Source organism: Dermochelys coriacea, chromosome 11 (assembly GCF_009764565.3).
Source record: "Dermochelys coriacea isolate rDerCor1 chromosome 11, rDerCor1.pri.v4, whole genome shotgun sequence".
Lineage (NCBI taxonomy): Eukaryota > Metazoa > Chordata > Testudines > Dermochelyidae > Dermochelys > Dermochelys coriacea.
The window spans coordinates 26,376,439-26,443,956 of NC_050078.2; the positions used below are offsets into that span (position 1 = coordinate 26,376,439).

At 40.3% G+C, this 67,518-nt stretch overlaps 1 protein-coding gene across 8 annotated transcripts; it reads right to left on the reverse strand.

The window, feature by feature from the left end:
* Positions 1 to 1,300: 1,300 nt before the first annotated feature.
* On the reverse strand, positions 1,301 to 60,534 carry ORC4 (origin recognition complex subunit 4). 8 transcript variants are annotated; one of them, XM_043505102.1, is made up of 14 exons: positions 60,440 to 60,534; positions 38,430 to 38,501; positions 32,979 to 33,055; positions 29,572 to 29,662; positions 22,613 to 22,688; positions 22,168 to 22,253; positions 19,892 to 19,940; positions 18,103 to 18,254; positions 15,979 to 16,152; positions 13,579 to 13,665; positions 7,882 to 7,990; positions 5,208 to 5,303; positions 5,060 to 5,127; positions 1,301 to 2,786 (listed from the first exon to the last, which is right to left on the reverse strand). In XM_043505102.1, the coding sequence occupies exons 2-14, from the start codon at positions 38,484 to 38,486 to the stop codon at positions 2,598 to 2,600; spliced, it is 1,311 nt and encodes a 436-aa protein (XP_043361037.1). In that variant the 5' UTR covers positions 38,487 to 38,501; positions 60,440 to 60,534; the 3' UTR covers positions 1,301 to 2,597. The 8 variants fall into 8 exon arrangements, with proteins under 8 accessions (XP_043361037.1, XP_038277929.1, XP_043361038.1 ...); XM_038422001.2 differs by lacking the exon at positions 60,440 to 60,534 and adding an exon at positions 60,099 to 60,307; XM_043505103.1 differs by lacking the exon at positions 60,440 to 60,534 and adding an exon at positions 49,107 to 49,158.
* Positions 60,535 to 67,518: the final 6,984 nt, after the last annotated feature.

Sequence of the window (67,518 nt, forward strand, 5' to 3'; positions counted from 1 at the left end):
AGAAAGGATTTCAGACTATAGAGAAACTGAAGCTCTTTATAAAGGAATAACCAATCCTTACTTAGAATGGATGATAACTGTTGTTCAAACTGAAAATTTCTAACTGACATTAAATGATTATGGTGGTTACTAGAGCTTTCCTCCTGTCTAGGAACCAAATAAACTATCTTCAAGTCTCTGGCCTCCTAAGATAGGTTTAAAGAGTATGGCTCGATTTGGTAACTTTATAGTGACTCAATTCATCTTACGTAAATTGTGTGATACAAAAATGTACATGGTTGCATGCTTCTAGTTAAATGCAAACAGAAAACTGTAAATGTTAACTTTTGTCTAAAAATGCCGTATGTGAACACAGTGCCAAATCTTATCTGTTTTGCACATGGTCTTAAATCTAGCAAATCTTCAATGTCTTCCCCTACCAGGCCCCAAAGGCTTGGGGCTTTTTGAGGCAAATACCAGCACTAGACCAGTGGGAACTGTTTATACCCAAATGGATAAGAGATCCAAAAGGTAAAAATTCTGACTCCCCCCTCCCCCCCTTTTTGTAAGGTGCAGGCTACCTTCATCCAGGACTTCCATGCCTCTCAGCTCCATGATTCCTTCTTACACCTGATTCCCAGCTGAAAATGTCTAAAGCTGACCATTTTGAAATAATTGTAAAGGGATTTCATGCGTCTCAGCAAGATCCAAGCCCTTCCAGTGTAGCAGTGCTGCAACTTTTCAAGTCATGCTATTGTGTATACACTTTTTCATTGAAAAAAAAGCCCCCAAACTCTAATCTTTGACACACAAAGCTAGTGGGGAAACGCACCTTGCTCAGTATTCTTCTTTCAAAAAATCACTACTGACTCTTTACTATATACTTCTGAGGGAATTCTGTGCCAAAAAAAAATTCTGCAAATTATACTTGTCCAAGGTAGAGATTCCAGCATAGCACAAGGGAGCAGAGGCCTATGGCTGCACAGAGGTGGGGGGGATTGCTCTGCAGCCCACATACTTAAGAGAGATGGTACCTGACCCTGCAACAGTGAAAGGGCTGGGCCTGCCCCAGAAATAAGATGGCCCCTAACCCTCCATGCCAGGAACTCATGAGGGTCTAGGTGTGGGATGAGATGGCTGTGTGTGGAGCTCAGTGGGGGATCTGGCTTCACAGGGGTGTGGTGGTGGTGGGGGGTTCTAGATGCTGGAGCAGTGGGACTTGGGGGGGAATCAAGGTGGCTATGGCTCAACTGGGGTGCCTCTGATGAAGGGAGCTGTAGCTTACAAAAGCTTATGCTCAAATTTGTTAGGCTAAGGTGTCGCAAATACAGACTAACCCAGCTGCTACTCTGAAACCTGTAGATTCTTGACAGCTACAGAATTTAGAATTTTCTTAAAGTTGGTGGCTCTTGATTCTTGCAAAAGGATAGAAGCAATAGTGATATAAAATTATTCAGGATTTATGCCAGAGTTCATAAATGAGCCAGCTCTTGATGGACTGTACAGATCTTTACAAAGTGGAGGGAATAATTCTCTAGATATGCCCTGTATCTGCAAGCTAGAAATAGTCACAAGCAATAGCTGTAAATCATACAAAGTGGTCATAATGTAGTACTGGACCAGGGATGTTAAGTCACTCTTCACTACCATCCTTTCTAGGGGGTGTTTAAATTTAAACATTGTAGTGGTCTGTAAGATCTCTGGTAGTAGCAGCTATCTGATACTGAGTCACCTTAACAGATTTCAGTTTGAAACTGGACTTGACCATCCTTGGCTTTTTTTATATTCAGACCTGAGTAATTGGTATGCATTCTTAATACTAAGGGGAATTTATTGTGGATTGACCGTTAACACTTAACCGCCTGACCAACAAGCAGCTTGCTTCTATGGAAGGTAGACAGCAGTCTTACTGAAAATGGAACTGATGGATAAAAGCACTAACCCTGTGGCACCAAATGCTTTTTCTTAAGTTCTAGGTCAAACCACCCTATTTTCCTACCTCAGTGGAAAGGAAGACAGACCTTACTAGCCTCTGATCCCACTAGAAAAGTCCTTTTAAATTTTATACCTGGGAAATTCCATCACTTTGTCCCTCTTGAGCACAAGTATCACAGTAACAGGATGTACAATTCATACATTGTTGAGCTGATAACTATAAAAAAGATTGTATATATTATAGGGGAATATCAACTTCAAATTTTATTCAACTCAGAATTAGGATCAATGTGCAAATCTAAAACAGTGGGTTTCTTTCCTGTAGCTTAACCAAAAATCCCACTTGGTGCTAGCCAAACATCTGAACAACAGATTGCTGAAGAAAATCTAAATCCAGCTGAACTATGTCAATGAACAGAAGTGTTTTTAATTGAAGACTGGAAAGAAAACGTTTTAATCTGAGACAGGTGTTTAGACGCCCTGAACTAATCATCAAGGCATTGTAAACATTGAGTTTATTTTCAATATCATGGAAAACTTCAGAAAAGTACACCATATTTAAAAAACAAAACAAAACTATGCTCTTAATGTCAAGTGAATGAGCAGCATCCACTGAAATTATGCCGAGTCAAACCAACTTATTGTATTTCACCTTAATGTGGTTTTAATAAGCTTCAGAAAGTTCACAGCCAACTCAATGAGGATGTTGCCCACTGTTTCACATCTGTTGGGCAGTTTGGATACACTTGCAAAGCATCCATTATTTGATTATTGTCCAAAAGTAGCTTCATTAGTAGGTATTCTCTCTGAGCACGCACAGACAGTCCTTCTATTGGTTTTATTAACTCTAGTTGTAGCAAGTGTTCAAAAGCCTAAAGAGAAAAAAGCAAGTCTGGGGTAAGAGTCAAACATTTTTCAGTCTACAACCATTCTGAATACATATGACATTTTACAGTAGCAGTAACAGCAACTACTATAGACAAGTACAGCTGCTTGTACTCCTCTGTTACTCAGTTTTTGCAAGAACAGGGCATTTAAAGTTTTCTGGGCTTGATATATAACTGGGATTTTTCAAAGTCTGAGCAGGATACAGTAAGGGTATTCTCACTTGTTGAATGGATTTTGTTCACTGACTTACTTTCTAGATCTCCAAAGGATCAAGACAAGTTTGAAAAAGTGGTTTACTAGTTTTGAGTGCATCATTTTTGCAATAGCTCACCCACAGTAAGTACAGAATATATAGCCTTCAGTTGCTGTTTAGTAACTTGTACAGTTATGAAACTAGTTTTTTTTCAGTTTAACCAAGCAAACTTGTGTAAGATTGAAGAGTGAGCTGTCAGTTGCTGGGGCTCATCTAGGAGTGGAGAATTGAAGAGGGTGGTCCATCTTGAACTCTAGGCCATGAGTAATATTTAAATTACACACACACTTGAATTTTTCATTAGACTTTATCTCAGATTTAAACCAACTCAGGCCTGATTGATGTAATTTACAGAATTAAAATAATAATAAACCAGATACTAGAGTTTAAAGGCATACAATGTATCAAACTAAAAACAATCATTTCTTAATTTCTAGAGTGTCTATGGCATAATTCAGTGTAAGGAAGGAAATTCTATGCTTACAAATTGAACTTTGTATTTCCTGACTTGTTTGATTTCTCAGACTTGAATGGTAATAGCTAGATTTTCATATGATAGACTACAGGGGTGGTAGAGATGCCTTTCGGTCTGGGGCAATTATATTTCCCCAAGAGTAGCAGCAAATGCCTGAATCCATTGTGAAGGTTATCCTACATCAGTCACTTATTCACCACAACTTACAAGAATTATTTCAGAAATATTTAACTCTATAAAGCCAAGCTCCCTTCATAAGGTAAAACTAGTAGTTCAGTCTCGGAGCAAATAAACTTAATCCTCTTCATGTAAAAAAAAAAAAAGTCACCATGTTAAGGTTCCTCCCAACAGCTCAGTCAAATGCTGCACCCTTATGGAAGAGGAAAATTTTTGTACTTACATGAAAGCTTCCTTTCACCAAGCACTATGGTACACAGATCTGTTATGATAGCTCTTCAGGTTACTTGCACTTTTTCAGGCACAGCCATACCTGTCTCACTGGCACAAAGGGGTGTGGCCATACTTGAAGGCCAAGTTAGTTTGAGAATTTGGGGGCAGGGGTCAAAGGGAATCAGCATAGTTTATCCACCATGCTGCGTTTTTGTGAAAGTGACTCAGAGGATGAGAAACTGAAGTTGAAGTGCTGGAGTCTCATCCAAGACTAAAGAAAGGCCAGAGAGAAAATGATGGCAGCGTAACTCATGGGGGGGGGGTTTCAAGTGAGCAGCAGCTTTTTACAAGCTGACAGGGTCTTCAGGGGCTGGATCACACCCTTTTCTGCTAGTGACTGATAAGCCTAGTTTTATGTCCAAAAGATGCAGGTATGATGACTCACTGACAGATCAGCATACCTTAGTTCGAGACAGAAAAAGGAGTTTCAGCTCTTTATGATATTAAGCTACCTTGAGCCCTGTTGGTTTAAGAGATATTGGAACTTAAACCTGTTACTGATTCAGGACTAAATACTAGCTGTCCTGCACCTTGTATCAGAGTAATTTGGAGGCAGCAAAAATCCCCTACATGCCACAAAAGACAACTCTTTAGAAGTCTGCTAGGAACCAGAATATTGTCTTTCTGAATAAAAAGGTTCTATATCAATTGAAACAATTATTTCCACTCAAAGGAATGACTGTCTAAATTCAGTCAATACCAAACTTATTCCTTGATAAATGGCAACAGGTGCTTGGGTTCAGCACCTTGAACTCTTTAAAAATAAAGTTCACTTGGGTAAGGTATGTAATGCTTCTGTTTCAATAAGTCAGATATTAGCCCCCCAAAATTGTTTTTATATTTAACCATGGATAGTGAGATACAACACCCATACAGCAGATGGCAGTACAAGTACCACACGTGTTTTTCATTATAAGAGACCTTTCTGATCTTATCTACTATCCAATCACTTTACATAGCACAATCCCTTAGATCTTTAGCTATGGAACAGATATAAATTTTAAAAGGAGCTCCTAGAAACCTATAACCCAAGTACAGATTAGTATTTAGGTATGCAAGGAAACAAACTAAGGCTTTACCTTCATAACAACAGGTTTCTCAAAGTTGTACATGGAATGTGCTTTCCGTTGTATGAACTTCTGAAATTCTGTACCAAGGAAAGTGATATTACTTGAGTAACAGTAAAGTGATATTTATAGATTTTTAAAGTTGATACTTTCATCTCACCATTATAGACCATTTGAAAATTAAATGGTTCTCCTTCATAAACATCATTTAAATGTTTCATAGCTATAATTAGGCAGATTTCCAGCACAGACAAACCTATATGGAGAAAAAAAGATATTTAGAACCATCATTCACATGTATATGCAGGTTTCTAGACACATTAAAATACAGGCATATTTACAATATAGCATCACTTTGAAATTAATAGAAGTACATCAACAATTAAAAATTACTGTTATATATAACTTTAAGGGTTGAAAGAGCCATACAGGTTGACTAGATTAAACTTAAACATCTCTCCTCACTTTTTCCTCAGTGAAACTAAGGGTGTGGCTGTGTAGAGGTAGCTCCATCACTGTAATAAAACCATCTCTGTGAGAGGAGCAGCACTGTCTACACTGCCACTTGCAGCGCTGAAACTTGTATCCCTCATGGGGGTGTTTTTTTTACACCCCTGAGCGAAGAAAGTTTCAGCACTGTAAGTGGCAGTGTAGATAAGGCCTCAGACTTGTATACTATCAAATGTAAAATGAAGTAGCATTATAGGAGTTAAATTCCAATCCTTTTGAAAGGCAGACAAATCAGCTGGCCCTGATGCCTGCTTTAATAACTCAGGAAGTTTAGGAAAAGCTTTAAGATACCAAACAAAAGGCCTTCAATCTTAAAGCCCTAGGGAAGCTAAATATGTCAGCTTAAGATAAATTGTATCCAATGGTCAAGCTAATCATTCCTTTGATAAGTATATCACCACCTCCCAATTACATTAATGAATCACTAAACAACTATTACATTGACACCCTTACCTTGGTGTATATATAGTGTCCTTGTGGCCACATCAGTCCCAGCATATTAAGGTGGGTGAGATGTCTTTTATTGGACCAATGTCTGTTAGTGAGAGATACAAGCTTTCGAGCCCCACAGAGCTGAAGAACAGCACTGTGTGGCTCAAATGCTTCTCCCACCAACACTGGTTCAATAGAAGACAAGACTCACCCACCTTGTGTCTCTCTACATTTACCTTAGTAATAGTTTTACCATTGGGACGTTTATTTCCCAACTTACCATTTGCACATTTTCTGGGCTACTTCAGTTCAGCCCATCTCCTTAGAAACAAGTTAACATCTGATTGTTATTTGGTATTTCCAGTTCACCTTCTTATAAACAGGTATTGAGAATCATCACCACTAGTAGTATCTCATGGAAGGGAGGTCAAACCAAACAACAATTATTTTTATATAAACCCAAAATTATCTTTCCTTGTCAGAGACCAGTAAACAGACAAGCATATTAAAAAGGAACTACCTTCTCACCCATAAACCAAATAGAAATGAGCCTTAGTACTCTCCTGGAAAGTTAAGAGAAACACACAAACCTAGATTGTCAGGCCAATAGGGACAAGTCAATTCTAGAGCTGTGGCCAAGGTATTGTGAAAAAAATCAAGGAATTTTTATCTAAAGTATTCCTCTACTTAGATAAAGCAGAGAAAAATCAATCTTGGATAGCCAGACCCTGAAGTGTGTGTGTTTTAGAGCAATAATCAATGCCTTGAATTGTATCAAACAAGGCAGTGCAGTTCCAGAAGCATATCTGTAATATGCACCATTTATGAAACTGAGAAAAATAGGGGCAGCTGCATTTTGCTGTGGCTGAAGTTTAAGTAGTCCTTAGGTATATCTTCAAGAAGAGCTCACTGCAATAATCCAGTGGAGGTGTCCAAGATATAGATTGTTACAGTGCCCACAACAGAGAAGCATTTTGAGACACTGACCATGCAGAAACAGTTGAGGATCCAAAGACTTAGGTCACCAACTTCAGTAGCAAAAAGTCAGCACATGCCCTGTTGCTGCACATTCCCCCACCAGCCCAAGGGACAGAAATCAACTCTCAGTTCAAGCTGATTTCTTAGTGCAGCACTTGCAGCTCTTATTTGAATGAAGCCTCAACCAGCTCATTCATTTAAACCCATCTTGTTTAGGACATTGGAAAAGGACCTACTAGACTGAAAAGGAGAGAGAGAGAGAACTTCAGATCATCAGTATACTAATGGCACTACACCTCAAGCCATCTCATTTTTCCCTACTGGTCTGACAATATGAATGATAAAAAACAGAATTGCAACTTATGTCCCAGGAAACTGCTCTTCTGCCTTAAAACTAACCTCTGGCTCCCTTTACAGAGAACATTACTTTCTCCTCCAGCCATGAGGGAAGGCAGATGAGCATTCATACTACCTTTGTCCATACTATTTTTTTCTGTAGATAGGGCACAGGAGACAAAAGTTCCCTTACTACAGCACCTTTGACAAGACCTACATTCTCATTTTAAAAAACAAACCCTGTAAAAGTTCACTCATATCCAGAGACAAGGAGTGAAAGATCTGGTATGAAAGCGTGGAGTACTTGTATCAACCAACACTTAGACTAGAGGGCCAAAGACACTTCATTGCTTCAAAAGTAAGTTAACAGAATTTAATGGGAAAGTAGCGGGGAGGGGCTACCCAGGGGCAGAGATGTTCCCTTTATTTCAGCTCCCTGATGGGGGACTTGTGAGGAAGAAGACAGTTTCCTGAACTGTACTTGTCCAGTGCAAGAGGAGAATTTAAGGGTCATCACCTTAGCACCTTCAAGGATTCTATATTCACAAATTATTAAAGTAAAAAATACTGGAATTTACCATGTACAATGTTTGCTTTTGAGTCCATTCTGTACAATTTGCTTGCTTCGAGAAGATCTGATCCAGTCATAAATGGGTGAGATACTGTTATGCTACTTAAAGCAAGCATCTGAAAATAAAGCGAGAAATATTTCTTATAGAAATATTGATTGTATACATTCCATACTAATGACATTCATATGTGAAAGTGAATATGCTTCCTAGAGTAATCAATGGGAAACATTTATAAATAAAGCTGATATGTGCATTACTTTACAGTGGAAGTTACAACACTAAAGGCAGCTAATAATCTGGCAGCTACTGCTAGGACAGTTCATTAATACAACTGACTCATCTTGAGTTATTTGTTCTGAAGACTGGAGAAAGAAAAACCTTATATCTAGATAACAATACAGCCTAGCCACATTTAGATTCCAAATGCAAAATGACAATAAGACACTAATGGCTCACAAATTGATGCAATGAATGGCTGAAACACAAATTTCAATGAAGAATTGGCCTTAAGTGATACTCCTAATTAATTAGCTTTCACTTGACCTTCAAGTGACTATCCTACTATGAACATCATTTCAATATACTACTTTTGTATACAGGGAGGAGCAACTTGCCCAATGCACTTATAGAAAATGAAAGTTAGCTGACCCTGTGGAGTACAGAGACAAGGTTCCCCAATAAGTTTATATCTATCCTGCAAGATACAAAGGTATATTAAATACAGTTTATATTTAAATGTTTTTGTGGGCAGAACCCACTTACCAGTTTAGAAGACATGCCAGAATTTTTAGAAAGTATACAACAACTAACACTAATTTTAGAAAATTCAGAATACAGTAGACTGATACTTTTCTATGGCTGGGTAACTGAAGACCAACATTAAAATGACATTTGAGCCAGTAATAATACAATGCAAACAAATTAAATTTGATTCAGACCAGACTGGTATCCGATACCACCACTGTACATTGGTTTGAATTTCAGAATTTATACAAATTCACATGGCAAGTATTTAAGAAAGCTGCTGATAACTTACTCTTAAACACACAGCCAAGTAATGTTCTTCAGTGGAAGATACAAATTTAATTCTTTAAACCTACATATTAGATGGTGGTGGGAGGCACATTAACAGGAGATTAAATCTCAGCCATAGCAGATTTACTTTTTAAAATTATAATAAACATTTGCCGTTTTCTATCCTGTCTTGTGAGCTATGGGTTTTATTGCTGTCTCAGATGGACCCACAGGAATGCGAAAGAAGGCCTGCTTTCTACCCCACTTAGTTAAGTGATCATCAAGAATCTTCTACTGAATGTTGTCCAGTCCCATATCTTTAGGGTTTTGTCCCAGTGTAAGAATAGAGCATGGTGCTCTAAGCATAGAGAACTGTCACAGTCCTTTGCTCCTATTCTGTCTGGTAACCACTATATTCAGTGGCAGGAAGAAGGAACCAGAACTATCATTCATTCAAGGTATACAGGCATCAGTGCCTCCTTCTTGCCAGTTCAAGGACTGAGATAGAGTGAGAAACAGCTAAGACTTCACAAATGACAATGGCAAATTAATGACAAAAGGCAATTAATGGGAAACATGTAGAACAGAAAGAGGTCTATGAAGGTAACTTAACAAAAGTGTTTTGTCGTGAGCCCCTGTTCATTTATCCTAAATTTATACCGGTGGAATTAGTGAGCAGTATATTTACAGATAAGAGCTTACCTAGAGTGGAGCTTGGACCACTGAATGACTGCACTGCAATTCTGCCATACAGAAATTCAGTAAATCACAGATGAAGGCATACAGAGGCAGCCCGATGACTGCCTTGCAGCTGAGAGATACTTAAGTCCTTCACACTCCTGAGGTGGTCATGAGGGAATGGGTCTTGGTAAAACCTGCAGTTAGTTAGATTTTACCAACAGGGTTATAAGCACCTAGGCTACATTCCCAAGTTCAGTCATTTACTGTAGCCTTACAAACAGCTTTGCTGTTGTTGAAGTACTGAACTTTTCTGAATTACTGAGTCTGAGCAAGACAAAACTTCAGGGCCTGTTCCACATTAAGGGAATATAAATTCCATTGAAGAGAATTGAAAGGTTCTTGACATAATTAAGTAAAATACTTATTTCTGAATTAAACTTAAGTAACAAACTGCAGGAGTAAGTAAAAATGTGCTGATACAGGAAAAAAATTAAGGTAGAAAGATAACTAGCAAGGTCATCTGATTCTTTGCACTGAAGTCAGCAATTACAAACTAACTTGAGAGAAAGCAACCTCCCGGATACTGCTCCCACAGGTTCAAATGGCAGACAACTACATTCAAAATTAAGGGAAAGTCCCATTAAGGGGAAACTGGGCTGCGTGTCGGGTGCTGTAATGAGACGAACAAAATCTGTATTCTAACCTCCTCTTATTGCCAAAGAGTAAACTCAGGGCTCACCTCACCTTCAGCCCCTTTTCCAAGCCGAACAAGGAATTCAGGACATGCTAGAGAGAACAATTCAGCATCTCAGCCTTTTTAATTTTGACTAACTGGTAAAGGTATTCCAGAACCAGTTAAAGTTATCTCCGAGAGGCAGTTAGGGGAAAGGCTTCTGTGAAGAAATAGGTTAGAGTGGAAACCACTTAGCCCCCAGGAAACAAAAGCTAATTGTTCCAAGCTGCAGAAGATGCTTTAGCCTCAGGATAACAGGTCAAGTTTCCAAGGGAATATCAATAGAGGACTGTGGCCAGTGCTCATGGTGTTGGAGAATCTGAAGCAACAGACCCAGAGAAATTCTCAGCTTGGTCCTGTTTAATTTTTCTTAGGCTAGATACCAGGGTGGCAGCAGTTCAATTCTCTGTTCCTATCTCCTGAGAAAATATCTTTTCCCAAGGCAGTTGGATTAAGTTCCTGTAGTGAAATCTGCACAGTCTACCCTCGCTTGCTAACACAACAAACCAGAATGTAAAACTTGTTCAAAAGTGGTTCCAAGCTCAATACAGCTAAGCAAATAGCACATCGAGATTTGGATATTGAGGAGGGCACGTTTCTTGGGCTGATAAACTGCTCAAGTGAACTCTCCAGCATGATAGGATGGCGGCATGTTTAATGTTTAGCTCCCTGGCGTCCAAAGGGGAAGAGTAACACAGAGAGGATTCTTGGTTGGGATGTGCACAGAGTTCCTCAGGTAAGCGTGTGCACCATCTCTGGAAAATAAAGTTCTGCAGGAGGCATAAGCAGAATCTGACCCAGTGTGCCAAATCCACTCAGAACAGTGATTTATCTGCTGAAAAGTGTGGCTGACACAGGTGAGGAAAGATTCTAAAATGTCATACCTTGATATTTGGTTACCAAGGCTGGAAGCAGATAGGAATTTCCTGCAGAAGAGATGTCTGCGGTATGTAAGAAACTGTTCATGGACTGGAGAGGAGATTGAGATTTGAATCATGTTCAGGTAGAGATAAAATGTGAATAATTTTCCTCATTCAGGATGGTTATGAAGGTTAAGGATTTTGCAGAAAAAACAGGTCAGAGGCAAGACCAAAGGAGGGGCAGAAATGGAAGTTCTGGTTACATCATAAAGTGTTGGTATTGCCAATGTGTTAGCATGAGGGGGAAGAAAAGTACAGATCCTACAGGTGCACAAAGCAAAGGAAGTTGCAAGGTGAGATGGGTTAAAGAATAGACAAGAGGAGTGGTTCCGATTCAGAATTTTCTACAGCAGATCCAGCAGTTGAGTTTCAAAGTGGACAAGAGCTCCATGTGCACTAGAAAACGATGGAATATCAGGAGTAAAATCCCTAGCCTCTGGTCAGGAAGTGGAGGTGTAGGGTCAGAGACAAGATCTCAGCTGTCTACTTCTATGTTCCAGATTTGATGGGCAGGAGGAGATTCAGAAAGGAACTGTGGCATATCCTAAACTAATCTCTTCTTGTGTACAGGTAGTGAAGATCCATAATTCCAGGCCTAAGGGAAAGATCTGAATTGACCTTCTAATGCAGTGGTGGGGAAATTGCTGGCAGGCCACGAGACAGTGTTTACATTGACCATCTGCAGGCAGCTTCCAGTGGCTGTAATTCGTCCTTCCTGGCCAAAAAGAGCTCTGGGAAGCAGCGCAGGCCTCAGGGTGTGCTGGCTGCCGCTTCCCGCAGCTCCCACTGGCCGGGAACGGTGAACTGCGGCCACTGGGAGCTGTGGGCGGCAGTGCCTGCGGAAGGTCAATGTAAACACTGTCTCATGGCCCATCAGTGGATTACCCTGACTGGCCACATGCGGTCTGCAGGCCAGAGGTTGCCCACCACTGTTCTAATGGGATGACTGAAAAAGGGATAGGGTGCTGGCCAGCAAAGCTGTATTAGGGCTGTTTGAGGTCAGCGTTCAGCAATGCAAAAAGGAGTTCTGTCTGTCGGGAATCTCCTTCAGAAAGAAGTGAAGGATCCCTGGACTGCCCTGGAACAAGACTGCCTCCAAGAGGAGGACTGGTGTAAGCCCCTCCCTTCTGAAAACCTTGAGAAAACTAAGAGGACTGGGTCGATGGATATTTGAGAGATTTGGCCAGATTCTTCCCAAAAAGCTGCTTAGAGGGCAGCTCTGCCAATTTGGTTTATGTTCCTCTCTCTACACTAATTAGGAACCCAGTTTTTGTGACAGCCCACCATGGTAACCCACATATCTGGCAGGAAAACCCAGGACGGCTGAAGGCCACGTCACAAAAGGTATGAAGCCACTTGAATGGCCCCAGATAATACCCAGTTCTTCCTGCTTGGGCTTGAGGGAGACCAGGAAACCAAAACACCTTCTTTAAGTCTACTTAGGAGAGATCAAAATAGGCCTGTACTGGGAGGAAAAGGAACCTGATGACAGAGAGACTGAAGAGAAGGGGAAGAATAGAGATGAAGGCAGGGGCAAGGAAGTTTAGAAGACATGGGGAGATAGTCAATGGGAGGTTGGGGGAAGAGAGCAGACATGAAGTCTCAATGTCCATGACAGGAAAAAAGAGCATATTAAGAGGTAAGAGAGGAAAATGAAGGGGATAAAAAAGTGGAATAGGGAGACTATCAGAACTTACTGATCTTCTCTGAAGAAATAATTAGGATCCTGTCTGGAAAGGAAGGAAAGAGTGGGAGAAGAATTTGAGGCAGGAGCCAAAGATTAGGAAAAGGCAGCTACGGCTACAGACTTGCAAGCAGGCTTGTGCGAGAAGTAGTACAGCTGTTTGGTTAAGATAGCTGAAGTAAAGGGACTCTGAAGAAGTAGAAATAGTTCAGATTCAGCAGTTAGAGGTAGGAAAAAAATCTTATTCAGGGCAAAATATGATTAACTGGATGTTCTCTTAAGAGTGAAATGCTTTGAACATATTTATTCTATATATGTATGCGCTATATAGCTCAGCAATACATTTTGTAACAAAGCAAGGACTAAATATGAATGAAGCAGTTGATTACAAAGTCAAACAATGAAGACTCATGAACCATAAGTGTATCCTTAAATGAAAGCACATTCATAAATCAGCACAATTATTCATATACTTAATAATGAATAAAATATGTACTAGTGAATGAAGGAATGTACAAATATACACTGCTAATGACATTTGAAAAAACCTGTCCAATAAGATGTTTCAAGTAAAGCTCAATTAATTTGTATGAAAAAGAACTAGCTTACAGGCTACTGTATTAGCAATTTCATGAAATTTAACAATATTTTAGAGACATATCAATACATACCAATAGCATGTGAAGTGATCGCAGGTCTTTGCTGCAGTGGAAATGATTTCGTAGCACATCTTGCACTGTTCTGTCTTCTGAAAGAGACTAAAAATGGGATTTTTAAGATACACTGGTAAAATTACTGTACTGGTTCTTACCCAACTGGAAAATTCTTGGTCATCTAACCAGACCTATTTTTATTATCCAGTATTAATATTTATCGTGGAATCAGAAAAAAATTCTGAAAAAAAAAAACTCACTGAAATCTCTTTTTAGGGGGAAAGACAGGCCAAGCTCTTGTAGAGAACATTTCCACAAGTATAACTTGAAAAAAGTGAAATTACAATCCATTTTGTATTGAACTAGGCAATACTACTAAACATGCCACCACTAGTTGAATCCCCTTCCAGCTCTAAAATACATATTTTATGGTGCACTCTCAATGTTTTGCCTAATTATATCACTGTAGAACTTCTAGATTATATATACAAACCTATGAAAAAAGTTATTGAAAGAAATTCATATATTTTCTCATTTGTATCCATATTTTAATGGTTTTAAAACCACATCTGATTCATAATCATTTAATTAGCTGGTGGGGGAGCAAGAGGCCACGGGGCCATGGCTCTGCCGCTTTTTGAAAGTGGATGGGCATGGCCTGTCCACTTTTTGCCCAGGCCTTGCCCCTTGCCCTTCTTCCCTTTGAGACCCCACCCCCCAGCCAAGCCCAGCCTGGGTAAGAGTGGCATGGGGAACCATGGACCCACCATCTGCCCAGGGTGGGGAAGGCCCCCCTGAAGAGCAGCCCCTGGCCAGTTTCCCTGCCTCCTGGGCCCCTCTCCTAGGGCAGGTTGAAGGTCCGTAGTTTCCCACAGCTGCCCAGGTGGCTTTTGCCATGGCCCAGTTGCTGCTCTTCAGCCCCATCACCAGGCCAGACTGGAAGCTGGAGCTGGGTTGGGGTAAGAGCTGCATGGGCAGCTGTGAGGAGCCACTGACCTTCCACCTGCCCTAGGCAGGAGGCCTGGGGACACAGGCCAGGGGCTGCTCTTAGGCCCCTCCACTCTGGGCAGACAGAGGGCCCAGGCTTCCTGGCCAGGCTCCAGCTTGGCTGGGGGCAGGGCCTCATCCTGCCTCTGCATGCACACGTGCACACACACTTTTAGGCAGAATCGGCTATCCCACTGTGGGAACTTGCTTCTGAGGAGGAAGAGGTTGGAGGGTTGTTTGAAGGTCAAATGAGGGATTTTAGGAAGAAGGGGCTAAAACCAGGTACTAAAGGGCTTTTTAATGTAGCAGAGAAGAGAACAACAAGATCCACTGGCTGAAAGCTGAAGCCAGAGCAATTCAGATTAGAAATAAGGCACTTTTTATATCTAAAATGTCTCAAGGCAAAAGATGGATTCTCTATCTCAGTGTCTTCAAATGAAGATTGAGTGTCTTTTTGGAAAAATATGCTTTAAACAAATAATTGAACTCGATACTGAGGTAACTGGGTAAAATGTAATGGCCTATAATTTTCACATGGTCAGGTTAGACTATCTAGTGATTACATCTGGCCTTAAACTTTATTAATTTAATATCTGCTCTTCATACAAAGTGCCATGGGTTCTTTAATGGCCTTTAAAGGACCTCTAAGGTTCTTTGGAAAAACAGCACAAACGATCACTCTGTGGTTCTAATGCTATTCTGACTCAATAGCTCACCAAAGTGCTATCAAGTCACCAGCACTATTTCCTTCCCATCCACGTGCTGCTCAGTACCTAACTGACAGATCTAACACAGCCAAAGGCAGTTTCATATCACAAATAGTGAAATACAGCTAGAGATATACATGTTAACAGCTTATTAAACAAAGTCCAAGGTTTCATTCACAATACAAGTGTATCATATGTACACAGTTTCTTCAAGGCACATGGTCAGTGTAAATGTCATTCCCTCTCAAGAGAGCTTAAATCCAAGCACAATCTGCTCAGCATTATTTCAGATGGCACGTGATTCAACATGCACATGATTTATCATATCATCTTTTACTCAGATTAATAAATTACTTGAAAATGGGCTCAGCCACCAGTCTGCTGACCAATATTGTCTTATTGTTTTTCTTGTACTTTTGTTCTATTTGTACAATGCCTAGGACAATGGGGCTAGGGCTACTAGGCGCTATGATAATACAAACAATTAAGTTCACACTATTTTTCTAAAAACTTGAAGCAAAAAAAGAGAAAACGTATGCTATTTCACATTTTATTCCTTCCTTAAATAGTGAATACCAAATATACCAAAAATAAACAGAGGACAGTAAAGACAAAAACACTGTAAACCACAGCAATTTAAAAAATTTATGAATTTTAAACTTTTTCAAACACTTCAGTGAGACAAATTAATTACTTCATTATTAATACCTTTGTTTCAAGTTACCTGAACATTCTTATTCCATTTCTGTGTGAAAGGCTTGTATAGAAACTCTGTAGGTAGAGACAACTGTTCTTTAAATATTTTAAGATATTGTTTAAAATCAAACGAATTCAGCAAATATATCTGTCGGTGGGAGAACCTTGACTTCACTCTCTTTTCCAGGAGTTCCAGAATATCCTTGTTTAAAAAAAAATATATATTCAGTGAAACAGTCTAAGAGGAAAGTACAAATAGCAAAAATAGAAAAAACTGGATTATTAAAATTTTGTTTTAATTAAAGCATGATTAGTAACAAACTTGCTAATTTATAATATAATTGACAATGTTTCTTTTAAATGCCCAACTACAAGCTATTTACTTAAGTCACAGTAATTAGTTGCTGGGATACACAGTAATTATTCCATAGACTAATTACTTCAATTACTTTGGGTTATATTCAAGACTTCAGCCACTGTACCAGGACTGTAAAAATGTGTAGGTTGGTGAGCATTTTTGAGCATTTCACATGCCTTTTGGAAGGCTGAACCTGATCTTGCCAGAAAAATTTCAAGAGCCAACATTTCTCTTTTAGAAGAATAATTCTCTTGTACCACACACATACTATTAGTCTGCTTTTGAGCAGGAAGAATAATCTGATTTTCTCTAGAGAATTAATAAAGAGCTTGTCATCAGAAGGAAATAGGAGAAAATTGGCATTTGTCTATTAAAAGGAAAATTAAGTACTGCTTCCCTATTACAGTGACATTTGGGTAAGAGACGGATTACTTTGTTTCCAGTCTTTTTACCTGCCCTGAAATCAGGAAAGTTTAGGCTTTGTTTAAAATTCATGAAATCATCTCCAGAAAGAGAATGAAATCAAGACAAATTAAAAGTAAGTGCAGTAGCAATAGGACAAAAAACACAATCTTGTGTATACAATCTGATGACCCACTGTATATCGACTTCCAATTCCAATGAAATCTAATGAGACTCTCTAAAGACGTGGAAGATTGTTTAAATCAGTCTTTTTATAAAAGATTTTGCTCCTGAATCCAATTAAGATAAGTCACTGATGGAGAGTGTAGTGGACCCTAAAAACAGAAACCTTTTTAACAGAAGAGATTCTGTACATTAACTACTGCACATTCTGTACATTAATTGGTCCAATATTAACTTCAAGTAACTTGCCCATTAGACATTGCCCCAAACCAAAAACCAGAAGCACCTCTAAACTTCTGTTCTATTGGAGGCCCACCGTTTTCTAAGACACCTTCCTCTTCCTTTTCTTGTAACCTAGTCATCTTTTCAACTGTTGCTTTAAGAGCATTAATCCCTGCAACATTTAGTTTGTTTAAACTTTTTAGCAGTTCTTTATATTAATTATAAAACAAAACAAAATTGTTCTGTTTGCCCTATGTCTTAAGGGTTTAGAAGTTTATATATAGTTTATTTCTTTTTAAATTACCTGGAAGGAAAAGGCATTCTTCTTTGACAGAGTCAGTGTGGTTTAAGGTCATTTCTAGTGCTTATTCTAAATCTTTTTTGTGGGGGACACCAGTGATAAGTTTGTTACTATTCCCTGAAGATGACCCTGTCCTCAATTCCATCTTTAAGTCCAGACATAGGCAACACAAGCATTAAGTGGGGTGACCACTGCTTTTTCTCCTGAAGTACAGTCTGATTAAGACATAGGAGAAATTGACATAGCACTGACATTGTTTCTATGGCGTTAGCTTTAATAACTTCTTGTGTTGTCTTTTTTTTTTTAAAATAACTTTTGGTACATGTTTTGGTGAGATGCTTCATCTTTAAGACAGATATTAAGATGCAGGAAAAATTTGCTTCCTATTAAATCTGAAAGAATTTCCATTTTCTTAGTAAGAGAGGTTACTGGAGCATATTCCTGTTTTCCTACGTCTGTTCCCATTTGCTCTGAATATTTAGCATTTTGTGTCACTTATTTTGTATCTGTACTGGAATCAATTTTTAAAATAAGCCAATATAACACTAGGTAAGGGGGAGAAGTTTCCAAAGTCAGCAGAATTGTCTCCTTAACATGAGTCTTAAGAATAAAAATATGAAAAGCATATGAAACGTTACAGTTGTCAGCAACAAAAACTCTATAAAACAGAAAAAAAAACTTCTTACTTGTCTACATGTAAGTCCAATAACTGTTACCGGAGTCTGTGCTGACTGAGATATATCAAAAAGATTATACAGTAATGTCTGGTTCTTGTGATGAACAAAGAGGTCAAATTCATCCAGTATAAATAGCACTGGACAACTGCTATCTCGGTCACCTAAGACAGGAATTAAAACAGTTAAGTATATTACTGAACTGGTAAGTACATGACAATTAGACTTCTTACCTTTGCAGCACTTTTGTTCTAGTGTGCCCTCAAGTTTTAACCTGTTTATAAAATCTTTGCTAATTCATAAGACCCCCATCTCACATGTATTTGCTACACGGCATGGTTGATGATGATTATTTAGCTTAAAGTACTGCAGAGGTTAAACTAGCTTGTCAAGATATTTTTTGGTTACAAATAAACAGTGAAAATGACAGGCAGTTAAAATGCCCATTTATCATTTTAATATTTTAAAAGGCTATATCAATTCTCATCATGGGCAACAGACTTAACAGCATTGCAAAAATCTATATGCACATCCACCACTGCATTCTACACCTGAATGCATAGCAAATATTTGCTTTTGGTAGAATGAACAATAAAACCTGCAAAATCTGACTGCATTTTGCGGGGGGAAAGTGGTATGAATGAGACAAAAAAAAAAAAAACTCACACCAAACAGTAACTGTTTAAAAGCAACAGAAAAAAGTTCAATACTATTTCCAGATTTTTTTTTTAAACCTGCCATCCTTAGCCATTCAATAAACAGTAGGAAAAAGTCTTTAGTGCTGCTCCTGTAAATTAAGCTTAAGCATTTGATTCAAACATCACAATGCTTGATATGACCACACGACTGTTCACTCTATTGATTTTGCAATCAAGGTTCGTTCTCATGCAGAAGTGCCTTGTACTAGGGTCTAGAGCAGTGGTCACCGACTGGTAGATCCAAGAGGATCTCCCAGTTGATCATGATCTCCGGTGGTGTAGTATGGCTACCGCTAAGACGAACTCCCTGCCTACTCTGGCTCCACGCTGCCCCCAGAAGTGGCCAGTGCAGCCCCCCAGCAGGGGATGAGGGGGAAAAGCAGGGGTGTCCCTCCACGCACTGCTCCTGCCTGCAAGCACCGCCCCTGCAGCTCCCATTGGCTGTGAGGGCAGTGCTTGCAGAGAGGTGCAGCACATGGAGCACACTGGCCCCTTCCGGGAGTGGCGTGGGGCCGGGTAGGCAGGGAGCCTGCCTTTGCATCGCTATGCCTGTCGCCTACTGGGAGCCGCCAAAAGAAAGTGTTGCCCGGCAGGAGGCTGCACCCCAACCCCTAGCCCCCTCCTGGAGCCAGCACCCCAACCCCCTTCCTGAATCCCAACACTCTGCTCCTGCCCCGATCCCCCTCCCAGAGCCAGCACCCCGTACCCCCTCCTGCACCCCAACCCCCTCCCAGAGCCAGCACCCCTACCCCCTGCCCCAGGCTCAGCCCAGAGCCTCCTCCCACATACCAAACTCCTTGGCCCAAGCCCAGAGCCCTGCACCCCCTCCTGAACCACAACCACCTACCCCAGACCAGTGAAAGTGAGTGAGGGTGGGGGAGAGCAAGCGACGGGGGGGGGGGGAAATGGAGTGAGCAGGGCAGGGCTTTGGGGAAGGGACAGGGTAGATCTTGGGCTGCCCTTAGATTCAAAAAGTTATCTTGGGCTTAAAAAGGTTGGAGACCACTGGTCTACAGTGTGAGGTAATCTCTGATTTCTCTACAGCATTTGGGTGAAAGTTTGTTATAACTCACCTGGGACTTAGTCTTATACAAAATATTTACCTTTCTTTAAAGCTTCAAGAAGAAATGCAAGGTTTTCAGCAAAACTACCCTAAAGGAAAAAGAGATATAAAATATATCAATGTAGGGTACAAAGAACCTCAAAGATCATTTAGTTCATTCCCCTGTGTTAAGGCAGAATCAAGTATAATGAGATTATCCCGAACAGGATGTTTGTCTAAAATGTTCTTAAAAATCTCCAGTGAGGGGGGATTCCCCAATGTCCCTTGGTCATCTATTCCAGAATAGAACTATCCTTATAGTTAGAAAGCACTTTCTAATATTTAGGCTAAATCTTTTTAAAGTTGGTGCCCACCTAGCTAAGATTTAACCATATTGAAACCCTACAAATACTAGGTCAAAAGTCAGGAATCTATCACTTACTCGATCTCATCTCCCTTAAGTCAGAAGATAAGGGGCTTTTTTCTCCCCTCTGTAAGGCACCTGGCAGAGTTCATACCCACTGTCCTCATTATCCAATTCAAATTTTAAAGCCAAGCTTACTAGGAAGTAGTAATAAACTACAGTTTAACATGCTTTAGACTAATACTGCTAAAAATATTGCTAGTTGAACAAAAAATTTAAAAAATACTTAGTAAGTTATTGATCAATCCTTTATTTGTAAAGAAATAAATATTGTAGGTGATGTTATCCAGATTCTTCAGTCTATTAGTGGCAATACATTTGGAACTATCAATTTTGAATTCCACTAGAACTCTTTGCCTCATCTATATAGTTAGATGTTTCAAGCAAGTTTTAAGAGGGTCTTTTCACTATTTTGTGATGAAATAGTTAAAATTTCTGATTAAAAAAGATTTTTTCAGAAAAACAAGTTAATTTCATAAAAGTTACACTCAACATTGCATACAAATATATAGTAATACTGTCTAAAGGGGAAGGTGACTGTCTACACTACTATGGTCACCGTTGAAAGTTGTGATACATCTTATACAAAGTATGGCTTGTGAGGTATCATTGGAAAAAAAAAAGTTATAACCTACTGAATACTATTACCTTGTTATAAGGTGTATATTGACATTATGTATGGAGTTATGAAATTTTGCTTGGTTCCTAACTCAAACATGTTGTGGGTCTGAGAAACACCCACAGGTTAGCTCTTTAGAAGTAACAAAGGAGCTGTAAACAAAGGCATCTGGACTCATCCCAGAAAACACCTCAGAAAGCAGGTAGGCAAAGGTCTAAGCTAAAATCTGCAATTCAGATAGAAGGATGGCAGAGCATATACTCCAGGGAACGGCCTGACCTATAACAGAGCCAGGATTTTTCCAGCAAAAACAGGTCATGTGTATGTGTGTGTATATTATATATATAAAAATGGGCAACATTTTCTTTTCTACCCCATCTCTGGGCTGTGAATTCTGACAAGGGAAATTTTGAACACAAGGACTGAGGTACCCAAAGTTAGTTGGGCAACCCAGAGACTTGTAGAAAAACTAGCAGACTTAACATTCCTAAAAACAATTTGAACTGTGTACTCCAATCGGTGTGTTTTACATGCCTTAACCTTTTAATAACTCCTTTTCTTAGTTAATAGATCTTTAGTTAGTTTACTAAGTACTGGCTACAGCATTGTTTTTTGTGTAAGTTCCTGAGCATCTATTAACCTGGGTAAGTAACTGGTCCCCTGGGGCTGAAAGAAGCTAATGTGGGGTGATTTTTGGTTTTAATAACCCTTCACCAAAGAAGTCCAGTTTGTCTGGGTGGCAACATAGGCTGGAAGGCCTCAGGAGATGCCCTGTGGATCTATATTAAGCTGGTTTAGTGGTCCGGAAGTCACATTTGTTGCAGGTTTGGTTAAATCTGGATTATAGAATAAACCACCAGTGTGGTCGTGTCTACCCAGTTTTTGTCAGTCTGATCTGAAATTGGCTCTCAGCTGTGATCGAGAACAGGCATGGTGATACTGAGTGTACGTTCATAAATACTGTCTGGTATTTTCTACTGTCAAGACAAACGGGCTTAGGAAATACTTTACAAGGGCCTTAACAGGTTAACATTGTTCTTCTAATTCCATAAATCTCATATCAGTAGTATTCAAAATCATTTATAAATTCTGAAAAGATAATTACGAGAAGAGAGAGAGACAGCCCATCAGTTTTGCAGTAAGGCTCAAATCTATTCATTTTATTTGGTCAATATATGGAAAAGTTACTTATTTGGTGTGGTTGTTTTTCTGAGGGGAGATCTTTTTATTAAGTCTTGTAATTTTTTTTTTTTTAAAGTGGTGCCTAAAAGTGCAGCAAGAAGTTCATACTCACAAAAACTTTGTCTCCAACCACATTTTCCATTTGTAGTTGTCTCGTGATCTCCTTGAGTGCTATTTTATCATTTGTCTGTAAGAGCCCTAAAAGAAAGTGGTGATTATACATCAAACAGTAAATTATCTCCTCTGCTTTCACTGCTACACCCCAGTTGTCACACCATTATGCCACCAGTGAAGAGACTTATTCCAGGAATTTTTTCCCCAAGTGGGGCTTTATATTATTTTTGCAGTCAGACTATTTGTACACCTCTTGAAATGTTGCTTCAGACAGTCTATCTTTCATAACTGAACAATGGATAGAAGGCAAAGATTTTTATGAGAGCAGATATTTTGAAACATCTTTAAAGGCACTATTAGTTTAGATTTACAGTAAGTGAAAACCCACAAACAAGCAGCAAATATATAGTATTTTTAATTTAAAAGAATGCAATATTACTTGCCATTTAGATGAACTTGCAAGAGATTCTCTCTCACTTGCTTTACTTCCATGAGCTCTTTTAAGACATGATTTAATAACTAGAAAAAAATAGCATAATTCACATTAAAATACCTCCAGTATATTTTTAAAATTAAAAACAGTAAAAAGAAGAAACTGCAAATAAAACAAGAGGATCAAACATCTACTAAAACTGAAGATACTGCTTTGTGACTGATCGAATCAAACTTTATTAGTTTGGGTTGAGGATACTCAAAAGTATACGAGTACTTCCTGTATTAACTACATTCTTGACATCTAGCATTTGCATCAGAGGAAAAACACTTTCCAAAAAATGTTTTGTTCAGGTTTTTCAATTCAGATCAATGAAACCTTTCTATATGGGGTCATCACTCCTTTTATCTTTAAAAAAGAAAATGCAAGGATCCAGAACTTTGTGGCATGAACGAAACTTTATGAGAAGCATGTTGCTGGCAGGAAAGATGAAATACTGTGGTATTTGGCTAAATTCAAAATTCTAAAACTTTTTTGTTATTTCCATATTTCATGTGTTAAGTGGAGGAGTAGTAGTATCAGTTCTTTGTGGGAGAACAGAATATAAGAGTACTGCCAATAATTTTCAAGTTACAACATGCAGACTATTTTGTAGCTGCACATGAAAATCCAATAATGGAAAAAAGCCTTTTAAAAGATTCTAAAATGGTAGCTCTAGCGTTTTCATTTAGTAGATTCAGTAGCACCCAAAGGCCCCAATCAGGATTGGGCCCCATTGTGCTCGATGCTGTACAAGACACAAAAGTAGTTAAGGTCCTTACCTTGAAGAGTGGAAAATGTTACTAAAGACATCTCTCTCTCTCTCTCACACACACACACACACACACACACACACACCCGTTGCATCTTACACACTAAGATGGGAAAGGGTGCACGAAGTTAACGGCACATGCAATGACAAATCAATAATGTGCATAACTCAATGGTTCCAAAGAACAACTTTTTTAAAAAGTCACCATTTTAAAGACCTCTGTGCTTTCAATTTTCTACACAGCCCTTGGCAAAAACTGTCCTTAAACATAAGTATTTTTAGATTCTAGTATGAATTTGATATTTATTCATTACTTCTCCCCCATTGCCTCCTCTATCCAACATCATTAGTTCCTTTTAAACATAAATCCAACTTCCTCTCCACTAGTATAGCTCTCCTGAAAACCCACTTCTTCCCTTTCACCTTCAAGAAGCTAACTAAATACACTTACACATTTCATTTGTCTTATGAATTAACTGCACACATACATAGCCAAAATGGGTTATATACTGGGAAAAGGATCACAAGAACACTGAAGCTGGAAATTGTTGTGGTGAGGAAGAGAAAATTTTTAGAGTCTTTAATTGTAGAAAGCCCCAAGACACATAATTTAGACATTTGTCTGTCACGACTACAATCCCTTTCCTCCATCTTGTAGCCCATAGGATTATTTTGCTAACTATTATCTCCTACTAATCCAGCCAGCAGTATCAATTAATATGTTTCTTTTCTGAAATTAATCCATTTAATTCTTATATTTTATCAGTATTAATTCCTTGGAATTTAGGATATGTTGAGGCATGTATTTCCTAATGAGAAGTTTTGCTGAAATGCAAGAAGCCTATAGGCCTGTAAGATCCAGTAAGATCCGCAATATAGCGAAAAGTATGATCAGTTATAAATATGTCAGCATAAAAGCTGGCAACCTTTGGCACAGATAAGAATGGTCCCTGCACTTTGGGGAACCAAAGGGAGGAACTATCCACATCACAATCACATGTTTATCCAGCTTCTTCAACCGGTTGGTAACTGCAGGGTGTACCACAACTTGGAGGTCATCAAGAGAGCCTAGGTTAGCAATTTTGGAATGAGATAATCCTTATTAATATATTTAGAAAGAAAGTGTTATAACCCACTAACCTATAGAAGAAGGGTACCCATAAATTTCTTAGGGTACGGAAATAAGATCTGGGTATAGTACATTGGGCCTGAATTACATAAGTCAGGATCCTATAAAATACCCTGCAAGAGATTCAATAGTCAGTCTTTAGGGATAGCTTTAGGGATAAATTCCGCTCTTCTAAATTCTAAGCTCTATCTATTCTATCTTCTATCATGCTATCAGCTCAGCTTATGCAGTATAGTATAACTACTCAACATTCCTAACCATTGGGGAAGCCAGCACCATCGCATCATCGGGCATGCCAGGAGTGAGGCTGGTCCTTCACCTTCTATTACCGGGTCCTCAAGGAAGGGTGTGAGTATGCTAGGTTAAGGTACTTATAATAGAGATTTCATTTCTTATTTTTATGTTAATTTCAATAAAGGTTTTATCAATTTGGTATTGTCCTCAGTGTACATGTTCTTGCCAAGCACCCCGAGAATCCTCTCCCAATATAGAACTCTGAGTTCTTAAACTCTGTAGTCTGCATTGGATAAGAACCTATAAATCTTCTGGTCGGTTGCGATCAATGGCAAGCCATAATCACTAACCCATCGAATTCAGGTCAACAATCTCAGTCTGTCCTTCACATGGTCTGCTTTGTGGGGTATGATCTCTATTTTAGGGCTGCTCTACGCCGAGTTTTTGTACTAGCAACATTTAGCATACTTTCAATTCTGAAGAGTGAGAGCCCAATAATATTGGAAGAATACTACTATTTAGCACTTCAAAAAGTGCAGTAGACAAAACCATCGACATGTTAGTACAAGCACTTTTATGTAGTGAAATGTTTGTCAATGTCTCCATCACAAAGCCATCTGTTAAAGGCCTTTAAAAAAAAAAAAAAGCACTTTAATTGTTAACCATACTAATTTTTTTTTAATGTTACTACTATGAAAATTCTTCAGCTATTTTATAGCTTACCAGTTTGAGACAATTTTTATATTACAAAAGGTAAGTTTTTTAGCTAAAAGGTTACAGACAGTTTATAACAAATATATAATATAGCCTTTTAAGCTTTGTTATTCAGTTTGGTAAAAATGTAAATGCATGTACATAGCAATCACTTAAGTGTTACTCCGTATACTCTGACTAAAGGCTCCCTTTGAACAAGGTGACATGATATACGGTACAGGAAAAGCACCTATTAAGTATGTACTTTAATCAAGTCCCATAACCAGAATCACTATACTCTAGTCCATTATGTCAGCATTTTACAGGTAATGGAAGTTGCTTACACACTTAAATTAGGCTCTAACAGATCCTGATCCCAACAGAGGAGCCATAATTAGCGTAGGCTTCAGAGTAGCAGCCATGTTAGTCTGTATTCGCAAAAAGATAACGAGGACTTGTGGCACCTTAGAGACTAACAAATTTTTTTGAGCATAAGCTTTCGTGAGCTACAGCTCACTTCATCGGATGCATCCCATGAAGTGAGCTATAATTAGTGTATTGTATGTGTAGGGTGACAAATCAAAAGTTACTTATGCTACCCAAAGTAACTGTTTTTTTGCGATGTTATAATCAGTTTAGGTGCCATTGCAGGTGAGCATGCACCTCACATGCATGAGGCTGGAGTTTTTTGCATAGCAGTCTGTCAAGGACATCCACACACCCTGTGCCTTTTTATGCTCCTGTGCAAGGGCATAAAGGATGGAGTGGCTGCAACTCTCCATCAGATCCCTCACAATTCAAAAGCACAGGTTAGCTAAGGACTCAAAGCAGGGATGGAGGGAAGGTCATGGGATCCACAGTGACAACATCTCAAAGAACCATGCAGTTCTGTGGGAGTTGAGAGTAATGGGGTCATCCTTTCCCATACAAGGAATGTGCACTTCATAGTGCTTGATAATTTGTAAGTGAAACAAGTGTTCGTCTTCTTGCCAAAAAAGATCAAGTTTTCTCAGATCCTTGTCCTTGAGCTGACTGGTTTTTTTCGTACTGCTAACAAGCACCTTGGTGTAGGGTGCGCACACAACTGCTCAACCATCTTCAGTGGCATTTCCACCTCTTCTCTGCAGGAGGTTGAGGGGGGCAAGGCCAGTGCATGCCAAATATTCCATCGTAGGCTCCATCAAGCCCTTACTGATGGATAGGGCTATTCTTGTGGGACGGCAGAACTTAAGATGTCAAATGGTTTCAATATCCAAGGTATCCACAGTGACTGCCTCACTGGGGGAGGAAGAAGATTCTTGGGGAGGGGAGGGAAGCTGGTGTGTCTCCCCCAGGCTTGTTCTGGCAGTTTACCCAGCTGCTTTTCTGGTTCTGGCAAAGGGAGCCTATTGACGCCAAGGAGAACTGGTAATCACCTCCTCCTAATGAAGATACGTGACGGGGCACAACTCTGGGACCAGTGAGATAGCAATCGCCATCAAGGCCAATAGGGCCACGATGGCATATTGTACAGGTGTTGGCCAGATTGTGGGTAACCCATACACTGCCAGTCTTATAACAGCAATAGTACTGGGCACCCTTAAGATGGTGTTCCATCTCTCCTGTCTCCAGCAAAGCCCCCTCCTAAAAAGAGACTAGAATGGCCTGATGAGGGGTAGAACGCCTCTAGGACAAGCAATGCCATCAGGCACACTTCCTATGAAGATCAGTAGTAATGATGTTAGTGCCAGGAAGAAAAGCAAAGATGAATCCTCAAAGGCAAACCCCTGCATCTAGAGTGGTTCCTCAGTCAGTGCTGTTACCAAAGCCCAAGTCTCTGACCTTATTGGGTGCTGGTGCTGTTACCATCTCTGAAGCTGAATGGCCTTGAACTACCACCCTTGGACTGAGTCCTCCTTCTGAGGAAGACGTTATGTCAAGCACTATTGTAAACACAGCCCTGTGCACATACCTGATGCAGAGTGTTTTGGGTCATTGTCCTAGAGCCAGCAATAAAGACATCAGCATTGATGTCATTGGTATAGAGAACATATCCAACGGTGCCATGATTCCTTGTGCTGATTCAACTGCTTTCTTTGATCTCTTCTGCTGCTGAAAGTGGAGGTGTACCTAGTTTCTGGTGCACTATCAGAGGAAAGTTCCAGACAGGATGACATTTCTTCCTCTAGATCTGAGGCTACCTTCAGTGGATTGTTCCAAGAGATGCAATTTGAGCCTTGTGTCCCTTGATTTCTGAGAGCACAAGGAAAAGAAGCGTTCACTGGGGATAAGAGCTTCCCCAAGGCAGAAGAGACACAGATTGTGTTCATCAGGGCATTAGACAGTAACACAGAGCAGGATTTAAACTTTGAAGGCTTAGAGTTTGCCATATTTTAACCATTGTACAACTTTGTCCTGCTGTACAGGGGTGCACAAACAGGTCTGCAGAGGGTTTCCCCCATCATGTCTGGGCTTTTTTGGAATGTCCAACTAAAATGAGGAACTTTATAAAGTAAATTAAGCAGTGATGAGTGTTTTAGATAAATCTGGAGCTTAGACAAAAATCCAAGTGGGTCAGACACAATCCAGGTTCCGTACTGCTACCACAGGTAGTAAGAGGGAATGGAGGGAGAGTCAGGGCCACTTTACCTTTATGCCCTTGCATTGGAGCACAAGGTGCATACGCAACCCACGTGGACACGGATAAGCAAAAAAGATTCCGGCCTCTCACACAGTGCACATGTGCCTACAGTGGGATCCACACTGACAACTCTAAGTAGAGCTGCAATGACTTCAGTGGAAACAAGTCTGAGTTACAGATTTTTATACAGACAGCAAGGAGCTTCACAGACAAGAATGAAAAACAGTTAAAGCAAATTGAAACTTCATAAAGCATGACCAGCTTCCAATGATGAAAATTCCCATTTTTTGGTAGGAAAAAACCCTCAGTTTTTAAAGGGAAAAGTCAGTTGAGTAGCAGGTCAAACATCAATGCAGCCACTCAAAGCCAGATCAGAGAAACACCACTAACGCAGCAACACAAGTTACCTCTCTTCCTCACTATGATGAATTAAGAGCCTACAGTTTGAGGTAAGAGAAGCCTATAATGCCTAAGGGCTGGTACATTCTGCTGGTGGGACAGCGTAGCATTCAGAGAATTTCAAGAGAAGTTTCTGCCAGTCACACTAGGACTCTGTTATACTTTGTCACAGGGTGGATGCACATTTAAAGGAAAATGGGTCTCAGCCCCAGCTGTGATACAAGTTCACCTTTCCACAGAAGGGAGGGATCATATAATTCGATCAGGCCTCTGGGATAAGAAAGAAGCCCAGGTGGACAGAGACAGACACTTCAACAAAGGGAGCATGGAGAAGGCTGCAAAGTAGCAAGGCTCCTGCAGGAGACCAAGATACCAGGGGAGAGCAAAAGAGGGGGTTTGCCTGATGACCTCTCTGAGCCAGAGAGAAGACAAATCAAGGAGGGAAGGATAGAGTGGGAGTGGCTGTTTGAAGAACAGGGAAGGACTCCTGCTAGAAAGGGCTGGCAATGGCTGCTGGATAAAGGGCAGATTGGAATGAAGGTGCCAGAGCGAGTATGAGCTTCTGTTACAGTGATGACTTTACTTTGGGCACTGAGTGTTCTGTACTGTTTGTTAGTAAACCAGCCCCAACCAAGAGTAGCATTAGCCAGAAGAAAGCTTGGAGGATTATTTCCAAGACCCCTGAGAGAGAAACTGAAGCGGGGTGTTTGCAGAGCCACCCTATACCACAAGGGGGCAAGCTGGAGACAGCATTCCTGTTACATGCTTTGTGAACAGCACAAAGTCTGACTGAAATATGAAATTCTTGTATTTGAACTACAGACATCTGAATATTTATAATTTCCAAAAGAAAGAAAAATTTAAAGTAAGGTTTTTCTTTTGATGGCTTCATGAATACATCTCCTGAAAGGCTCATAAAAAAAAGCATTAGCAAAACAAGGTATCTTTAAAAATAAAACCCCACAAAGATAAGAAGTGATCAAAAGCCAAACTCTGCTGTGGTATAACTTCAGGGACACCAATGGAGTTGCAGCCATTTACACCAGGGTCCAAATTGAATCAACTTGTATTAAGAGCTTTTACCATAGTCTTTCCTGATCCCCGGGGGCCAATAATGAGTGCAGAGTTACTTTCTCCATGGATAGTAGTTCGTTTCAGCAGCTCCAGTAGATGTCTATAATGACAATGACAGTAAGTTAAAACTTTAGGAACAGGAGTATTTCCTGTAGCTGTAGAAGAAGCCTAACACAGGATGGCCAGTTAACTGCAATCACAGTAACATCCACTGGGTGCAAAATGTAATACAATCCAAGAAAAAAAGATGATTAGACTCAGATTTCATAAACATTAAAAATGTGTGTTATAAAAGTATCACTAGCTCTTTAAAAGTCTTCTAAATACCATGTTAGGTACCACTATGCCACACATGGAAGGCAAATTTCAGAGAAAAATTATTACATTCATTTCTTAGCTCCTTCCTTCAAATAGGAAAGGAACTAACCTCAATTAGTATTAAGACTTTTAAACAGCAACAGGTTGACAAACAAATGGTGTTACAACAACAAAAGGGAGAGAGAAAAAATGCTTCAAAATGTGTCAGCTAAGAGACCATTAGGACAGATGTGGAATCACTGACTAAGTAATTTTAACCAACTGATTACCCGTACTAAGCTTCTGATGTATTCACTGAAACTCAGGGTGTTTAAACTAAAGCATAGGTGAACTTTGACAGAACTTAAGTTTACAATGAAATTACAGAAAATAAAAATGGTTAGAATAGTGTTCAAAGTTTAAGTGAATCGATTAGGCATAGAATGTTAGAATTTAAGTAGAAACAGGAAGTCATTTATCAAAGTGGTAAACTTATTCTATATTATTCTAGTACAAATACGGAACTATGGATTCTTCACACAGGTTTTTATTAATGTGTTACTCAAATTTCACACCAATCTAGAGTTATGGGAATGTTACTTGGAGTTCAGACAAAAATACTTCTTGTTAGAAATTTAAACAATTACTGAACTACTAAGCGGTCAGTTCCAGATGCCCTTTCTTAAGCCAAAGCTATTTCTCTTTAGGGTATCTTTACTGTATATTAAGATAATGTAAGTGATTCATTGAAGTGTTACTGTAAAACACTGAAATGGTTGTAGAGAGATTCTAGTAACTACAAGGGCTTTTTCAGTTCTCTGCCATAACTGAGGAATGAAAAAACTGTCTTGCTCACTTCCAGTTTTTCATCACGTTGCCTCTCCCCAGCGTAACAACATCAGTGCCACTTTTGTTGCTGTGGAGGTCATCCCCTGCGATTGGTAATTTTTTTTTTTTTTTTTAAAAAGACCCCAAAAGCATATGGAAGGGGTCCACATGAGATTTCTTTTTTCTAACAATGAGGATCAGGTTTTATATTCTACATTTATTTCACCTCAAAACTGAATTCATTCAGTGAAGAATGTGTGCACAACATTTGTTTTATTCATTTTTTTTTTAAAAGTGTCAGAATATGCCTTTTATAGTAGGAACACTAATTTTCTTACATTGACAATGGGGAAAAAAAGAGAAAAGAATGGGAGTTAATGTTAACAACTTAATCTTCCATTGAGAGGGAAGAATACACTTGGAAGAAAAGAGAAAAAAGTAACTCTTACACAATCTTGGATGTCTTTCAGCAATGAGTGATCAATATTCAAAATAAATTCTTCATTATCAAAAGAGGAAGAGAATAAATGTTAATAATATAAGATCAGCCATACAGGGTCAGATGAAAGATTCATCTAGCCCAGTATCCTGTCTTGTGACAGCAGCCAATGCCAGGTGTCCCACAGGGAATGAACAGAGCAGGTAATCATCAAGTGATCCATCCCATCACCCATTCCCAGCTTCTGGCAAACAAAGGCTAGGGACACCATCCCTGCCTATCAGCCATTGATGGACCTATCCTCCATGAACTTACCTAGTTCTTTTTTGAACCTTGTTATAGTCTTGGCCTTCACAACATCCTCTGGCAAGGAGTTCCATGGGTTAACTGTGCATTGTGTGAAAAAATATCTCCTTTTGATTGTTTTAAACCTGCTGCCTATTAATTTCATTTGGTGACCCCTAGTTCTTGTATTATGATAAGGAGTAAATAACACTTATTTATTTTCTCTACACCAGTCATGATTTTATAGCCCTCTATCCTATCTCCCCTTAGTTGTCTCTTTTCCAAGCTGAAAAGTCCAACTCTTATTAATCTCTCCTCATATGGAAGCTGTTCCATACCCCAAATCATTTTTGTTGCCCTTTTCTGAACATTTTCCAATTCCAATATATCTTTTTTGAGATGGGGTGACCACATCTGCATGCAGTATTCAAGATGTGGGTGAACCATGGATTTAGAGAGGCAATATGATATTATCTGTTTTATAATCTAGCTCTTTCTTAATGATTCCTAACATTCTGTTCGCTTTTTTGACTGCTACTGTACATGGAGTGGATGTTTTCAGAGAGCTATCCACAATGATTCCAAGATCTCTTTCTTGAGTGGTAGCAGCTAATTAGACCCCATCATTTTATATGTATAGTTGGGATTATGTTTTCCAATGTGCATTACTTTGCATTGAATTTCATCTGCCATTTTGTTACCCAGTTTTGAGAGATCTTTTTGTAGCTCTTTGCAGTCTGCCTGGGACTTAATTATCTTGAGTAGTTTTGCAAATTTTGTCACCTCACTGTTTACCCCTTTTTCCAGATCATTTATGAATATGTTGAATAGGACTGGCCCAGTACAGACCCTGGGGGACACCACTATTTATCTCTCGCCATGTTATTTTTTGGAGTCCTAATTTATACTAGCAAATGTTTCAATATTAGTTCCTGTAACAGGGTCACTCACCCCTTAAGGCTGGAGCTAACCACCCCGATTACAGAATAATAAACCACTTCTAGGCGAGATCAGGGTGACTGCTCTATAAAGAGCAGCAGGTGGCTGCAGTGAAGGGGAGAATAGTCAGGAACTAGACTGCTAGGGCTGGGCAGGTTCTAGCAGAAACTCCTCGCAGTGTTCTGACAAAGCAAGAAAGGCTCTAGGCAGGAAGATACAAATCAAGGTCTCTCAACTTTTGGATAGACTTAAACTAATAAACATTCAAAAATTTAAATAAAGAACAACCTGAGAAGGGATGGGAATGGACAAAATGTGGGAGTTTCTTGAACATACATGAGAAAAATTCAGCCCCGAAGGTGATTTTCTTTTAGAAGTTTATACACCATGAAAAACAGGAATGCAAGTCTTTCTAATAATCTAATTTTAAAACAAAGTTTAAATGAGTTTAATGAGCTCTACTAAAGTTTTAAGAAGCTGCTTCTTTTAAGTGCATTTTAAAATCACTGCTTAACAGAAAAAAGATCAAAGGCATAACAGGCCCTGTACAAATCAGAATGTTCTATGTTTAAACTGAGGTCAAAATATTAAAGGAGCTGCCCACAAAGTTATGAAGCTGCTTACTCACTTGTACTGAAGTTGAACCCCAAACAGTTTTCCATTAGGGCACTGGTGACAAAATCTTTCACGTAAAATTCTCTGTACCTATTGAGATAAAGCAAGATTGGCACAAAATACTTAATGCCTGTAACACGGAGACATATACTAGCACCCTTAGTCAACTTTGCTGGATTAGTTATTTGTGCTATAGCAACTTGGGCATCATGCAATGAAACCGACTCAAACTGTCAATGCACACGTTAGCTGTCACTAAGGCCACAGAGTGGAAACCAATCATGGTACATAGTCTTTAGTGACACAGTCAGAGACCAGGAGCAGAGAAGACAAAAAGATAATCTATCCAAGAGAGAAAAGCAATGTTATTTCTGCAGGGCGTCCGTCTCTAGTGCCCTGATATTCTGTTGTTGCTTCTCTCCTCGCCCCAAAAATGCATAATGTAGCACTCATTGCCACCCTGGATTAGACCATTAGACCAGTGGTCCCTCTAATCCTGTGTTCTATCTCTGACAGTACCCTGTAATACAGGAAGGTGCAAAAAAAAACTCATTGTACACAGTTAAAGAATAAATATGCTTAAAGCTGAAGTTTCTTCCAAAGAACTGAGGAGTGAGGGTTTATACTACATTATATAACACACTATTTTTGCTATGTAATGCATGTTAAAAGAATGTTATTCAAGCTGAAAGCTGAAGCACTCAAGATTAGAAACTGACAAATTTACAGTTGCCCGTGCAACTTAATTCTGCCTCCTTATTCATCCATTTTGTGCAGATACACTGTGTCGGGGGGGGAATAGCATGGGATCATGTCATTAAAACTGTATCTTAAGGCATACAACATAAACCTCACACATTTATCACTGGTAGATTTTGAAGCCTCAATCTTCAGCACTGAAGCTGAGCCTTCTACTACTTGAACTACAGGACATAAGCTACAATAGAAAGCTATTACCCCATGAGAGGTACAGGAACCTGCGATATGGAGATGGTCAGGGACACCTCAACCCAGTTCTTCTCTCCCACTTATCCTGACACTACAATGGCTCTGACAGCTTCCTGGCCTCCCCAGGGCAATGCATGCTGCTGCTTTTGCAGTAGCGTGGACCTGACCTTAGAAAGTCCATGTCTAGCATCATGACAAAGTTTTTCCTGACGAATTCAAACAAGAGGGGGAAAAAATGACTTTCCTCATCAGAATGGGAGCAGAATTTGACAGACTGAAGAAGAGTTGCTTCTTTAACCGGAGGACTTACTTCCTTGTGAATTTCAAAGGCCTGTTGCAAAGACTGGAAGCGTTAAAGCTTCTTAAAAAAAAAAAAAACTTTCCAAGAATCTTTTATAATGGCAAGCGTTATGACAACCTAAATACAAGGGCAACCACTAGCTCTCCCAGTAATATAATATGTAATCCTAGTGTACCTGAGTTTCATCCATAATCTAAACCTTTTTAAAAAAAATCCTATTAAGCTCTTCTTCATAATTTTATTTTGGAGCAATGAGTTCCACAGACTAATTACACATTATGAACTAGTATTCCCTTTTTAGCAGCGATAAGTGTGTTGCCTTTCAATTTAACTAATGCCCCTTTTAGTCTGTATTCTGAAGAAGGGTAAGTAGAAGCATTTGATAGTGAGTTACCTTCTTTAAACTAGTAGTTGTGTCATTCGCTATCAGATCCGTTTATCCTTCTCTCTAAACTGAGCATCCCAAGTCTTTCAACATGAAAAGATTTCATATCTTTTTATCCCTCTTCTCTTATTGAATCCTCCTCTATTTCTACTTACTCTTTTGAGATTGTATCCAGAACAAAATGCATTACTGCTAGTGAGGGAGTACCAGAGATACAAAAACAAAAAAACCCACAAACCCTAGCTCATCTTCAATTTTACCCCGACAGTCTGGCATATACCACCAATTCTTTCAAGCTTTCCATTTCTTACTTCTTTTTGTTCGTAGTATTCTCAACTTCCATGTCATTTTATAGGCTTTGTTTGGGTGAATTCCCCCACCCCCAGAAGAGCAGGAGTACAGCTGGAAAAGTATCTTGCAATTTAACCAAACTTTCTTGCCTTCCTTGATCTTCATTTTAACAGTATGCATAATTTCTGTGACAAGGTATGCTCAAGTATAAATGCATAATTGCTTCAAGTTGCAGTCTGAGATGGAGTCAGCTATTCTCAATGACAACTGATAGAGACTATCAAAAAAAGAATTTGCACACATCTCTCAGAATGCAAGAAGTTGGCTTGGTCAAGTTAGCCAAGAATGTGAACCATTTTCCATACATTGGCAGCCACCTCTCCCAAACAGCCAGCATTGACAAAGAAATTGAATACAGGAGCTGCTATGTCAGCATATTTTAGACTCAAATGAGTCTTCAACAACAGGAATCTACAAACAAGTATCAAGACCTTGGTTTACAAGGCAGTTGTCATTCCCCACCCTTCTCTATTGGTGTGAGACTGGGTTAACAGACGACATCTCAAGCAGCTGGAGAGGTTCCAGCAGGGCTGTCTCAGAAGGATTCTCATTGTCAGTTGGGAAGACGGATGCACTAATATCAGCGTTCTCTCTGCAGCCAACATCAGCAGTATAGAAGCGCAAGTCATGAAATACCAACTCCAGTGGGCTGGCCACTGTGTACGTATGCTGATACTCGCCTCCTGAAGCAAGTACTCTTCTCTCAGTTAAGTCAGTGGAAGCGTTTCAAAGACATACCGAAAGTACATCTTAAAAAGGGAAGCATCAACCCAACTAACTGGGAGGACTTGGTGCGGAACAGAACACAGTGGTGCCACACCATACACCAAGCCACAGCTCACTTTGAGAACAGATGTGCTCATGAGACAGAGAAGCGACAAAGGAGGAGAAAAAAGGGCACAACACTCCAGGCAACAATTATGTCCCCTGCAAGACTGTTACTTCTGTGGGAAAACCGGCAGGGCAAGAATTGGGCTCCTCGGCCACTTAAAAACTCACCAATTAACCCACCTTGGGAGACGACATCCTCGCATAGAGGGATAGCTGAAGAAGCTGCCAAGAATGGCACTATAAAGATGTTTCCTGAGGGCTGTTATGCTCCTAACTTTTAGGAATGGTCTGTCTAGCAGTAGCCAGGCCTACAGACAGGTACACATACTTAAAAAGGAATGTCCTACTGAGTAAAGAGTAAACTTTCATGTGCATGTGGGCAATGGGGAGGTACAGTTGCATATTTATAGATGTTAAGTAGTCGTAAGGATTGTGGGCTCCCCCAAGATGACCTGAGGATCTTCATTTTGAAGGTATGACAAAAAAAATGAATTTGGAAGAAGGGCTGTAGAGATAGTTGAAAAAAACAAAAAACAAAAAACAAAAAAATAGACTCCGTGGGTATGGACAGAGCTGGAATTATATGAATAGGCTTGAATGAATCTACAATGAAGATTCTTACGCAGTCCTTACCCAAGAATAAAAAACTTGTAAAGCCACCTCTGCAACAGGTGTTTGGGTGAAGCAGGGACAGCAGCATCATAATTTCTCTTGACCTTTGCTGGTTTGGCCAGACTTCAAAAACCTTTCCAAAAGTATGTTTATTAGAACTACCTGTGCTTAACAGAAGATCTACAAGGAGAAGAGTAACAAGAAAGGAATCCAGTAATCTTTATGGAAGATTTCTTGAAATAAGAAGAGTCAGCAAAACCACCAGGCAGAAGACTCTGAGTTTTCTTAAATGTCTGTCAAATTCGTCCCCCAAGCCTAGAGATATCAGCGGTGGGTAGAGCAGATCACTTTTAGTGCCTGGTCCATCAGCAAGAGGGAAGACTTGGTGGTACCTCCAAGATATTAACTTGCTTTCAGAGGGCTACATTAATCATATATTAAGCCTTTTTCAAGGGTTTTCAGTATGGTTAAAGTGATTTTATTCTTCTACTTTGAGAGACTTAGCCAATAGTCTTACTGGTAACATTTTTTTTTTTTTTTTTTACGTTTGCACATCCCATACCACCACACAAACAAAGGAAGTAAATCCCTGACAAGTAAGTTCAGTAGCAAGACCTTGTTATACCTTACATAACATACTAAAGATGTCTGACTACTTATAAAGTGTAATCATGGCGAATAGATGGACAGGGCACATGGTGATGCATCATTCTTGTTTTGCTTGCTTACTTGCAAGTGTGGTATTCAGTAATTGTTCTTCCTGTCCTTAGTACAAATTAGAAATTCTATACTTCTCCCCACCCCTCTTTCATGACTCTTAATGTGAAAATCTGTTATGAATCTAAGCCTCAAAATAATTTGAAACTTACCCAGAGAGCCACTGTTTACAAGTTCCCCAGAGAAGCTTAAAATTATCTTAACAGATTTCTCTATTAGACAAACTGATTATTTACCTGTTTTGAATTAACATAGCTATTTACACAAGTCAAGAGTTGTGAGACAGTGCTTTAAGACAAAAATCTGTTTGTCAGAAAGGTCTGCAGAGTTCTGAGAACTTAGTATTAGCTAGCACAGTAGCATAAGTATTTTAAATATAGTGGCCCTTCTGATAATGAGTGTGAAAGCTGGAATATAGATGTATACTAAAGTGACCTAATTTTATTTTAAAATAGGTCAACAGCAGGATTGAAAGTACAACCAATGGCAAAACTCAGTTTTAATTGCAGTCATTAAGTTCTGGCAACATGTTCATTTTTTTTTTTTTTTTTTTTTTTTTTTTTTTTAAGAAAAACTGAGTCACCCATCTACCATGGAAGACAGTGTATCCATAGCTGAATAGAAACTGAGGCAGCAATACCAGAAATGTAAGAAACCTATTACAATCACTGAATGATTAATACACTAAGTATGTTGAATAATATCTAGACAGTCAATTTGAGGAGTTGAAGGGCACAGGTGTGCAGCTGCAACCTCTTCAGAGAGCTACTGTCCTACTTCACTGGCCCCTCAGTGAAGGAGGAATTTGCCTGGGCTGAGATTCACACTGCACATAGGAAGAGGATAGGATCAGTCAATAACCCCAAACATGTGAATTTGAAGACAGACCAGGATTTGCTATTTACTTACTTGAATGCTTACTTTTATGAAGTGTGATAGACTTGTCAGTGAGCTAATTGTAGACTACCTTCAAAATATGACAAAGTACAGGATTGTCCCTAAGCATTTTTATTATAAAGGATTAAAAATTATTAGACCAATTGTTTGAATACCTATATCTAACAGAGTGAATTATCAAGCGGAAACCTGATGCAGGTACATAACTGATGATGCATGGACATGTACAAAGACATCAGTAATCAAAAGGGATCAAACTTAGGGCCTTCAGGATTGGATAATGCTTGACAAGAGGACTCCCTTAGTTGTTTTGTAGGGGAAGGGTAGAAATTCACTGCAGCCAGAAATTAGAAAAGGTCAGTGTCACCCACCCTACACCTATGAATTAGAGTCACAAAGGAAGATAGAAAAATGTTACCCACCTGTGAGATGCATTCTCCATTTACAGAGCTTGTCTCCTTTGACTTACGTTTACTCATTGCAGTAATTCACATCTTTTAAAAAAAAAAAAAAAAAGGAGATTTTCTTTAAGTTTTGCTTTTTTGTTCAACTGTACACTTGTCAAAAAACAGCAATACGAGATGTTAGCATACTGCACTTAATGCAATACCAAATCAATATTTATGGCAATGTTTACACATTCATAAACTGATTTTTTGAGAAGTCAAGTTTTTCATATCTAACAACATTTTTGGTTACATCATATTACTGGTACAAACTAATAATACTGAAAGAAAGTCTTGCACCATGCCAGCTTCGATGAAGGCTTTGTCTACACAAACACACACTCAAGTTGTATTGATATAATTGTATTAACACGGTTATACCAATACAACCCCAAAGTATGGACAGTAATACCACCATAAAGGTGTTTTACATTAGTATAGCTTATTCCTCTCTCTATATGAGTAAGTGATACCACTATAAAGAATCTTTATCCGGATATGATTGTCCCCCTAGTACACTGCACTAGCATGACTACATCTGCTTAAAAAGGAAGTCATACCACTGACCGTTATACTGGTACAAAACTGGTGTGTAGACCAGGCTAAAGCTTCCTACCAGGAGCCCAACAACCAATTCCATAATAATGAAAAGGAAGGCACTTAGTTGCAATGAAAGACTGAGTTCAACCCACAGCAAAGTGAAAAGCTACAGTGCAGAGAAGTGACTCTCAGTGAGACAGGCTTCAGTAGTAATCGGATAGTGAGCAAAAGGTATGCAAAAACCTTAGAAGAGCTAACAGTTATGGTTATGTTTGAGTGACCAATTTTTAAAAGAAAAATCACTTGAAGAATATTTTGTTCTTCTAGAGAAGGTCAGTTTCTAGCTTCACAGGCAGTTACACATCTATAAGTAAGGATTATTTTTCAACCAAAGAAGCTAGAACAGCTTCATCAAAACCTGTCAGCAGAGGCATGCCACATAATAGGTAAAAGTTGCGTGGAAGAACAAACACGAAAATGTAAAGGTGACATGCAGTTTTTTCCTTTCAGTGATCTTTGAATCCTAATTAGCAAGCGTGATCTGGATCCGTACAGAGATAACCTATTACAATCCATTTAGATAAATTTTACAAGCCTCAGGCTTTTTTTCTAACCCCACGAAGTAAACAAAACTTGCAACAGATGTTCACAGAAGCCTTTGTGGCCCTTGTAACATCTAGGAAGCGAAGGCTTCTTACCCTCTGAAGGAGATTTATGTACAATATAAACTTCAGATTATGATAGGAACTGGAAGGGCATTTTCAACAGAGAAAGGAATAGAAAGCAAAAAAAGTGTTCTTATCCTTACAAAGGGGAACAAATAGGCCAGGACTTTCAGCATAGAGATAGAGACAATCTTAAGGGTTTTTGTTTTGTTTTGTTTTAAATCAGGAAGGCACTCCTGTCTCCAATCTTGCTGGGGCAGTGTAGTGGGCCAGCTGCCCCACTCCAGTAAAACAGGAGTTAAAAGCAGCCAAGCTAGGCTGATTAGGGAAGCAGCCACAGCTGTGGTCAGCTCAATTAGGGCCCAGCTGGCCCTGATATGAGGACTGGGGGCCAGGAGCTGGAGAAGTCTCACTCTAGCCCTGGAGCCGAAAGGGCTAGCTGCCTGGAAGCAAGGTACCTGAGGCAGAGCAGAACACTGCTGGGGAAGGGCAAAGGGAGCTGGGGACCTCCAGACCGGTAAACCCCCAGGCCGCAGGTCTTATTGAAGGCATATGAAAGGTACTGCAGAGGGGAAGCCTGGGGATAGGCAAAGGCAGCAGGTCCTACCCCCTTGCCAATGATGAGTGGCCGTAACAGACTGCAGTCTGCCCCAGTGAAAGGGGGCTAAATGATGACTGATAGTAGCCACTGAGTCAAGATGGGTTTAAAGGGTTGGGGGTTCCCCTGGGTACTCTGGGGTACTGCTGGGGCAGAATCCTGAGGTAAAGGGCACCGGTGTCTGGGAGGGACACGGGGCCAGCAGCAGACGAGACACCAGCCAGCAGAGGATGCTCCGAAAGAGCTAATTCCCAAGATGACCAGCAGGAGGTGCTGCACCAGTGAGTCATTGCATTGCTTCAGGTAGGAAGAAAGTTTACCCTTTAATTGAAGTGCTCTTCCTTAGTATGGTTTACGCTGTTTCAGGAGCAGAGAAATAAGTCTGAAGATTCTGAGTCACCTTTTGGCATAACCAGAACGAAAACAGCAGTAAAACAAGCTAGCTGTCAAGTGATGCCCAGCATCAAAATTAGACTGTCTTCTCAGTGCTGATCTTGGACTCCTCCTGTGTTGAGGATATGAACATCTCCCCACAATGAAACCACATCATTTGACCCTACCAAGAGTGGAAAAAGGTCATACCCAAGTCCTGAAATGTGTCAATTAAAACTCCTTTAATGATTTGAGATAAGGTGAGCGAGATACCATCTTCTATTGGCCCAACTTCTATTGGTGAAAGAGAAGCTTTTCAGCTCTTCTTCAGGTCTGGGAAAAGCACTCAGACCATCACAACTAAGTACAAGGTGGAACAGATTGTTTAGCATAATTAGTTAACACACATTCTAAGAGCATTCAAGGTGAAGTGGCCTGTTAACACCTAGCCAGTCATAGGAGAAAACAGGGGGGATTGTAGATTACAGATTGTTGTAGTAAGACAGACACTGAATGTATTTTTTAAGACCATGATTTTAGAGTCTAGCAAAGCTATGTATTTAAGCTGCTAGGCTTGTCTTTTGAAGGTGTTGTGCAGGTTTCTTTGAAGATGAACACAGATCAGCTATAGAGTGAATGTTTTGTGAGAAATGTTTTCTGGGGACAATATTTCAAGGCTAGAGGAAAAAAATCACCTCCATTTTAACGGATTTAAAAATCTACAATGACCTTAGCGATAGAGACTTTTAGATTTAAATTCACTTTTTACACTAAAGCTATGGCTACAGTACAGACCTTATAGTGGCAAAGCTATAACACTGCAGCCGCACTGCTGTAAGGTCTCCTATGTAGCCACCCTATGTTGGCGGGAGAAAATTCTCCCACCAGCATAATTAAACCAAACCCAACAAATAGCAGTAGCTATGTTGGCTACTGTGTGTTCGGTGGTATTTCCCCCCCCCCACACACACACACCCCGATCGACAAAGTTTTGCCAACAAAAGTGCTCATATAGATAAAACCTAAGACTAGCTTTAACTCTAAACTAGTATACTAAAGGATTAAAATTATGCCAGAAAACCACTGATCTGTAAACTTTATAAGCTTCAATAACTTAGTGAAGTATTAGCTTACTTGATCTTGAGACAGCCTCCACTCTACTGCACATGCCTCTGATGCAAGCCAGAGTGTTGGCAGGTAGCATGACTTCAGACATGCTGTGGCTGATGAACCTGAGCTCAGCCCATGTACCAAGAGTTTGAATCTTGCCAGTGGCAGGTCTGAGAATGTGTGTTGCACACATTAGGAAAGCTGGTCAAGAATTTTCCAGTGAAAATTTTTTTTAAATCAAAAATGCCACTTCACTGAAACCAAAAGTATTCATGGGAAAGAGCTGCTTTCAACAAGTCTCTAAATGAGAATTTTGAAAAATTTCTATATTGAATTACCCCACTGACATTTTGAAAGTGAAATGTTTTGGTCTGACATGGCTGTGTTTAGGAATTGGGAGTTAATTTGTACTAAAAAAAAAAAAGGGGGAGGGGGAAAAAAGGTCAAAATGATATGTTTAGATCCAAAGTTTTTCAGTTTGTCAGTTCATGAAAATTTGAGGTTACTTTTTATTCTGAATCAAGAAAGTTTTCAAAAATTGTGAAAATTCTTGGACAAAAATGGTTTCCCAACCATCTCTAGACATTAGTTGCTCTGCCTCCATTCTTTAGGGGCTCCCTCTTGAGTTTCTGCTCTAAGACTTCGTTTTAAGAGTCAATAAAGCATGCTCTAAAATCCACATGCATACTCAGATTTTCCTTAAGAAATATGGAAAAGGGAGAAAGTATTAAGATGAGAGGGGTTAAGAGTTTAAGGGCTTGTCTACACTTAAAATGTTGCAGCGCTTCAGAGAAGACACTATCTACACCAATGGGAGAGTGTCCGTCAGCGTAGATAGGCTACCTCCCTGACAGGCAGCCACTACTTGACCTAACACTGTCTACACGTGGGTTAGATTGGTTTAAATTGAGTCACTCAGGGATGTGAATTTTTCACATCTTTGAGCAACACAGTTATACAACCTAATTTCCAGGCCTCATAAGCAACAACACTAGGGTAATCAGGGCTGTCCCTGTCGGGTGTAAGGCCTGGGACAATCCCTCCTGCTGTCCCAGGCCCCATGCCCACTCCAAACCTTCCCCCAAACTCCCGCTCATCCCACCCCTGCTCCACCGCCTCTTCCCACCCCCATTCCATTTCTTCCCCCAAACCCCCATCCTGCCTCTTTCCAGCTTCTGCACCCTCCCCCCAAAGCAACGCTGGGAGCTGGCAGGGTGGGCTGGGGCTGGGTCACTCGCTGCTGCCCTTGACCCCGTGTCCATCCTATGGATGGGATGGCTCGGCTCTGGATAGAGTAATTATGCCACATGCTGTTAACCCATTTCCTGATCAATGGGACACTAATCAAAGAAAAGCAAGTAACTGCAACTCTTAATGTCAGCATGAGCAAAAGGATAACTAAAACCAGGAAATGCCCTCAGCAGAGAGAGCCCAAGTCTAATGTCAACAATTAGATTGTACCAGCATACCATCCGGTCAAAACATTAACACGTTTATAGTGAAAAAGAAATTTCAGCTGTCTACAACAATTCATCCAATCTACAAAAACAAGCTTTATTCTTCCAAGTGTAGTAGTTTGAGAGACACATTGGATTCTAGAAAATTTTAGGTGTGTGGCTATTTTAAAAACAGTTACAGCAAACTTCGTCATTTTCCCTACACAAACTGCTACAGCAAACTCCAGCAGTGTGCAAGCTACAATCAACTTTTAAAAGTTACATTGTAACCCATGTTAAAATGGAACTCCTGATGCATCCTGGACTGTGGTGGAGCTAACACCCTACCATAACACTGCTGTGCCACACAGGATCCATGTGTAGAACCACTGGTGCAAAGTGTTCCTCAGCTATAGCCCCCCTCCAGAAAGAGCTGGTTTTAATATTCAAACTGCTCTGAAGCTCCCAGGCATAGCAAGGTTGTCTTGAAGTTCCTTATGCCACAACAATAAGACTGTGGGAGAAGAGGAGCATCAGATAATTGAGATAAATGGGTCAGTTACCATCTTCATTCCTCCCCATGGTTCCTCCAACTTACTAGGGCCCTGGAAGTAACCTAGTGGAAGAACATGGGCAAGGAAAGTGAGGAACTGTTTTCAGAATGACTTTTCTAAACAAGCTAAAACCCAGGACTCTCTGAAGTGTCAAGGACACACTGAGGGGGACTGCATTTAAAGATTTGTTTTCCTAAGATCTGTAATGTTGGGGTTACTTGAGAGTGAAAACTTTTGTGATTAAGAGATTCCTTTGCTAAGCCTGAGTTTCTTTACTTTATTGCCATATAGTCCCTGAAGGGTATAATGGGGGCTGGGGGGGACAAAAAAAACAAAACAGAACTTTCCACAGTCAGTGGACTTGGTGCGATTTCATGTTTAAGTAACTAGGGGGTTGGAGGAGGGCTGAAGTATTCCTTTAGTCTAAGCAGCCAGACTGTAGGGTTCAACTGCCCAAGAAGAATGCTAAACACTGGATTTGCACTTGTGAATGTTTATCAGTCACTACCCAAACCCAGGGGACTCTAGAGCACTAGGGATTCAGCAGTCAGATCCAATCACAACCAACTGGTGTCCATCCGGAGAGCAGAACTGGGCCAAGGACAATCTGAGCACCCCATTCGTTTTTGTTTCAGAAGCTCAGTGGAACAAGGGAAGAAAATAGCTCTTCAAGCAGATAATGCCCCGAACCTCCTCTGGTTCCCTCCCTAAACCCCAACCCTTTTCATATGAAGTTATGGTTGGTAGGTATCTGGTAATCTGAACTGTTCTCTCTCTCCACTTTGGATAGCTATTACTATCATTAATGCATAGAGAAATTTATCCTCTTGATTTTCTAAGTGTGGGTGGGATATACCTCAACAGCTCCAAAAAAAAAAAAAACCCCCACACCACCACCCTTACATTTTCAAGTAGTGTCAATACATATTAAGGAACAGAGCATTACAAATAACTAGATACATATCCTTAAACAGTTTTTGAAGTTTGTGTACTTACTGCGCATTTGCAAGTGTTATGTTAAATACAAGCAATAGCTTTCTTTGACAGGGTAACAGGGTGGATAAAAATAAATGCTTTCTTTAAAAAAAAAAGAATCCACAAAACTCAAAACAGGTTTTTTTTTCCCTCAAAGCATTTTATCCAAAAAAACCCCAATCCTAAAGACAATTAATTGAGATACATTCTAGCTCAAAGATATTTCATCATGGAATAGGGAATATAAATTCTAATTCTATAGTATGACAATATATTCATGCAATTGTTAAAAAAAGCTTTGTAAATGAGTCCCAATAGCTCATTGATAAGGGACCCAATCTTATGCGGTTCCACAGGCTTTTGTATAGATTTAGGTTAATCTTTCTATCTACACAATAGACTGAGCACCGAGTACCAAAAGATACCATCAGAGATGCTTAGTTTTGCAGTTCTCAACTCTAGATGTCTCCCCAGAGGTAACATGCTTGTTAACAGCAAAAATGTTTTTAAATAAATAAATAAATAAATAGAGGTGAGAAACAGACCTCAACTCTATTGTCCCTCTGCAAATTTGTGTGCACAGAGTCAATCCCTTACCTCTCTCAAAGTGCAAAGTTTCAAAAAGTTCAATGAATAGAAGATTATTGGGACAAGGAAGAAAAAGTCTAGAGATAAATGTGAGACGCAAGGGACGTATGCTTGTTTTGTTAATATTATGTTTGCTGTTGAAGAAAAAAAATCCAGAATATATATAAAAGTTGTTTTTAGTTTAAAAAACAAAAAAAATTTAAATGTCTGTCTGGTGGTGATCTCCTCCTAATACAGCATGGCAAGAAAATCCTCCAAATATTAAAGATTAACCTGTTGAATTGGAAATAGTTTATCTCCCAATGACTTCAAAAATATTTGCTTCAATTACCTTTGGTAAATGAAATGAACAATCATTCATTGTGTGATGTAGCCGTAAAACTAAATCTGAAAAGTGTTCAAAATAAGTCACTTTAAAAATGTTGTGCGTACCTTCTAAAAATGAAACCTACATCTGAGTTGTGAAGAATATGTATTAAGGTTCTAACAACCAACAAAAATGCACTTTTATGTAGAAATCCATGATTAAATTGAGTCTTCCTGACTGATTTAAATCATAATTTAAATCAAATTGATTTAAATAAAACCCACCCTGCAGGCTAATAAACCTTGTGGATAGGGTGACAGGGATGTAGTCTATCTTGACTTTAGTAAGGCTTTTGATACTGTTTCACATGACCTCAAACAAATTAGGGAAATACAACCTAGATCAGTGGTTTCAAACTCAAAATGACCATGAGGGCCACATGAGGACTAGTATATGGGCCCGAGGGCCACCCCACTGACCAATCCCCTGGCCCTGCCCCCACTCCACCCTTTCTGTGAGGCCCACTCCTGCCCCGCCTCTTCGCTGTCCTCATTCCAACCCCTTTCCTAAAATCTCCACCCCCAGGGGGTATAGGAGGGGGTGCATCAGGAGGCTCAGGGCAAGGTGGTTCGGCTGCAGGAGGGGCTCGGGGCGTGGATCCAGCCCAACACACACTGGGGACAGGGCAGGCTCCCTGCCTGCGTGCCCTGCCACCACACCGCTCCAGGAAGCAGCCAGGACCCAGGGGGCACAAGGGTCTGTGTGTTGCCCTGACTGCTCCTCCAGGTATCTCCCCCAAAGCTCCCCGTTGGCCGGGAACGGGGAACCGTGGCCAATGGGAGCTTCGGGGGAGGTACCTGGAGGAGCAGCCAGGGCAACATACAGACCCCTGTGCCCTCCCTCCCTCCCTCCTTTCCAGAGCAGCGTGGGGGCAGGGCCGGAGCTGCTCTAGGTAAATGCTAGGGGGGCAGGGGTGCCACAGGGAGCCGGTGGGCTGCAGACAATAACCTCACGGGCCGCATGTTTGAGACCCCTGACCTAGATGGAGCTACTATAAGGTGGGTGCATAACTGGTTGGAAAACTGCTCCCAGAGGGTAGTTATCAGTGGTTTCCACTCAAGCTGGAAGGGCATATCAAGCGAGATCACACAGGGATCAGTTCTGGGTCTGGTTCTGTTCAATATTTTCATCAATGATTTAGATAATGGCATCAGGAATATACTTATGAAGTCTGCAGATACCACCAACCTGGGAAGGGGTGCAAATGCTTTGGAGGATAGGATTAAAATTCAAAATCATCTGGAGAAATGGTCTGAAGTAAATAGGATGAAATTCAATAAAGAGAAATGCAAAGTTCTCCCCTTAAGGAATTATCAGTTGCACATACAAAATAGGAAAGAACTATCTAGGAAGGAATACTGTGGAAAGGGATCTGGGGGACATGGTTGATCACAAGCTAAATATGAGTGAACAGTGTAACATTGTTGCAAAAAAGCAAACATTCTGGGATGTATTAGCAGGAGTGTTGTAAGCAAGACATGAGAAGCAATTCTTCCACTCTACTCCACACTGCTTAGGCCTCAACGGGAGTATTGTGTCCAGTTCCAGGCACCACATTTCAGGAAAGACGTGGACAAAGTGAAGAAAGTCCAGAGAAGGGCAACAAAAATGATTAAAGGTCTAGAAAACATGACCTCTGAGGGAAGATTTAAAAATTGGATTTGTTTACTCCTCTTAAGAGAAGAGTGAGGGGGGACATAATAGTTTTCAAGTACATAAAAGGGAGAAAAATTGTTCTCTAATTTCTGAGGCTAGGACAAGCAGCAATGGACTTAAATTGCAGCAAGGGCAGTTGAGGTTGGACATTAGGAAAATCTTCCCATCAGGGTGGTTAAGCACTGGAAAAATGGGAGGTTGTGGAATCTCCATCACTAGATTTTTAAGAGCAGGTTAGACCTATCAGGGACGGTCTAGATAATACCTGGTCCTGCCACGAGTGCAGGGGACAGGACTAGATAACCTCTCGAGGTCCCTTCCAATCCTCCAATTCTATGACTTTCAGTAGCAGGAGATAACCAATAGCTTGGGGCTAGACAAGGTGCTGACTGACATGATGTATTAGTGGATCACTTGCACGTTGCCAAAGCTCTTGTTAAGATTCACTCACATGCTACTTTGCTGCTGCGTTGCAGCCAAGTTAAATTCACATAATTGAGGCTCTAGCTCATACATAATAAGCGATAAGGAAATATGAGATCAGCAAAAGGACTGGGAAAGTGAGACAGAAGAAACTGTCATATATGGTCAAGTAAATAACTGCTTTGGGAAATCCCAGATATGAATCTTAAGAAGATGGCATCCTATAGTTGTTTGTTGTTTTGTTTGCTTGCGGTGGGGTAGCGGAGGAAGCAGCAATAGCAGCATAGCATCAAAGAACAAGGCACTGAATGGCTTTATTTTCAACGATAAAGTTTAGAATCTGGAGAACACCTGACAACCAGAGTTGTACAGAACTCTTGGCTGTCCTTAAAATTTACTTTTTGAGAAACTGAGCTATAGAAGGAAAGAAAAAGCTGGACAAGTGTTTTCAGAAAAGTTACTAGAACACAACACTAAGAGGGTTGCCGTTGTTAAAAAGGCAAAGTTTTCACAAAGCTATTTTGAGTGCCAAATAAGTAAATGGACACTGTCAACACTCATTACCCTTCTGTATTCACAATAACCACCGTCCCAATGTTTAAGTGCTTTATCAGCCGTCATTCTCAGGTGTAATTATTCTCTTATTTAGGAAGTTTTTAAACAGGTTTATAAATCCTTGCCATGTAAATATCTGGGACCAAAAAAAAAAACCACTAAAATAGTAAGCTTTTGTTTGGAGAAAATATAATCAGATCTCTCTATTTTACAGTGTGTTGCCGTATTACTGAGCGAGCATCTTTACACTACCTATGACATGCTGTTTCTGGCTATTTTATTACATTAAGTGACATGCCCGATTACCACATTTAACAAGCCAGCCACGTCCATCAAATGTTAATATTCAAAAAAGTTGGAAAAGTATACTTTAAGTGACTGTACTTTGAATATTAAATAAATGGTAACCAAATATCTATCTTTCCCTCTCTCAATTTTGCTGGGTATGTAATCAGTGCAGTGTTTTTAAAATAACGCCCCCCCCTTTTTTTTAAAAAAAAGCATTAGCATAATTAAGAGCTCCATTCTGCAGAGATTCCACAGTTGGTAATGTCACTGAAGTCAGTGGAATTTTACATATGAAGCTATTTCAAATAACCCCTTCAGTAGCACAATATTATACAATAATAAAGAATTTTCAATTTTCTTCAGAAATATGCCACTGTTTTCAGAGGTGCCATTCAGTGAATGGGATGATCATCTCAGGGATGGATCTGTCCATTTTATTGGTACAGTATGATGAGAGCCAGCAAACATTAACTATGCCAAATACTAATAGAAATAGTTCTGGCATTGTTCAGAGAAGTATACTTGCCAAACTCCTTGAAAAATGCAATAGTCCACCCAGTTCTTCAGAAGCTCTGTCTTGACTCTGATAACCTCTCCAGCTACTGTTGTCTCTCTAACCTTCCATTCCTGGGCAAAATAATCAAGAAAGCATGTTACATCAACTAATGTCCCACATGCATTAAAATCAGCCTTTGGGCCAGGGTACAGCACTGAGGCAACTCTAGTGGCACTTTAGACCATCGACACAGGCAAAAATCTTAATCTCATACTGACAGACCGCTACACCATTTCACAGAACAGACCTTAATGTACTATTAAGAAGCCTTATAACAAACTAAGAATAAATATTACAGAATCACAGTGGTTCCAATCATTCCTTTCCAGAAGAACGACAAGTGGAGAGAGGTAATTACTCCTCCTTTCCAAAGGCGCTCAAGTGTAGAGTCCCACAAGGATCCATAATATTTGCTCCATTTCTCTTCCACACTTTTGTGAAGCTCCTGATGTCTTTCTGAGTGACTCCTGTCTACACCCAAGATGCTGCAGCAGTGTGCTTCAGTGTAGATACTACTTACATCGGCGTAGGTAATCTACCTCCCCGAAATGCAGTAGCTAGGTCAACGGAAGAGACCTAGCCATTCCAACATAAATTCCTTGTGTAGACCAGACCTTAGTTGCCAACAATCTGCAGACAACACAACTATTTCTCTCATTCAGCACTGATGCAACTACTGCCAGTAACCGGATATTAGTATGCCTACAAGAGACCAGCTCTTGGATGGGCACCATGAAGGCAGATGAAGTAGTGTTGATAAATGCAAAGTAATGCATATTGGAGGGGAAAAAATGAACTAAATTAACTATATTATTTAAGAAAGGGACCTGGGCATCACTGTAGACAGCTCAATGTACACCTGTAGTAAGAAAGGTCACACGATGTTAGGCTGCATTAGGAATGGGAGGGCGATCAATAGGGAAATCATAATGCTATTATAGAAATCTCTGAATTAGATGAACTATGGTCTCATCTAATTAGCCAATTCTTATGTAAATTTGTAAGTCCTGCTTTGTGCTTTCAGCCCAAATCTTATTCTATATCAGACTATAAAGGTAACAAAAATCCTACTGACTTGCCAATTACTCATGTTTAATGGACTTGAATTTTTGCTAATTTGCTCCCCAAATGGCTGTAGTGATCGTAAAGCCACAATTTTTTATATTATAATCTAGTAACTTTTCACAAGGGTACAAAAAAAACCTATAAAAAGCTTGTAAACTTATGTATTTTATGTTAGGTGATTCCAGTACACCAGAATGTTCTCATATTGTAAATCAGTTTCATCCTACTGTCAAAGTCAAATTTATTATATTTTACCTTTCAAGAAGAACCTCGTTCTCTAGTTACCTTTTAGTAAGGCAGAGCACCTCTGTTGACAACTGTCAATATAGGTCTACTTCTAAACATACATGTTTTAGTGAAGAGTCTATTTCCAATATACGTGGGGGCCACTTCTAACGGCACAGTGATTTAAACTAATTATATGGAGAAAGGAGTTTCCCATTCCAATCACAATCTGCTGTCAGCAAGTCACCCCTCTTACTGAGCAGCGCAACAACCTGCACTTTCAGAACAAAAATTTAAATATTCACCTAACCTAGTCACTAATGTGCTGGAAAAAGACTGAATTCTTTCCTCCCTCAATGCCCACATCCTCAGCTAAAAACAGAAACAGCAGAAGACCAATCATAGCAAGCACTCTGAAAAGCTAAGCTGCACAGTAAACTCCACCAGTTTAAGATAGATTTTTCTACTTTAAAAAAAAAAAAGTAGCCTTCTGTAAGACTGGTGTATGTTCAGATTTTCATTAGTTACAAAGCTTCTTTGTAACATATTAATGAAATTAAGATCTTAGACTTGATTTGGCCCTCAGACTGCCTTCTTAATAAATCTGAAATATCTAATAAATTCAGACATACTTAATTTTAATTGAGTTATTTATGAAGGGTCGGAATATGGCACCATCTCTTACATTTGGTAGTTCTATTGAACTCATTGGATTACCTACTAATTGAGAATAAAAGTAGCAGAATCAGGCCCTGTGTGTATACTTATGTATGTATGTTCTCAGCAAGGTTAATGTTTGATTTACACTATACATATTATGAGCTTGATACAGATATTATTGGGTGAAATTTAATGTCCTGTGTTACACGTCACGGTAGGTGATCATAATGGTCCTTTCTGGCCTTTGATAAGATGACATAGAAGCTACTAGTCAAAAAGTTTCAAATTACCTCCACTAAAGCTAAGGCTATGTCCACATTAGGAGATGATCAGTATAGAAATAATGGTATACTATATCATCCAAGTGTTCCTACTGTAGATGCAGCCAAAACGGCAAACCACACTCTAGACCAGTAAAAGCAGTTTTGCCAGTGTAGCTGAATTTACAATACAACATAGCTGTACTGGCAGAAGTCTGTAGTGTACACAAGGCCTAACTCTACAATCAATACAGTGTGAATTCAGTTCATCTCCAGGGCTCAGAAGCAGCTGCTACATGCTCTACTCCTGAGGGCATTCCGCACCAAAAAAATAAAAATTCTGCAAATTTTATTTGTCAAATAAATGTGGAGGCTCCAGCATGGTACTGGGGAACACAGGCCACTGGCTGCACAGAGGTGGTAGATCAGATGCGGGAACAGTTCCCTGTACAGGGATCCCTACCCCTGCAGCTGAGGAGCAATGGGTGCAGGAAGCAGGGGGAGTTTGCAGAGCCTGGAAAGAAATCTGGGGGTGGGTCTGACCCAGCCCCAGACGCCATGCCGGGGAAGAGAAAATCCCATCCTCCCCAGCCCAGTCGGCACTACCAGCTAAGCCAGATGCAAGGTAGGAACCATCAGCTGGTCTTCCCCAGTCCTGCCTCCTGCCCCACAGTGATTTACCTCTGTGGCAGCTGCCCTTGACAACTGATACACACTGATGGGGACAGTCGTAGGACTGCACTTCTGGCTTCCTTTTGCTTCCCCATCAGAAAGTCATTTTTCTGCAGGGAAGCAAAGAAATCTGCGGGCGACATAAATTCTCCACATTACTCCCCGAAGTACAGGTGAAAGGGTTTTTCCTCTGGACAAGAGGGATTTAAAGGCGTTTACCCTTCCCTTTATATTTATGAGACGCCCCCCAAATCACAGATGGGGGGGAACGCTGGCTGTGATTTCTTCCTGGAGCTCTAGGAGAAAACAGCTAAGACACATGCACCTCTAAATATACTACCAAGTATATAAAGACTAACAATATTTTCCACACCTCAAGGACGATTTTAATCAGTTGATTCTGGAAAACTTTCACAGGAGAGTGCATCAGCCACTTTGTTAGAAGCTCCTGAGATGTGTTGGTTGTTGAAATCAAAATCTTGGAGAGCTAAACTCCACCGAATAAGTTTTTTTGTTATTTCCTGTGGTGGTATGAAGCCACTATAGCGCATGGTCGCTTTGCAGGTGAAACACCGTCCCCAAACATATGGGCGTGGCTTTTCCAGAGCGTAAAACAGTGGTGTAACATTCTTTTTCACTGACTGACCAGTTGCTTTCCCTCTCAGACAGCTTCTTGTTGAGAAAAACTACAGGGTGGAATTCTTGATCCGGTCCTTCCTGCATTAAAACTGCTCCCACACCATGCTCTGACGCATCTATGGTTACTAGGAACGGTTTGTCAAAGTCTGGGGCCCTTAGCACAGGGTCAAACGTGAGTGTCTCTAAGCTGGTTAAAGGCCTTCCGACACTCTTCGGTTCACTGAACAGCATTTGGCTGTTTCGTTTTTGGTTAGGTCTGTCAGTGGGGCAGCGATTTGGCTGTATTGCAGTACAAATCGCCTGTAATATCCGGCCAAGCCTAAGAAGGATTGGACCTGTTTCTTTGACTTTGGGACAGTCCACTTTTGGATAGCATCCACTTTGGCCTGTAGGGGGTTGGATAGTTCCTTGACCCACCTGGTGTCCAAGGTAAGTCACTCTGTTTAGGCCTATTTGACACTTCTTAGCCTTAAGAGTTAGTCCTGCCTCCCTTATGCGCTCGAAGACTTTTTGTCGATGTTCCAGGTGTTCTGCCCAGGAATCCAAAAATATGGCCGCATCATCAAGGTAGGCGACTGCACGTTCTCCTAATCCCACTAGAAGACCATCTACAAGTCTTTGGAAGATGGCGGGTGCATTCCGCAGCTCGAAAGGGAGTACATTAAATTCATACAGCCCAACATGTGTGGTGAAGGCTAACCGTTCCTTGGTGGATTCATCTAGCGGTACCTGCCAGTATCCCTTGGTTAAGTCCAACGTAGAGATGAACTGGTCCTGTCCCAGTTTCTCTAATAGTTCATCTGTGTGTGGCATTGGATAGTTGACTGGGTGAGTTACAGCATTTAGCTTACGGTAGTCCACGCAGAAAAAGTATCTCCCCATCTGGTTTGGTAACTAGAACCACTGGAGATGCCCATGCACTGCAGGAGGGGTGGATTACACCCATCTGTAGCATATCCTGGATCTCCCGTTCTATAGCAGTTTTAGCTTGAGGAGACACCCAATAAGGTTGGGCTTTAATTGGGTGAGCCTAACCTGTGTCAATGGAGTGGTATGCCCATTCAGTCAGTCCAGGGGTCGCTGAGAACATCGGCACGTAGCTAGTGCACAGCTCCTTGATCTGCTGTTGCTGCATACACCCAAGGGTCATGGAGAGGTTCGTAGTAGACACCTTCAGGCCACGCAGCGTCATCTCCTCTCTGGGCTGTAAACCAACAAAGCTTTAATTCTCAGGAATAAAAGAGCTTTAAAGAATTAATATGGTACACCTTAGGCTTTTGATTGGAGGTGGGGAATGCTATGAGATAATTACAGCTCCCAGGCGCTCCTGTACCGTGAATGGCCACGATGCTTCCATTTTATGGGACTGGAGCGCCTTTAAGACCATGACCTGGTCCCCTACTTTGAAGGGACGCTCTCTGGCAAGTTTATCATACCAGGCTTTTGCTCTTTTTGAGCATCCTTAGGGCTAAAGAGGTTCAGAGGGTGTCTTGTAGGTTGGTTACAAAGTCCAGAATATTAGTTCCTGGAGAAGGTGTAAACCCCTCCCATTGCTGTAATGGCCCCTTAACCTTGCGGCCATATACAAGTTCAAATGGTGAAAACCCTAAACTGGGACGTGGTACAGCTCTGTAGGCAAAGAGCAACTGCTGCAACACTAGGTCCCAATCACTGGAGTGCTCATTTACGAATGTATGTATCATGGCCCCCAAAGTTCCATTAAATTTCTCCACCAGGCAATTTGTTTGATGATTCATCAAGTGATTCACCCCATGAGCTTCCCAAAGTTCCTGCCAGGAAATTAGTTCCTGCATCTGTGAGGATGTCTGAGGCAAAAACATCTGCTAGTGCCTGGCACACACTTTTAGCCCTGGTGTTGTTTAGAGCTACTGCTTCCAGCCATCAGGTGGCAAAATCCATGAAAGTCAGTATGTACTGCTTTCCTCTGGGTGTCTGTTTCGGAAAAGACCCAAAATATCCACAGCTACTCGATGAAATGGAACTTCAATGATGGGGAGTGGCTGGAGAGGGGCTTTGACCTGGTCTTGGGGTTTTCCCACTCTTTGGCATACCTCACAAGACCGGACATAGGTAGAAACATCCTTGCCCATTCCCTCCCAGTGGAATGACCTCCCCCAGCCAGTCTTTGGTCCTGTTCACCCCAGCATGGCCACTAGGATGATCGTGGGCTAAGCTCAAGAGCTTTAACGGCTACTTAGTTGGAACTACCAACTATCTCTGAGGATGCCAGTCTTCCTGGTGTCCACCAGAAAGAGTTGCCTTGTATAAAAGTCCTCTTTCTACAACAAACCTGGATCAATTAGAAGAGCTGAGAGGCAGTGGGTTGCTCTGTGCCACCATCCAAGCTCTCTGGAGGCTTTCCATCTGCTTCCTATTCGGGCTGGAACTGTTCCCTTGATGCTCATTGGATTGTGGACCTAGGCTTGGTCCCTCTGGAAGCGATGCAGGGGATGGGACTGTTTCCGTTGACTGTGAACCACTCTCCGCTGGTGCCCTATGTTGGGGTTCAGGCTCTGGCTGAGCCTCTTGTGTAGGGTTATCAGCTGCTGCCGGTTCAGGTTCGGTGGGGCCCTCTTGTGTTGGGGTTGCAAGTACTGGATTCAGTGCCGGCAATGGGTCTGGTGCTGGCTGTTCCACCGGTTCCGGTTCTGGGGCTGGCTCTGTCTGGGTCTCTGGGATTGGATCCACTACTGCTGTTGCAGATGTTGACATGGGGTCCGGTTCCATCACCTCTGACGGGGTCCTGGTAGAAGTTTCTGGAACAGAGCTAGGCATGTCAGCTTGCTTAGCCTGGCTGCTGGTGACCATTCCCACCCTCTTGACTAGCTTCACATGATTGGCCAAGTCTTCCCACAACAGCATGGGGATGCGATAATCATCATAGACTGCAAAAGTCCATGTTTCTGACCAGCCCTTGTACTGGATAGGCAACTTGGCTGTAGGCAAATTGAAAGAGTTGGCCTTGAAGGGTTGAATTGTCACTTGGATCTCTGGGTCGATTAAACTGGGGTCCACTAAGGAAGCATGGATAGCCGACACTTGTGCTCCGGTGTCCCTCCACGCGGTGACCTTCTTCCCGCCCATACTCACAGTTTCTCTCCGCTCTGGGCCTGAGGACCTCTGGTGTGATTCCAGTGCAATGAACTGTAATCTGTTGGGGTTCTTGGGGCAGTTGGCCTTTACATGCCCCAGCTCATTACATTTAAAACATCGTCCAGCTGATGGGGTGAGGTGGGTTGCTGGAGAACCGTGTGGCAGGACGATAAGGTGTCTGGAGTATTCCTTGGTGTGTAGTTGGGGCCTTGGGGTGCCCATGGTAGTAGGGTGTGGTCTGAGGGTGTCCCTTCTGGTATCCGCTCCAACTGTGACCAGGGTTGTTCCTCTCTCCTCCCTCCACCCGTTTTGTTCTGGCTTGCCCCGCTTCTCTGGCTGTCTGGGACTGCTCGTATTCAGCAGCACAAGAAGCAAGACTTTCTGCTGAGTCCATTTCCTTATTCCATAAACACTGTTTTATTTCCTCCTCGGACATATTCAGGAACTGCTCCTGAGCTATCAAATCAGACATTCCTTCAAAGCTAGTGACACCCCTTCCTTGGACCCATTTATCTAACAGATCCTTCAGCTGGTTTAGATAAGCCACATTACTTAGTCCAGGCCCTCTCTTAAGGGTTCGAAATTTTACTCTGTATATTTCAGAAGTAATTTGAAATGGCTTTAAAACCAAATCCTTGAACTTTATTATAGTCAGAAGCCTCATCAATAGGCATCTTATTGAATATGTCCAGAGCTCTTCCAGTCAATTTTGCGACCAATGTGGTCATCTTGTGAGCTTCAGGAATTTTATGGAGAGTGCACAGTGTCTCAAAGGTGAGAAAATATTCAGTAATATCACTGGATTCATCATACTGTGGACATTGTCTCTCCCATTTGTGGATTGTTGAGGAAGGATGGTTAGGGTTATCCAGTAGATTCCACTCAGCCCTTACCTTCTCCATCTCCAGTTCATGCTTCCTCTTTTTCTTTCTCCTCCATTTCTTTTTCCCTTGCCTCCATTTCTCTCCTGTGGGCAGCCTCTTTGGCTGTTTCTGCCTTGGGCTCTGTCATGTTAGCCTCTCTGTTTTTAACTAACTTTACACCCGAGAGTTAGAAATAAAAACAAACAAACAAAAAAATTTGGCTTGTCAAAAAAACAGATTATGCTGTAACCTGATATCTATGTTCTCTGATAGTGATTGTCAGCCTACCAAAAAAAAAAAAAAAAAAAAACTTTGTCTCCAGGCAAAAAGACAGAAAAACCCTCTAGCTGTTCTTAGCTAAAAAAAAATTTCTTCAGATCTGTGAAGAACTTGTAAATTTCCTTGCAGGAGGTTAACTACCCTGCCTTTAGGTACAGAAACTGCAGCTCGCAAAAGACAAATCCCTTTTGTTATGCTTGAAGCTTTGTCCCCTTTTACAAAACCCTTTAAAATCCTTCTGTGCTTCTAGTTAAAAAAAAAACAAACAAAAAAAAAAACACAAAATGATTTCAAATTAATCTCACTGTTCTGCCACCATGTCAAGGTTCCTTCCCCAATCTGAACTCCCGGGTACAGATGTGGGGACCCGCATGAAAGACCCCCTAAGCTTATTCTTACCAGCTTAGGTTAAACGCTGCCACCACCAAAGTGTTACACAAAGAATAGGGGAAGTGCCCCCTTGGAAACATCTCCCCCCCACCCCCGCAAGCACTACACCCCCTTTCCTGGGGAAGGCTTGATAAAAATCCTCACCAATTTGCATAGGTGAACACAGACCCAAACCCTTTGATCTTAAGAACAATGAAAAGCAATCAGGTTCTTAAAAGAATTTTAATTAAAGAAAAAGTAAAAGAATCACCTCGGTAAAATCAGGATGGTAAATACCTTGCAGGGTAATCAGATTCAAAACAGAGAATCCCTCTAGGCAAAACCTTAATTACAAAAAGCACAAAAACAGGAATATACATCCCATTCAGCACAACTTATTTTATCAGCCATTTAAACAAAAACAGAATCTAACACATATATAACTAAATTGCTTACTAACTCTTTAATGGAGGTCTGACTTACATTCCTGCTCTTGTCCCGGCAAAATCATCAAACCAAGAGAGAACCCTTTGCCCCCCCCCAGTTTTGAAACTATCTTGTCTCCTCATTGGTCATTTTGGTCAGGTGCCAGCAAGGTTATCCTAGCTTCTTAACCCTTTACAAGTGAAAGGGTTTTTCCTCTGGCCAGGAGGGATTTAAAGGTGTTTACCTTTCCCTTTATATTTATGACAATGGGTAGGTCTTCAGTGGACAGCTAACCCTGGGTTTTAGCCCCGCCATCCTTACCCATCCCATCCACCCAGAAAACCATCTGACCAGGCTTTGGAGGTGCTTTAAGCCTGGGCTAGCTCACATGGCTGGGTGCCGAGGTCAGTATCCCAGATTTGGCTGGAATATGTCCACTTTGCAATGAGGAAGCAGGTAAAAATCCAAGTCATTCTGCTGACCGTCCTCCCATGCACATCCCACAGTTCCTCATGAGGGACAGGCAAGTTGTACAAGTGACAGGGAAAGAATCCTAGAGCATTTCAGCACAAAGAAACATGGGATATGATCCCAGACATACACTGACAAGTGCAGAAGCAATAAAGACATAATATTACAGGTAGTGACTTGCTGTGGGGATGCTTACAAATGGACTAGACTAACCCTCATACCAATCACGCAAGTTAACAGGGCAGCGAAAACCTATCCATGTGACCCAAACATAGTAGGTCCAAAATATGCAACCCACCCTTTCATTAAGTGTTACAATTTTTTGTCATAAGAAAGGAGAAGGAGTTTTACACAGATGTAGTGACTCATTTTATAAGTGGTTGGCATTTGAGAGAGGACCCTCACTTACTTTTTTAATCCAATCAAAGAAAGTTTAGTTGAGTCCATCAGCATTGTTAAAGGCTACATCTACACTAGCGAACTGACAGCAGTGACACTGCAAGATAGCTCCTGTAGCCACTCTATGCTAGCGGGAGAGAGCTCTCCACTCAACATAATAAAACCACCTCCACGAGTGGCAGTAGCTATATTAGAGGGAGAAGCTCTCCAACAGTTCTGCACACTCCAGCGTTTCTGTTGGTGTAAGTTATGTCGCTCAGGAGGTGTGTTTTTTCATATCCCTGAGCAACATAAGGTATACTGACAAAAGTGCTCGTGTAAACCAAGCCTAAGACTAGCTTAGTGGTAGCATAGGTATGTCTGAAGACCCATCAAAGGCGGGCCTAACTCCAAGAGTCCAGTAAAGCTCTCACATGATAAATGATCCACAGTGATTGTGGCTCCTTATTCTGGTGATTCACATTGGTCAAGTTTGGAAAAGTACCCCCACCTTTTTACACCCAAAATCTGCCCCTGTTGATCACATTAACCCACACAAACTTACATGATCCAATTTTTAAGGGAAGTTATCTATGTTTGAGATAAGGCAGTTATACCACCTTTGTAAATATAATTAGCTACTTCAATTTTTCACAGATTTAATTTGAGATGCTGTAATCCCTTCAATTGTAAAATTACAATAGCTTCATCTTCAATGCCTCAGAAACAAATCTAGTTTAATGTTAAAAGAGCTTGGTGGGACACAGCTTTAGCTCCTTTACCAAAAAGTAGAAACACAGCCAAATCCAAAACATTTAAAAGGAGCAACTATATTCCTCCCAAGAACAAAAGAATTAAAAAGAGTGCCTTTGCCCAGCACAGAGTGACTCTAGGAGCAGAATTAAGCTACAAGAAGTGGGAATTAAAGTCTGATCTTTCTTTCAGAGAACTCCCCAGTGCATCACTCTGCAACACAGAAGGCGCCAGCATCTATAAGCACGGAACAGGAGCGTGTCAAGGGAAAGCGCTCCGGGAACGACACACAACGGACACCCACACGCTCTGCTGGGAGGTCACTGGTGTAGGAGTTCCAACGCCTCAGAGTTTTTTTCCAAACCATGCCAGAGCAAGAAACCCGGAGTTGGCCCCCAGGACGAGCACGACCACCCGATCAGCGCCAGGCTCACTGAGCAGGAAGCGTTGTTTCCGGTCAGGCAGCGAAGATTCTGTCTGTGCCCTGTCAGCGGTGCCTGCACGATCCCACGACGCCTCGCTGGCGCGCGATGCTCCTCATTAGACCTCAACTCCGAGGCTCCATGAAGGCATCATCCCCGCGCTCGCGCTGCCGAAGGGCCCCCCTGCCCCCGGGACAGGGCAGGACACCGGCAAGCGGCCCTCCCGCCTTACGACACCTGGCCCCAATGAACCGGGGATGAGACACAGCCACCCCCTGGCGCCCGCGAACACAGCACGGCTGTCTGGAGCCTGCCCCAAGGGACGCCGTCCCCACGCCCGTAGCCCCGGTCCCGCGAAACCCTTACCTAGGTTGGCTCCGCTCCCCCCTCCGCCCGAGCGCGTCGTTCGGACTCCAGCAGAGTAACCGCCCCCCTCTTCGCCCGCTAGTGCCTCAGAAACCTTCCCGGCAGCCCTCGCGCACATCGCTCGTCGTCACGTGGCGATGACGGCTCCACCCCCTCCTCTTTTCCCCCGCCCGCTCTTGATTCTCCTCAACTCTGCCCCTTTCACGCCCACTCACTCACTTCCGCTCCACTTCCCTCCCCCTCCCGTAACTTCCTGTCCCTCGACGGCATCTCCTTCCGGGTTCGCCAGCCGCGCGGTGCATTGTGGAGAGCAACCTCTTTCCCTCCCCCCTTCAACCCACCGAGCCCCCTTGGGGCGCATGCGCAGTAGCAGCCTCCCATCTTTCTCCTAGGCAAGCCAGAGCCTCAGCAGCAGTAGCAGCAGAACTGATGATGAAGAGAGAGGGGGAGACTGGGGAACCTTTTATTTATATTGTTAAAGGGACAGAGCACTAATTCCGTCTTGAATTGGTGTGTGTGTGGAGGGGAGGGGTTGGTTGTGAGGAGCCTGATTTTCTCCCCCCCAGCCCAGCCCAGCTCAGCTCAGCTCAGCTAGAGGATCCCAGGGAGACACAGAGAGAGAAGGAGAGTTTTCTTCCCCCCCCCCCCCCCGTTGGCCGTCAGAGAGAGAGAAAGAGACCAAAAGCCTCTTAGCAACGCACCGTCTCTTCTCCTCTCTCTGCTGCTGCTTGGCCCTGACTGGAGACACCTCACCACACACACACAGAGGAGCAGCAGCCAGTTCACCAGCTCCCCCCACCTCCTGCTCTCCCCCCTCCCCCCTTATTACCCTTTGTGTGTGTCTCTTTCTCCACTGCTCCAGGGAAGGGAATAAAAGTGGGTGCAGCCAAGGGTAAGTGTGTTGTGTGTGGGGAAGCAATACCTTCTTCCAGCTCTGCCTCTCACTCTAGGCAGGCAGATTTGGGGGCTGGGGTTGGGAAGTGTTTGTTTCTGGATCCATCTTTTAGCTTTGATGATAGTTTGATTGTTTACTTGGTTTGGCAAAGTGGCTTATTTTTCCTGCTCCAAATGAAACACTTTCAATTTTGTGCTTGCTCTAACCTTCCTGCCCCTCTTTGGAAGAAGATATATAGTGTTCATATGCTGTCACTTTTTACTCCACTCTTTTTGGAAGAAGTGGAAACCTTTCTGCATGTCCTGCCTCAGTTTTATTTCTTTTTTTAGTATATGAGGAATGTCATGGAGTAGATGATGATCAAGCATTGCGAGTGGTATTTTCAAGTGTGTTTTCAATATCCCCCTCTTTTAGAGCTGCCTCTGTTTGAGAAGTTGCTGTTTCTGGGAGTAGTATTTATCTTTGGTTTTCATTGGTAGCTTCTTTTAATAAATAGTTTTTATGTGTAGAGAGGTAGGTCAAGAGTTAAAAGGTGTTTTGGCCAAGGTTTGTTTTATTTATATTTCTTTCAAAAGTGTTTGTATTTCCTATGTCAAAATAGGAAATTCAAAAGACAGAAAGAATAATATGGAGCTGAAAACCCGTTTGGAATTTATCATCTGTCTTTGTTTTGTGTAGTTGCATGTTACTATCGTTAACATCTGAATAACTGAACTTAGTTACATAATCATTAAGGCCCTGATCCTACAAAGATTTATGTACTTGCTTAACTTTAAGCATCTGAGTAGTCCTAATATGGCACTATATGTAATACTCTTATATGTAAATATTAGCAAGATCAGGCCTATGCAATAAATCATTTCCATACTTAGTTAGAATAAACACTCTTGTTAAAATTTGTATATTAATTTTTTTCATGGTTTTCTGATAGGAAGGCCCAAACTTTTCAGCAGTATTTGTGCTGCACTAAATAGTTGTCTGGCTTAGGTACCTCTTTCAGTTTTAACTAACCAGTTTCTTATTAATGTAAGATTCACATGTCAAAAAATCTGAGTTTTGTATAGCTTAGGTTGACAATAAAACGTCTGAATAATTTTCAGGAAAACATCAGAAAAGTCCTTTTAGGAGTCTAAAAATCCATAAGAAAGAGTTTAGGAGTTAATAATAAATTTGTTTTATATTTCAATGTCATCTCTTTTACAAGAAGGACACTTGATTTAAAAAAAAAACTTGTCTGCAAATAATTTGTGTTTGTTTTTCATGTAACTGGTCTTTAAAAAAGAGAACTATGTGCTATTAATTTAGAAAATAATGCAAGAATATTTCTGGACTGTGAGGTAGGCCAGGGGATTGTGCATTTCAGTGGGGCATCTCAGTAAAATGGGATTCAGCTTGATATATGCATCTTTATCCCTTATTTGAAGAGGAAAACACAAAAAAGCCTTCACTTGTAATGCTTTATTATGTTCTGATCCCATAATTTGCATCATCAAAAAATAGTTTGTTTAAAGCAGCAATTTCATGATCAAGCTGGCAATATGAAAACAGCAATTTGATCAGGTTGGAAAGGATTGGAGAAAAATAAATTAAATTAGAAGGATACTTGACAAATATTGTGAGAAGAGATTGGAGTAGCAAATGTTACTATAGTTTGTAGAATTGTCTTCCTTTTAGTTTTCTATTTAACTCATGAAGACAAAACAACTTGCTATATTCAAACTATTTAAAAAATGAAATTTGTAAAGTAATATTCTTTTAAAGATCAGCAAATATATATAGGAGCTCATTCTTGAAAACTGTGGTTGTCTATTTTACTACAGGAACACTGGAAACACACAACTAAAGCTTATCCAGGAATAACATTTTTTCATGTTTCATACCAACCTGTCATCAAGTAGTTATGTTCTTACTCTGAGTTACCGTTGATGTTTTATCTGTACATATAAACCTATACTATGTTGAAGATTATTTCCCCAATATCAGTATTATTTCAAGTCGATCTGCAATTTATTGTGCAAACACAGATATTCAGATGGACAATTCGTTATTTATGACACAGGGCTACACTTCCTTTATTGGTTTAATGTTAAAAAATATGTAAATTACATTTTTTAAACTGGTTGCTCAGTAAAAAATTGAGTAAAATTTCTAAAATCCCAGTTTTGATTTGTTAACCCAATATCTTGATAGATTCTTCTCCATAGAGAGGAACTGTGTTTGAAACCTCAGCTTTCTTAGGCCCTGATCCTACAGTCAGGTCTGTGCTGGCAGACCATCACTGGTTTCACTGAGGCTTATCTTGTGGAATATAGGTCCAAGGCGTTAGATAATAATCCATTCAGAGCAAGGACAGTCTATTTCTGTGGCCTATAGTGCACTATACTGCAAGAAGGCCTTAACTCTAATAGGGGTTCTCAGGATGCTGCCATAATATGAAATATTCAGTATTTTTCCAAGAACTGCATCTGTCAACTGGAATTATGGGAAACTGTTAGGAACCAACAATTATTACTAAGTAGGAATTTTTTTTGTTCTGTTTTTAAGTCTTTGTGGTAGAATCATAGGAAAGTAGTCAAGATTCTTGATTGCTTTTTAGGCATTGAGGAACATTTATGTATTTTTCCCTATTGCTTAACTGGATCATTTGTATATCCAACATTAGTAATTATTTTTTATCTCTTATTTATTTTCTTTACCAAAAACGTGTGTCTGGAGAGTTAATTTTGAATTTATAAGCAATCTACAATAACTATATATAAGATATACTAGATTAACAACAAGGAAAACATTTAAAGATCTTGTTCAGGCCAGACCTGTACCTCGATATTTTTAAATTCAAAATGATGGGTCTTTTCTTGCTTATCCAGTACTAAGTTAGTGATCAGTTTATTGGTTTGCTAGTTATTTTAGGTATGTTTATGTTGATCTTCATTTAATCAGGTGTAAATGTTTTTGTAAAGCAGTGACCCTTGCTCTCTTCATTGGGAGTTTAGTGTTCTCTGAATCTCTTAGGAAAAACTGAGCCTTTGTGGGATCATTAACAACTTTACTAACAAAAAAAACTGTCTGTCTTGTTTTTCACTGAGGCTTTTTGTTACTAATCTGTTAATAGACTGTTTCGCTATATTCTTCACAGTGATTTTATGTAAGGAGATCAGCGTTCAGGAACTGGTCGCTTGAACACAGCCAGTAACTACAATGTTAGCTTGTGAATCAGCATTGAGTCCTTGACCTCACTCCTGCAAGCTACTCTTTGTTGGTAGACCTTTGTGCCCATGTGGAGTTGCATTGACTTCAGTGGGGCTTCATGCAGTGTAAGAGCCCACAAGTGCAGTTTTCAGAATAGGGGCCTTAGTTATAAATGGCCTAGGGTAAAATTTTCAAAAATGCCTACATATCATTTTCAAAGTGATTTAGACACTTAGAAGCCAAAATCTCATTGACTTTCAATGAGACTTAGGAGATAAGAATTTAAGTCACTTGGAAATTGAGACTCGGGCCCTTAGTCAGAGAAGCTTTTGAAACTGCATTCCCTGATTCTGTTTCCATTTAAATCAATGAGAGTTTTGACAGTCACTTCAACATGAGCAAGACACAGCTCATAATAGAGAGCCTTCTTTACTTTTCATTTGTTAGTGTCTGTAAATATTTTTTTTTCAAACTGTTACCTGGAGTAATATTACTCGTACAGCTGCCAATGATGTTAATTTAGCCTGTATAAGAACCAAAATACACATTAGTTATTAAAAGGAACATGAAATTGTACAAAAAGGTTGGAGACTCGGATCTCTCTCCTGTAATACTTAAGGGGTTTCAGTGTTTAAGTACAGTTAATGCAAATAAGTTGTGCTAATATTTTAACTAACTTTAGCAGTTTTGATCCCAAATCATTCTTTGATTGTTAATTACATTTATATAGTATCTATTTTTAGATTAACCACCTAAAAGTGAGAGGGAGTTTCAGGCCTTACACTCATGAATTCATTAGCTTCTTTGCTAAAGCTGCCTAAACAGAGTGAAGTGTAAGATAATTATGAAGTTGCATGTATATATGCATTTGTGTGTGTATAAACATTTCTTAAATTATTCTTAATCTAATTTCTGGTTATGATGGCTGAAGGTTTTTTTTTTTGTTTTTTTTAAAGAAAACTGTATGGCTCAGGGAGTTGGTAATGGAGTACAGAGTCTTTCATATCTAGATTGTTGACTTGAATCCAGCAACAGGAACCAAAGTCACTACCATGTGATAACTAGTCATTGACCTTTCTCAAATGTGTTGACCATCTCAGTTCAGCTCCTAAATGACAGGTGTCCACATCACAAAAATCTACATTACTTCCTGTCTTTCTCATCTGAGTGACTAAGGAATAAATTATGGGAGGTGGTATGAATGCCCCTCTCATCAATAGGGGTGGTTCATCAAAAATAGGATGGAGGCACGTTGTCACAGCAGTTCAGAGAAGCTTTTGAATTGCTGGCACTACTTCAGTTTTCTGGAGAGAAAGAGGATTCAACCCTGTCAGGTTGGCACTCTTTTTATGAACACTAATGTCTTTAAAAACTGAATAGGTGAGATTTTTGAAAATTCTTTTAGAAGTTTATATTAATTTCCATTAGAACAGAAGATAAAGGATTTCATTCATTTGTCTGGGGTTAAGATGTGGAATGCACTGTGATCATTTTACTATAGCTTAGTTAATTTTCCTCTACAGCAATGATTTAAACACAAGTGTACAGTAAGTTTAAAAACAATTATTAGTTAACACAATTGCTGGTAACTAAACCCTGCAGAGCTGATTATTCATTTTATTTGTTTTATTCCAGAGTGGGAAGAGAGTCAGACCCAGTATTTGTAAAGATTAAAATTCTCAGGTTTTCAGACAATTGTAGCTTTTAATTAACCTAAGCATTTAAATCAGAAGTTGCTTTTGTGACTTATCAAAGAACTTTACAATTATTTGAAATGAAAATTGAAGCTTCAGTTTTAGGGTCTTTCAGTCATTGCATAACTAGCCTGGCTACTCTAAGAGTGAAGGGGAATTCCCAAGTTGGGGAACCAGAACAGTTTTCAACTGTTTGCACTACAAATCCTTCTGGATCAAATGGTGATATTCTCAACATTTAGATAAAGAGAAACTTGCAATAATGTTGCCACACACATTGCTGCCAAAGGAAACAAATGTAAGGATAACTAGGAGAAAAATAGAATTGATCAGTATAATAGAAGTTAAACATAAATCTATATAATAAATGTGATTAATTTTAATATCCATTTATAATACTTCCATTTTTTCATAGGTTTCAATGAAATTTTAATTTGCCAATGTTTAAATTATTTTAATCCATTTGAAGCTACTGTGGAATATTAATAACTTTTGTATTTCGTTTTCCTTTAAACGAAGTGTGTATGCATTTGTACAGTTCCTGATCCTTCAAGGACTTAGAAATATACCTAATTTTATACATCCCACTGAATGGCACGTGTTTGTCTTCATGGGATTGTGGCCGTACAAGGTACCAGCTACATAAAACAACTGATGTGTTTTAGCCTTTCTTAGATATTTTTACTACCAAGAATGTGATTGAGATTAACATATGTTTAACCATTTTAAATGATGTTATTAGGGTCTCATCCTGAAGAGCCTTATGGATGTGCTCAATTTTATTGACTTGAGCGAGATTGCTTATCTGTGTAAAGTTAAGCCTGCAAGTAAATCTTTTCAGGATCAGGGCCTGAAATCTCTAACTATTTGTCTTAATAGAAGGGAAGAATTTTTATGTATCTAGTGCTTTTACTAAGATAACATCATGCTATAAACAGTAAATGAGCAGAGTCATCCATGATGAAGATTATAAAGTTTTCAGATGTTTGTGATAAACTCTGGATTTTGTCAGTATAGAATTTCCTGTTTGGGAGTTTCTGAGTTTCACTATGGTTGTTTCATGGGATAAAACATGAATTTTGTTTGACAGTGAAGATTTGAAAAAGTGGAAATGTTGATAATGACATAATTTAATTATGTTGTATTTGACTCAACACTCTTTGAAATAAGAAATTATTTCAAAACTAGGCTATGTTAATATTTCAAAGTTTAATAAAGCATTCCATTTTGAAGGACAGAACAAAGCATTTGAAAAATGTTCTGTTTTGTAGTGCTCTTTTGAAAAGTTTTATTTAAGTTTTGAAGGATTAGATCAAGTTTCTCCAGGATAGCCCTTATTGGAAAACTTAAAGATCTTTTTTTCTCAGAAAATAATGTGACATCAAACTCCAGTTTAGAACTGTCTTAGTAAAGGTTAGAGTTAAACAAAAAAAACCCCACTATTGGAAAATATTTTCCTCCTTTTAACATTTTGTCTCACAGAAGTTCTTGATGAAGAACCATTTTAGAATCTGTAATCTAGTTAAAAGGATTGTTTATACTTCCCGTTCTGCTGATGGTATTAGAATGCAAGCCAGACATCTAACTGTTTATAACATTCAAACTTCAATTAAAGCTATAGTGTTCAGTTTACTAAATATCA

Excerpts from the sequence above, each read along its gene's own strand:
- ORC4 (XM_043505102.1), bottom strand. The coding sequence starts at position 38,486 with ATGAGTAAACGTAAGTCAAAGGAGACAAGCTCTGTAAATGGAGAATGC. Across the intron at positions 22,254-22,612 it reads CTTGCAAGTTCATCTAAATG|GGCTCTTACAGACAAATGAT; the intron begins GCAAGTAATATT and ends ACTTTCTTTTAG. Across the intron at positions 19,941-22,167 it reads TGGTTGGAGACAAAGTTTTT|GGTAGTTTTGCTGAAAACCT; the intron begins GTGAGTATGAAC and ends TTTTTCCTTTAG.